We start from the raw sequence: 58,521 nt of genomic DNA, 5'->3' as shown, positions 1-58,521 counted from the left end.
AGATGATTGCCTATGTAGTATATTGCCAGAGGGTTCTGCACAGCCCACCGGTATGACAATCACTTCACGCATAGCTCTTAAAGGTTGATGGATTGGTAATGAAGCTAGCAGGAGTTTCAGCACTGTGGACAGGGACTGGCTCTTAGAGCTCATTTAGCTTTTGTGCTTTTCTCAAACCCAAAGTAACTCACAGATAGAGTGAGGGAGCTCTGTGCGGCTTTAGCGGTTCATGACTTGGGCTGAACACTAGATCATTTGGAGGCTACAGGAGTGAGTCATTTAAAGAAGTAGACTCTGGATGCTTACTGACCAGCCTTCAGCTTACTTTCCTAGTTAGAACTGAGAGAAAACTGCAGCTGGTTGTATTTTAGCAGTGTGTTTCTAATCGTGTTCACAAGAAACTTCCACAGATAAAGAGCGTATTGGCTGTTTAAGCAGGTGTGAAAATGTGTGGTTGATCAGGGTGGAATCAAATAAACAGTGATGTGTGCTGCTCCTCCCCCACACTGAGAGTTAGAGAGACGCACTAAAACAGGAAACCCACAATGAGACCCTGCAGCTCAGGCATATCAGAGGGTCTTTACTGCCTGATCTCATATCTGTCAATACAACTTTCAGGCCTGTTTAAAGTGGAGAAACCGACTTGGGATTTCATTTACAAGTTTACTCTAAAGTTAAAGTTCAGTTCAATTTATTTTGTCATCTACACACATACAGTGTGAAACAACATTTGAGAGAGAAAGAAAAACACTTACACTGGTGAAATCAATCATTTGGAGACCACACAGGTCTAGTGGTAGCTGGAAACTGATAAATCAATGGGCAGAGAAGCAAAAGCAACAACTTGGAGCTCCAAATCCCCTCAGGAGCCTCCACTGTGATAATAATCCATGAGCTGTATGAATGACAGGGAAAGCAAAAGGCTACGAACATGGAGGAACCTTGGCCTGTGCATGGGATATACACTCATTTTAACATGCAGCCACTGCTGCTCTCTGATACTTCCAGAAATACAAATCACAAACTTGTAGTAACTGGTAGGAAACCAAAAATACCATTTACACGTAAAAAGTCAGTATATATCTATTTTATATTATTAGCCATGGGGCAACTTTGAACATCTGAGAAGTCTCTAAAATACAGTAAAGTACACTTACACCCATGTGCAGATCACTTTATCTGATGAACAGTGCAGTTAACCCCCACCCAGACACCCCCCACCCCCAACCATGAGAGATCAAGAGCAGCAACAACAGCCACTCAAAAACAGGAAACCCACAATGAGGCCCTGCAGCTCAGAGCACATTAGACCACTGTTCACTGACTGTCTTTACTGACTGACCTCACATCTGCTCTGTGCTGCTCAGATACAACTTTCAGGCCTGCTTGAAGAGGAGGAACTGACCTGGGATCTGTTTAAACGTGTCTCATGTTCTTTTGATCTCCGTGTGAGTAAGCAGCATGTGAGTGATCATTCTGCTGCTATTAAACCTGAAGCAACATTTTTATTTTTAATAAAATCTCGGTGACAATAATGAGACTGCTGGGTTAATACCAAACCTCAGAAGGTAGTTTGTTTACTGCACCACAGACACACACATCATGGAGGCATCTGTGACTGGTGAACTCTACATACAGCTCAGGCACTGTGATGGCTTGTTTACCTTTTTCAGGCAGCTGTTTATGACGGCCTACCCCTGAATCTCAATTAGAACAGAATGAACTGGGAACAATAACCTCTATCATTATCCAGATTATTTATATATTATCCAACTCTAATAAATGTAACGATGGGCGCGTTGGGGTTTTGGCCAACGCCTCCTTACTACACTTACACTCACTCCAACACACACCTGCTCAGTTTAGACTGGAATGGAAACAGAGCTGTTGATGGCCAAATCAGATAAACTCATAAGCGTGAAGATTCACTTCCCTCCACCATATAAGCACGCTCAGATACTCAGAGCTCTGCAGCATCAAAGTTTATACATGCAGATACAGGAAACCCACAGAGAGACCCTGCAGATCAGGCCATTTCAGACCCCTCCACACTGATTACCTTAACTAACTGATCTCTGATCTGCTGACACTTCTCTGTTCTTAACATTGAGACTGACTTTTAACCAGTAACTCTCACACAGTCAGTCTAAAATGTTCAAGTGTTCAGTTTCACACCTTGAGAACAAGAGGTTGGAAATTACTGATGTCACTGATCTGCTAATTTGGATTATTTTACTACTACTAATAATAAAAAACACTTCCACAGAACCTCACACAGAAAACTCCAACCTAAATATATCAACGTTTTCAGTATCTATGGAGACTGTTATCTGCCTTTATTACAGCTTCTGTTCTTTTCAGGAGACTCACTTTCAGTTTCTCAAAGAAATCTGGAGGGATACATTTTCCCACCTCCAAGGCGTGGAAGTTGGTTGCAAGTAATCCTAAACCAGTCGCTCCAAATTTGACTGGAAATTCAGTAAACGGTGGTCTCTGAGTTCAGTGCTATATGTGCTATACTTCATTGGGTTTAGCTAGTTTGACAGTTAGCTCTTCCAGATGGACCAGATGTGTTAAAGTAAGGAAAACTCAAGCACTTCCAGGACTTCTGTTGTGCACTTAGAGGCCTAAACATGTGTAGTCTGACTGAAAGATGTGCTCATAATTTATTTAGTCTGGTTTCAATCTTCTTTACTTTATTGGTCATTGCTTGACTGTTAGCCTAAACCAACACGCCCAGTCAAAGAAATGAGAGAGTGGAAAAATGAGGTTGATCACACGTCTAAATCAAAGACCACTGTCTTAAGTAGTGACCAGTCAGGAAGCATGTGATCAGTTTGCACGTCTCTCATTGGTGGGCTGTCTGAACACGTCTAACCGCTATGCTGAGACGGAATCGACAACAGAAAGGTTCCATTGACGTGGACCAATCAGATCTCAGGCACAGACATCCGCTTCAAAGACTCTCACCATTGTCAGCCCCCAGCTTCAGTCTCTGAGATGGAGAGATCAAGAGCTGTGCTCCTCACTCTAATGTGTAAGTAAACTTTCTTCATCTCATCGTGGACTTTGTGATGCTCTAGTGCCATCAGAACTTATTAGTTACTGAGATATTTGTTTAATCTGGTGTTTGATTTTGTGTTCCAGGTGTTTTGATCTCCAGCATCTCTGGAATAGTTGTGGAGATGAGAGTCAAACCAGGAGATGATGTGACCGTCTACTGCGACTGCACCTGGAAGCATAGATTTAAAATAGTATGGGTGATAAAACCCTCAGACGAGCATCAACCTCCTCTCTTTCATTTAACTGAGGACTCGACACTTCCACATTACTCTCATGTTTGGAACAAGTCCAAGTTGACATACGATCTGCTGGTGAAGAACATCACTGGATCAGAACTTGGTTTGTACTACTGCGCTCTACATGAGACCAAGTTTTCTAGAAATAAGAATGGAGAAAGACTAAAAGAGGATATTTATCATGATGGGAACAGAACCACTTTCCTCTCTTTCCAGGGTGAGTTGAGTCATTCTGACCTTCTGATTCTTGTGACCTGGTCTTTGTGCAAAATTTAAAGCCATGAAACATCAAGAATGTTGTGTTCAGAGTAAAACTTCACCTAGGATGGCAAATAATGAAGGTGAAGTTCTGCTGACTCATTGAATCCAGTTCTATTTTCTTAATTATTTCAGACACAACGGTTCCTTGTGCCAATCTCTCCGAAACCCCCTCCACCCCTCCTGTATCAGACTGTAGTGTCTGCTGGAAGCTGCTGGTCAGTGTGTGTCCTGTGTGTGTTCTCCTCTCCTCAGTGGTCTCCTCCATCTGTGTGTACTGCATCTGCACCACCAGAACTAAAGGTACGTTGACTCTCTCTGACAGGGAGTAATATCTAATATCAAGAATGTTTGTTCATATTTGTAAGTGAATCAAAGTCAACTCAGCGAATGAACGAAGAACGGCAGAATGTTTCTAAATCACTGCACATCTTAATAAATAATGAGGATGATGTTGTGTCCCTCCCAACCATAACAGCTGATCATGACGCAGACCAGCAAAGGAATATCAGCATGAGAAAACATGATGAGGTATGACACGTAAACAAATTCTATATCATATATCAATTTAAATACAGTCGACTCAAAACAGTTCATTTATTTGATGGATGTACTTTATATATTAATTGTCTTAAGCAAAAATATCTTCAAAATAACTGCAGGTTGGAAATGATGTTTGCTATGCTTCATTGGACGTCCCGAGTGGTCATAAGAAACGGCCGAAGACGAGGACAGTTGAAAGCTCTGATTTCTGCACATATTCTCAGGTTAAAATTTGAGAAAATGTAGAACTTCTGAGGAGTACGCTGGGCGATCAGGAGGTCCAAGAATGAAGGTACCTCAGACATCAAGTTTGGAGCTGACTTAGTTTTAGTAGAGGGAGATCAGGGAGTTGATTGTTTTGAATTTGTCTAGATAAAGTCACTTCTTGATGTATCTACTTTACTGAATGTGATTGATTTGATTTGATTATTTCAAACAAAGACAAATTGCTTATTCTTGGACTTTTTGTCTTCACATGCTGACGAGGACTTTGAGAGCATGTTCTCATATTTCACTGAAGTTTAATAAAGTTGAATTGAATCCTAGTGATCAATGCTGAATTTAGTGTGAGATGATGTCACTTACACTGAACACTCACAGCATTTGGCTGACGCTCCTATCCAGAGTGACTTACAATTTGATTATTGTTACACAGGAAGGTGAAGTTAGGAGTCTTGCCCAAGGACTCTTATTGGTAGAGTGTAGGGTGGTTACCCAGGTGGGGGATTGAACCCTAGTCTACAGCGTAGAAGGCAGAGGCGTTACCCACTACACTAACCAACCACCAGACGTATGATCGATTTAGTGTACACTCCTTGGGGAAAGACGAGGGTAAACCATTAAGCTTTGAATGGTCTTAATAACAATCAGTTGTTGGTGTTGTTACAGCAACCAGAGTCAGTATTTCTCTACTCAGCACTGATGGCTTCAAACTGTTAAAACTATTGCTGGGCTAATTTGTGCTAAAGGTGAGAGCTTTAAAGGGTTTACACTCTGGACTCTGACAATGCCAGTACCTTCAGTAATAACCATTATATTTGCGCTTAGACCACAGACAATGTAGACACTGTACTTTGATGACCTTTTTCAACCTGCTGAACTTTAACCAAGGACCTTCTGGAGTTGAGTGTTTATTTTGTCACCATCACAATCATGTTCTTTGAAAGTTTCCAAGTAGTTAGTGAATAATTGAGGAACAATAAACCTTAGAATCAATATGACAATAACTTGCCTAGAGGATAAGGGGATAAACCATTAATGACAGAGTAGCTCCTCAAGCCAACCAACAGCTAGTGAGCAAGTCTGGCTCCTCTTGACCACACGAGAAACTCCTGACGTTCTGTCTGCAGTACTGACGTCTTCATATGACGTGTGTGATATCCCTTGGTTTCACCGTCAATGGACATCATCACAATGTGCACACATATATGGACACACATTCAAAAAGTGTGTAAACACTTTATCTGATGAGCAGTGCAGCTCCCCCTCCCCCATCTCCAACCCTAAGAGGAGCAAACATCAGCCGCTCTCAAACAGGAAACCCACAACGAGGCCCTGCAGCTCAGAGCACATCAGACCACTGTTCACTGACTGTCTTTACTGAATGACCTCACATCTGTTCTGCATCTGATGCAATTTACAGGCCTGGTCAAAGTGGAAAAACCGATCTAGCTTACGTGCAGTTAATGTGCAAAACAGCCTTTGACAAAATTGTATTTTTTTAAGTTTAGAGAAATAATAAAGGAAATAACTGTTGTTGACCAGTTTTTCTTCTGCACTGCACACAGACACACACACACAGAGTCATGGAAACACCTGTGGTTAGTGACACCCACCTCATAAATATGCGGAGATAAAAAGCAGCTCCTTTCAGTTTCTAACAAAGCCACAACAAACAGATACATAGACATGTGCAGAAGAAGCAATGACATGCACACAATAGCCCAACTAAGTTTACAAGCTAAGAAAGTGGACTGAACTAAGACGGTTACAGGGGCTGCATAATAGAAGAGTCCCAGCAGAGTCCGTGTCAATATAAATATCCAAACAGATCAATTTCTGATATTTTTTAACATGAGGAACGTCAGGCTAAGCTCGGGTTGACCCAATATTTACATTTGCAGCATTTGGCTGACACAGGTAAGTGAAGGCAGTGTTAGGAGTCTTGCCCAAGGACTCTAATTGGTGTAGTGCAGGGCGCTTGCCCCGGTGGGGGATTGAACCCATCTACAGCTTAGAAGGCAGAGGTGTTACCCACTACACTAACCGACCACTATACACTATACCAACCACTATATTTAACCTCTGATGTGCAGGTGGACATAGTTACTGACATCTTCCAGCTCCAATTCACCACCCACAGATCAGACCTAAGAAGACCTCTATTACCACTACAAACTCTGTTTATTAAACAGTCGTCCAACACTGGGGACTTCACTCCTGAAACAGTGGATTCTATCACTGGTAAACGGTGCCATCCCGAATACTTAATTAAACGGATAATGACAAGCAAGTTTGTGTTTGGGCCAGTGCTCCTTTTCACTTGCTCAACAGAGATAACAGACATACTCAACCTTGAGTCTGAGAGCTCACTAGGCACAAAGTTCAGACATGCCTACACAGGAAACCCACAGTGAGATGCTACAGCTCAGGCCATATTAGATGAAACCTCACTGACTAACTTTAATACCTGATCTCAGATCTGCAGGCAGTTGTCTAATCCTGACTTTGAGACTGATTTATAACCACCTGAACCATACAGTAAATTCTGTAAAGCTGGTTCACCTCATTTGATTTGACCATTGACTGATGAGCCAGATATGTTAGAGCAAACTCAAGCACTCCAGGACTGCTAAGCATCACTTAAGTCTGATTGAAACATGTGCTCAAAATATGTCCAGTGTCACTGTTTGTATATGAAATCTTGTTATACACACTGATGGTTTTCCAAGGTCAACAGTTAGTATGGAGAGTTGGGTTAATTATGCATCCAAGTCAAAACCATTGCTGTATGCAGTGACTGGTCAGGAAGCATGTGACCAGTGTGCATGTCTCTCATTGGTGAGCTTGTCTGAACAACAACATTAACCGCTATGCTGTGGGACGCAAGTGAAAAACAAAATGTTCCACTGACGTGGACCAATCAGACCTTGACACAGGCATCCGCCTCAAAGACCCTCACCATCGTCACCCACCCAGCACCAGTCTCTGAGATGGAGAGATCAAGAGTCGCCCTCATCACGCTCGTCTGTAAGTGAACTTCTACACCTCTTCAATTTCATCTCATGGGGTATTTCCTGACAACATACAATGGGAGTAAAAAGGTACATTTTTTGTTAATTGCGGTACAAAAATGTACTTTTAAAAGTACTACAGTGTTCCAACTGTCCCACCTTAATTAGGTTTTTCCTAGGGAAAAGGTCTTTTTTCATGAAGTAATGTTTTAAAATAGAACCATAAAGTAAAAGCTTGGAGACGAGGCCAAGGTATGTGGAGTCGAGGCCAAGGTGTGTGGAGACGAGGCCAAGGTGTGTGGATTCAAGGCCAAGGTGTGTGGAGACGAGGCCAAGGTGTGTGGAGACGAGGCCAAGGTGTGTGGATTCAAGGCCAAGGTGTGTGGAGACGAGGCCAAGGTGTGTGGAGTCGAGGCCAAGGTGTGTGGAGTCGAGGCCAAGGTGTGTGGAGTCGAGGCCAAGGTGTGTGGATTCAAGGCCAAGGTGTGTGGAGACGAGGCCAAGGTGTGTGGAGTCAAGGCCAAGGTGTGTGGAGACGAGGCCAAGGTGTGTGGAGTCGAGGCCAAGGTGTGTGGAGTCGAGGCCAGGGTGTGTGGATTCAAGGCCAAGGTGTGTGGAGTCAAGGCCAAGGTGTGTGGAGATGAGGCCAAGGTGTGTGGAGTCGAGGCCAAGGTGTGTGGAGACGAGGCCAAGGTGTGTGGAGTCAATCTCAATTATGTTCCTTACCTAAAAGTGCCGTGGCGATGGTTTAGTACCTTTTATTCTGAGAGTGAAGTGCCATCAGAACCTCTTGCTGTAATGTCGATGTAAATCGTTGTTTTTATTTATTTATTTAATTTTTTTTATTCAAGGTGTTTCGATCTCCGACATCTCTGGAACAGTCGTGGAGATGAGAGTCAAACCAGGAGACGACGTCACCGTCTACTGCGACCGTACCCAAGAGCATGGACTCAAAATAGCATGGCTGAGAAAATCCTCGCACAGGCATCAACCTCCTGTGGTTCACTTGACTGAACATTTTTCATGTCCACGCTACTCTCATGTTTGGAATGACTCCAATAGGACATACGATCTGCTGGAGAAGAACATCACTGAATCAGATCTGGGCCTCTACTACTGTACTACACATGAAAAATATGACCCTAAAAGAGGAACAATTTCACAGGATGTTTATGGTGAAGGAAACAGATTCACTTTTCTCAATTTCCTGGGTAAGATTAGTCATTCAACAGCAAGAACATTGTGAAGCTAGTAAAATCTTGCCTAGACTGGCAAACAGGGCTACTGTTTTCAAATGGTAAGTTCTGCTGACTTTAATCAAAGAAGCTCCACCGTCTCACTTTCTTCACCTTGCACTGATCTCCTCCAGACCCCCACCACCCCTCCTGTTTTAGACTGTAGCGTCTGCTGGAAGCTGCTGGTCAGTGTGTGTCCTGTGTGTGTTCTCCTCTCCTCCACCTGTGTGTACTGCATCTGTCGTAAAAGAACCAAAGGTATGTCTCATATTAAAAAGTCAATAAACTTTGCTTGCTCAGAAAATAAGATGAGGAATGGGATCTTTCTATTCTTATGAATTCTTGGGTCCTTCCCAACCATAAGATGAGCAGATGAGCAGATGATGATGTCTGCTATGCTTTGTTGGATATAACAGGCGGCAAAGAGAAGCGGCGGAAGAAGAGGACAGCTGGAGGTCCTGATTTGTGCACCTATTCTGAGGTTAAAGTGGAGAAAAATTAGGCCTGTTGAGAGTATGCTGAATGTTCAGGAGACTGAAGGAGTTAAGGTCCCTCCGTCAGCAATGCTATTTTGAAGTTGTTTCAAATCAGTTCACAGAGTCCGTTTTTTTTAGAACTATACAGAAATTCATAGAAATAATTTTACTTTTCAAATACCAAGTCTAATTAATTTGTTCTTTTTTTAAGTTTTTTATACACTGTTAGAAATGAAGGTTCTGTGCAGGTACCTTTTTCGTTCATCAAGGTACAAACCTGCAAATGTTTCCTCAAAGGTACAGCAGTGGTTTTAAGGTCCAATTGTGAACCTTGAATCGATTTCTCCAGGTGAAAAGTTTGCATTTGTACCTTTTCATAACCGAATATTTTAAAACAGAACAATAAAATAAAAAGAGACGAGGGCTGTGCAGTCGGTACAGCTTAGAAAATCTTATTTCAGTGGATTATGGTTCAGTTATGTTCCCTCACTAAAGGTACTGAGCGGGACCCTTGAGGCTCTCAGCCCAGTGACAAGAGGGGCGCTGCCCCAATGACAGTTTACTACCTTTATTTCTGAGAGTGTAATATTATTAGTAACAGTACTGTTTCAAAATGTTACTATCCCAGGTACCATAATGATGAGTCATGGACTTTCCTTAATTCCCCTCCTTCCTGTGTTGTGTTTGTTTGTTTCTTTGTCTGTTCTCTTAATCCTTAGCTGTTTAGATGCCTCTTCTGTCAAATTTCTGAACTTTTTAAGAAGTCAGTGTGACTATTAAGAGGGGGCCATTTTTACACAGTATTTCTAATGTACTTTTAGAGAAACATGCATTTTCTTTTTACTTTGAGAAATTACTGATTACATTAACTTCTAATAAAGTGGAGTTTAATCCTAGTCAATGGTGTATGAGATGATTTATACCAGCATTAGTAAAATGATACCTTCCATCTTTTACCCACTAAAACATAAGGACCATCACACTCATAATTGCAGAACTTGTTAGTTTCATCATAGTTAATTAACAATTCATAGTTATGGAATAATAAGGCTTAAAATGAATAACTGAACAATACAGCTACAGTTTATGGGGTAAAAGCATTTATGATGAGGGCAAAGAGTAAAAATGAACAACTACTTTTTCATCTATTTGTAAATGCGAGTGTGTAGTGATGTAGTGATGTAATGTATCTGGCTGCCTCCAACAACTACCTGTGCCTACATAGAAAAGAAGACTTACGTCTGCTCTGTTAGGACCTCTTATCTTTTACGAAGCTGATGTAGTGAGCTTCTCTGGATCTCTACAGTGGGGATTGGCATCAAAATCAAGATCACGTTCACGATTAACAGAGAATTCTAAGAGTGAAAGTTGATTCAGTCTGCTCTCAGAACCACCCTGCCTTCTGGAAAACACCTTCCATAGGTCTTTTCCGTGAAGCAAAGCAAGGGCTGGTGTGGACCAAACATGGACTAAGAGGCCGATGGACAGATGTAACAGAAGAACTCAATCTCCAAGTAGTGTAGATAAGCGTAAACACACATTTTATGTGTGAATGAGAAATACAACATACACTTATCTCCCTCACATACCTTGTCATACATGCATTTAAGAAAGGGCACAAGTGGGTGTAGATATAACACACACGGCTGATTTAAGGTGCTCAGTTTACTAAGGTTTGAGCAACTCTGAAAAGCAGATTTAAAATTGATGCTTTGACATTATTACAAGGAAAGATTTAAATCCACTTTTCAAAGACATCTTTACCTTCACAAAAGGCTACAGTCTAGAGGTGAGCATGGGAACGGGAACATGTCTATGGATGTGGCTAATAGTGACGGTGACAATAACAGAGCCAAGGCCAGAGCTATGAGAGCAAAAGAGCTAAAAGATGACAAATACAACCAACGGGCGTTTACTCAAACAGAGCAGCATTAATCCGTAGGTTTTGAACTCGAAGTCCTGCCTCCACTGATTGGTTAACAGGAGACAGTCAAGAGGGACCATCTGATCCACCTGTGAGTGATGTCAACAATACCTTTTGCACTGTGTACAGAGACTGAATCTCAGTGCTGATGTACTTTTTCATTTTAATAAATACCAACTAAAGTCCCTCACAGAAAAGGTTAAGGTAATTCTCTTTTTTTGTATTTTTCTGCAATTTATGACTTGAGTACTTGAGTGAAAATGGAGAAAATCATACACAAGCAGAGTTACTTATCTATCTTACAAGTATACAACTAGGTACACTGGAGAAAATTGATTATTGGCCTTCTTTAGTAATTGGCTTGCATAACAAGATGAATCTGGTCTTAATGATTGCTATGATACCTTAAACATACACAAACATTTGGAAATGGTATTGTATGACATGGTATTCACACAACGGGACACATCAAACAACTGTTAAGTGTCTTTATATAAACTGAGACAAGACTTTTTTTTTTCTTGTCCGTTTTAACTGTTTAAGATTAACAGCCATTGAAACAGTGAAAATAAATGAAACAGTGCTTCAAATGGCAATTTGCCTGCTGCACCACACTCCAACATCTGTGGTTAAAAATAATAGCCTCATAACAGACAAGCAGAGCCTCAAGGTGGAACAAAGACTGCATGGTTACTGAAACATGGGGCTGACAAAACTACAACAGCAGAATCATGTGGAGTTGGGTAGTTGTCAGAGAGCTGGACAGCAGGAAACAGTCTAAAGTTGAGAGAACAGGAGGGGAAGACTACTTGAGAAAAGACAGAGACTGCTGGAACTGAGGCAAAAATCAGAGCCAAAGCATATGAAGCTACCAAATTATAAACCGTCTACGCCACCATGGAACATGGTCGGATTTTGAATCAACCGATAGTTCTGGAGTTCAAACATCATTGCATCCATGGTTTGCAAGGTTCTCTTTAACTGAGGGCAGCCAGATGCTGCATGTGCCTGGTAGCTTTCATAGATAACTCAGAAGTTTATTGAGGTGAAACATGTCAGAAAATACCATTTGCCACCTGGCTACCTCTGCTTTCTGGGATGGGGAGAGTTGTTCACCATAAGGAACCAGGGTATGACTGAGTTTTGTGTGGACCTCTGGTCCTAGCTCAGCTCTCTCAGTAACTACTGTAGCCAGAGAAACAGGGACAGTTTCTGTTGGGCTGAATGTTTCAAAGAGTTACTGCCTCTGGATATTGCACTGCATAAACTACTATAAACAATACAAAGTGATACCCACGTGCACTTCTATCCAATGGTTTGACAAGGTCCATGTCAATTCTTTTGAAGCGGACCATTGTAAGCAGAAGTGGACACTTTTGGGATGGCCAGGGGGTTCACGAGCTGATATTTGTGGCATTGTGCGCAACACCTTCGTATGTACATGTGAATGTCCATTAGAGGACTGAGTGTTTTTCCTGCCCCAGGTGCCCCTCCATGGAATAACAATTTCCTGGGGCTTTTTCATACCAACTGCTGGGTTGGAACCTCTGATGTTTGAGTGTACTGCGTCATCTTTGATTATAGAAAGATGGGGATAAGTATTCCTAGCTCAAATATATTACCATCAGTGTTTTCATCTGGTCAAAGACATGCTTCAGTATCTCGTCACCTGACTGATCCAGAGGGAAGTCCCAGAGGGGACTTATAGACAAGCGGAACCATTGACGGTGTTGTTCAGGAGTCCAACCAGCTCTCTAAAGGACAGCGTTTTTTAGCCTGTCTTACTCCAGCTGTGAATAAGTGGGAAGCTGTGTGTGGCAAATTAGGCTTCAAGCATGAGTCGGGGGAACAGTCAGTTCACCCAGTCCTTCTTTAACCACCCCTAGTCTTCTGTCCACTCTCCCAAAGAGTTCCACAAACACTTCTGGCTTGTCCTTCATGAGGGAGATGGTGTCTTAGAGCATTGAAGTGGGCCTGATTTTCTCCCTGGAAATCCAGGACAGCCTGATGTTGATTCTGCTTCAGGAGGGAGAGCAGTGAGGACTCCATGGCAGCATTTGTCTGCACATCCCATGTTTCAGCACCACTATGATGACCTTTGGGATTCTGGGAGGAATGAGGACACTGGGAGCAGGGTGTGGAGACACAGTTTTCATTTTTATTCTGACAACCCAAATCACTCAGCGTCACAGCCAGCTTTCAAAATTAAAGAGCGCGTTCATGAGGATGCCCCAGTGTTGAGTCTTCCTTGCCACTGATCACCTTCTCTCCCTGGGCTCTGGCACCTACTGAGAAAAAACATGGCTTTTAGTAGGGTGGCACAAACAACGCACAGGTGAATCTTATCAACTACTTAGCCTGCTTGTTTGACATCACTGGCTCTCTATCTTGCATGTGATGTTCAACCATGTTCCCTCCTCCACAATATGCACAGGGTCTTGCGCCAAATGGCTGTGAATATCACACATGAAGCTAATAATGAATTATACTCACTTCACTGAAGTTTGAGCAACTTGCAGCAGCCAATTTAAAACCAAGCATACATTTGCTTCAGGGTCTCCAAAGACGTATCGTTGAGAACTTCCTTGAACAATGGCAGAATACACAGCAGTTAAACGGTGGCCCAAGCCTTGACCATGCGCTGAAAAATGTTTACCATATCAGAATAATGCTGTTTAAACTCTCATATGTGAGAAGACATGGTGAAAAACATGCATGCAGTGAAGCATGCGTGGGCTGGAGGTTAGGGAACTGGCCCTATAACCGGAAGGTTGCAGGTTCAGACCCCAGTGCCAACAGTCCATGACTGAAGTGTCCTTGAGCAAGATACCTAACCCCCCAATTGCTCCCTGGGTGCTGTGGATAGGGCTGCCCACCGCTCCGGGCAAGTGTGCTCACTGCCCCGTGTGTGTGTGTGTGTGTGTGTGTGTGTGTGTGTGTGTGTGTGTGTGTGTGTGGTGTTCCACTTCATGGATGGGTTAAATGCGGAGGTGAAATTTCCCCATTTGTGGGACTAAAAAAGTATCACTTAATTAATAAACAATACAAACAAGCATACAAAGCAAACAAAGACCAACAAACACAGGGCTTAAATATTAACAAGGATAACGAGGGACAGGTGGAAAACAGGTGGCAACAATCAGGGGCATAGTCACGAGGCAAGGGGATGGACTAAGAACCAAAACAAAGAAGCACGTAGATGAAAAAGTAAACAAAAAGCACATGGACAGGACTGGGAGGGGCCAATCATGACAGCCTGCATATATAGAAGTTTTTTGTTTGTTTGTTTGTTTTCCATTCAGACTCACCTAGTCAGCTTTAAGTAATTTACAGACGCCTGTAGTGCTGTATTTAAACAGATGGAAAACCATATTAAGGTAATCTGTTACTCTGCTATCAGTGTTGCAAAATGTAATACATCACCGAATTACTGGTTTTAAATGAAACTGAGTGTTTGACAGTTCTACTTTTTACAGTATTCACTCTTCTTAATACTGCAACACATGAGATATGAGATATGGACCAGTCATTCCTCAACAACGACATTGTTGAATTGCTTGCCCATCTCTCACTGGGGAGTTCTTTGATCATCAAGACTTACCACTCTGCTGTGGAATATAATCAAAAATAGAAATGTTCCACTGATGCAGACCAATCAGATCACAGCACAGACATCCGCTTCAAACACCCTCACCACCAGCTGCCACCCAGCGCCAGTCTCTGAGATGGAGAGATCAAGAGCTGTTCTCATCACTCTCGTCTGTAAGTAAACTTTCTCATCTTTTCATTTTCATGTTTATTGTGCATTCTAACTAATGTCATCTTTAGCACAAGTGGAATTTATTGATTTTACTGAGACATTGATGGAACTGACCTGGTATAGCTTTTGAAAAGTCCACTGTAAGTTCACCAGTGTCACTCCATCACTGCATACGCTTCAATGGCTCACTGTAGCAGCCTTCATCAGACTTGATGCCTAAAGCCAAAAAAGCCAAACGTTTCAGCTTCAAGTACAACTTGGCTTGACCCACCATCCCTCAAGGCAGACATTAAGATTGTTCTCTGTATTTGCACCAGGTGGTCGAGTAAACTTAACTGGGTGCATGAACAGCACTCAAGGGAAGTTCACTCGGCTATCTGCTGCAAGTTCTTTGAAAGATCAACTGAAGACCGATCTTCTTGTGCGACATTTCCAAGATTAGTCTTAAAAGTGCTGTTATTGCAGCAGTGTCTCATCTTTACATTGAGTATTGCTTGTATCTAAGCACTATCAGCACTGACTCCTGTTTCTGTCAAGATCTCAGTTGAAGGGTCTCTTTGGACTCTACCTTATTTACACTACCTAAGGATGTTTTCTCTGGGTGGACAACAAAGTATTTTGCTCTGAATAAAGGCAGCTTCCAAAACTTGTAAAATTAAACGTAGAAAGGTACCCAAGATTCATTTCATGGTATGTGAGGCTTTCTGATCCTTCCTTGTTCACTAAAAGGCATAATTGGTGTGCTGCAGGTGTTTTGTTCCCTAGGATCTCTGGAGCAGAAGTGGAGAGGGGAGTCAGACCAGGAGACAACGTCACTCTCTACTGTGACTGTGTTTTGGAGTCTGGATTTAGTATAGTCTGGTTTAGAAACTCTTCACATGAGCATCAACCTCATTTCATCATGTCAGATGTGAATTTGATGCTTGGTACTTTTCCACGTTACTCAAGTGTGTGGAATTTCTCCAACAAGACTTTTGATCTTCAGGTGAAGAACATCACTGAATCAGACCTCGGCCTGTATTACTGCGCTGTACATGAGAGAAAGGATTCCAAAGATAAAACTGGCATTCTAAAGGATATTTATCATTATGGAAAGACGACCACTCGACTTACTTTCCTTGGTAAGACTGACTATGACTTACTGCTTTTCTAATACCATAACGTCCACCTTTATGTTTTTTTTTTTTTGCATTTTTTTATTCTTTATATTTTGTGACCTATGAATAATTCATTTTTTATGTTTGAATTTCATCCTAAATCTGTCTTTTAGTGCTATTTTAAGCTGTATTGCTGTAAATGTAATAGTTATATTGCACATCCTAAGCCATTTTATGTAATTACAATGCAAGTACAATCTAAATTATTTTAGATTTGTAAAGTGTCACTTACAGAACATGTGATGAGGGTTTAGCACAAATTCCAAACTAGAAAAAAAAACATTCCATACATTTATTAATGAAACATGTAACCATAGAATCCAGGCCTCATCCATTTTACTCAGCTGGTACTCATTTGTTTTCCATTTCATGTCTTGTTTATATCCTGCTTTTTCCAAACAACCTTTACTTTGTGCTTTGCTTAGCCTTTGTCTGTCCTCTTAACCTGGTTTTCTTCCCTGATCGTCTCTTGTTATATCAGTCTTTGTGTTCCTTGTTGAATTTTTTTTACTGGTTTTTAACCAGTGTTTTGCCATTTTGCCTTATGTATTGGGTGTTTTTTTGCAATTAGTAAAAATTAAGCTTTATATTTACCTCCTGAGTGAGTCATTACAGATCTTTCCCTTTTCATAGATGTAACAGAGTCACCAGAGCCAGTTGTAAACTGCTTTACCTGATTAATAGCTCAACACTCACTTCAATTCCCATCAGAGGAGAACATGGTGATGTTTTTAGTTGGATAACTGTCTGGTCAAGCTCTTCACTGAGCTAGTGCTGTTAGGAATAGCAACCCTGCCATTTCACACAACTATGTGCATTTTCGAGTCATTTTTGTGCCGTTTTGGTCACTGAGCTGATGGACATGAATGGGGAGAAGCCATGCTTATAACTGCTTTTTTGAGATTACATTTAGAAATACAACTGAGCTCAAATGTTGGGATGAGCAATTGAATTTGGACTCCTTGATTAGCAAAGACTTTCACAAGTTGGTTTGTCTCTGAGTCTCGAGTCTTTGGTGTCCACGTCAAAGTCGACTGTTTGGTGCGACTGTCAAGTCTAAAGTCACTGGGGTGAGGCTGTAAAGCTTTTGAGTGAGTTTTAAAGGAATGTGATCTTTAACTTACTAAAAATTGAAGCTAGATTAGCTGACGTCTTCAGCTATAATAGCTAGTGTGCTAGACAGCATACCTGCTAGCCAAATTATGTCCTATGAATATGCAGTAATGACTGTCAGTGTTGCTACAGTCATGCGCAAAGTCAGACATGTGGAAACATGTTCATCTGTGAAATTAAAGGATTTATTCACTCACCACTTCAAGACTGCCAGTTGTATTTTCACCTCCGGCTCAAAGTCCACAAGGCATTTAAGAAATAGTCAGAGTGAAGTGGCGAGTCAGTTGACATGTGACTTGAGTGTGGCTTGGGCCCAAGTTGTCAACTAGAGTCACATTCTCGGTTAATTAATATGGTCATTTAATTTAAAAAATGTTAAAAAGAGGCTGGATGACACAAATAGCTCATCAGCCAATCACATGGCTGCAACTCGGTGCATTTAGGCATGTAGAGGTGGTCAAGACAACTTGCTGAAGTGCAGACCGAGCATCAGAACGGGGAAGAAAGGGGATTTAAGGGACTTTGAACGTGGCGTGGTTGTTGGTGCCAGACGGGCTGGTCTGAGTATTTCAGAAACTGCTGATCTACTGGGATTTTCACACACAACCATCTCTAGGGTTTACAGAGAACGGTCCGAAAAAGAGGAAATATCCAGTGAGCGGTCATTTGTGTGGACGAAAATGCCTTGTTGATGTGAGAGGTCAGAGGAGAATGGGCAGACTGGTTCCAGATGATAGAAAGACAGCAGAAACTCAAATAACCAACCAGAATCTCTGAGGAACGTTTCCAACACCTTGTTGAAAGTCTGCCACGAAGAATTAAGGCAGTTCTGAAGGAAAAAGGGGGTCCAACCTTTTACTAGCAATGGTTGAGAAAACCTTCACACTCTCCTTACATCCACTGAAGATACTTCATTGTGTATTGAAGAAATTTATGGTTGTATGTGCTGTATCTGTGCACATGTGCTGAAGTTGTACTTTAGGCTGCGCATTTTGTGTGTTTACCCCTATATGGTCATTTTTGTCACACCTGTAACTTGTCCTGTATGAGCTGGGTCTAATTTTGGCATCAGTCCAGCTGTATAACTGTTAGCCCAATGTCTTACGGGCTAGCTGGATGTCTGAGACCTGCACGCACAGCGAATAAACTTCACTTGTCCAGATAACAGACAGAGTCTCCTGGATCAAGAGGGCTTGAAGTTCTTCAATATCTTGTGGGGAATATCTTTAATAAAACATGATCTGCTGCTGAATCAGACCTCGGCCTGTATTGCCATGTTCGACATGAGAAGGTTTCCATATATAAAAATGGAGGTAGATTCATTGAGGACGTTTTATCTTTATGGAAACAGAATCACTTTTCTTTCTCTCCTGCCGAGAGAAAGCAGCAAGCAGCAAGAATATTGTGTTCCAAGTAAAATGTTGCATAGGGTGGCAAATAGGGCCACTACTACTGTCAATAAGTAGTAAATTCCTCTGCTTTATTTAATGCTACTCCACATTTTCATTTTATTTCAGACATGACTGATCCTTTTGTTGATCTCCCACAAACCACTCCCGCCCCTCCTGTATCAGACTGTAGCGTCTGCTGGAAGCTGCTGGTCAGTGTGTGTCCTGTGTGTGTTCTCCTCACCTCCACCTGTGTGTGCTGCATCTGCAGATACACAACTAAAGGTACTCTCTCTCACGGTCATTAAAAATATATATATATATCTCAATAAATGTTGGTTGCACAGGGAATGTAAATGTATCATAGCCAATTCTTCCAGGAAAATTTATAATAGCAGGTTCTTTCTAACAATAATGTGACCCTTATGAATATTATCATGTCCTTCCCAAACATAACAGCTGATTGTAATGCAGATCAACGAGGGAAAATGACACTGAGAAAAAGTAATGAGGTATTACAAACATATGTACACATACATTATATATATTATATAAACATATATATAGCAACTTAAATGACCAGTTACCTTCAACATCCAGTGAGCTTAGAGTAAGGTAGGTCATTTCTGTGTTGCTTTTTTTCATAAGTATTAGTTGACAAATGCCTTTCACATAACTGTAGATTGGAGACAATGATGTCTGCTATGCGTCACTGGACATCCCGGGTGGTGGAAAGAAAAGACTGAAAAAGAGGACTGCTGAAAGATCTGAGTTGTGCACATATTCTGAAGTGAAAGTTGAGAAAATGTAAAACTACTCATATCTATGCCGGATGTTCAAGGAGTTAAGGTAACTCAGCAAAGACATATTTTGATGTACAATTTTCAAAAAAAGTTGGGATGCTGTGCAAAATGTAAATTCACCACTCTATGAGAGACAATTCAAGAAAAACGTTCCTCAACATAAAATAGAAAATAACTTTTGCTTCTCATCATCTATTGTACATAATAACATTAAAGAATAAAATCTGAAGAAATCGCTGTATGCAAGGAACAAGGCCAAAAACCTGAATTTGCTGGCTGTGACCTTTGGGCCCTCAAGTGTCACTGCATTAAAAACAGATATGATTAAGTAGTGGAAATCACTACATGATCTCAGAAACACTGATCTCAGAAACACAGAAACCTGCATCCATAAATGCAAGTTAAAACTCTAAAACGCAGACAAGAAACCAAATATAAACAGGATCCAGAAATGCTGCCACCTTCTCTGGGCCCTAGCTCATTTAAAATGCACTCAGGGGAAGAGGAAAAGTGTCCTGTGGTCCGACGAATCAACATTTGAAATTCTTTTAGGAAATAATGGACACTGTCCTCCAGGCTAAAGACCACTCAGCTTGTTATCAGTGCACAGCTCAAAAGCCAATATTCATTATGTTATAGGGGTGCATTACTGCACATGGCATGGTGTGAAGGCACCATTAATGCTGAAGTATATATACATGATTTGGCAACATATGCTGCCATTCAGATGACATCTTTTTCAGGGAAGGCACATTTCATCAACGCAAAACCCCATTGAAAGGACCGGCCGTTTTTGGTCCGTTCATGAAGAGGAACCAGAGAGTGGATCACCTGTCCTGTGGAAAGTCTCAGTTGCAGCGGGAGCGCTCGGTGCAGGAAGACAGAACCACTCTCGTAATCAATCAAAGAGTTTATTAAGTCTTCTGCACAAAGAAAGAAGGGCACTCCTTCTTTTATACAAACACGTCCTGCCCTGTTGCGTACAAGCAAACAGGGTGGACCCAAATAAGTTGTCTAACAGTCATGAAATGCTAAGCTGACACTCACGGACCACCGGAACTGCCCAAAGGAGGGGGGCTTCTGCTCTGTGTACGATAATCTTACCTACGAAAGAGAACAAATGGTTCTGGACAGAATGTTGTCCCGATAAGAGGAGCAAGTTGTTTGTGCAAAACTGCCAAGGACAGTAGCTATGCTTGCTGCAAAGTCTGCTTAGAGCAGAGTTAGAGCAGAGTTAACCCTTTCATTCCCCTCTTTTATGCCTCACCAACTGGTGAGGCATAACAGGGCGAGTTACCGTGGTGCGTGAGAACACACATACATATGGTTGGTGCTGGAGATGAGAGGCTGGTATACGGGCCGCGGGGGTCGCATCGCAGAGGCCAGCGCGTAGACCCTTTCCATGAGGCATCTGAAAAAAACAAGGACCCAAACACAACAACAGCAAAACCATACAGATAATGGGGACAGCCATGGCAAAATAAGGAGTAAGTAGTTAATAAGGAGTTAGTAAGGAGTTAGTAAGGACATATTTAAGAATGTACTGCAAACATGTAGCAAGATCTGTAGTGTTGCGAGTTTTAGAACAAAAATCCTGTGATAGAAAAAGAGAATAATTAATGTGAGGGTAATCATAATGAGTAACATTCAAACAGTCAGGAGACAGACAGGTGTGTGCTACAGCCTGCAGAGTAGCAGAGAGATCCAGAGGGGCCGTGGTCATGGAGTGCTTGTTCACACTGGAAGGCATCAGGTGACACACGTAGCAGGAGTCATTGGTGTACTGCTTGGCAGTCCAGTTAGCATACTGCCAGAAAACGTTATCCATGGGGGATCCGCCAGCACGTTCCACCAGGCACAGGATTAATATTAGCTGCAACATACTTCTGTAACACAGGACAGGTTAGAGATAGGAAACAAAAATATTTAGACGTCTATCATGTATATACATCACTGCGGGGCTGACTGACATCTGGAGGCATGAATCCACGGTGGAAAAAGATCGGTTAATACCCCCGTGCGTGTGACAGCGAGTACAGTAGTGGGTTCAGAGAAAGGGGAGTCTGAAAAACCCTTTCTCTCAAATTTCTTGACCAATACCTGATCGCCCGGCTTAAAAGCATGGGTTGGGACCTTGGGAGGGTTTGTGATAGTTTGGTTGACCCTCTCCCAGTATTCATTCAGAACAGTTAACAACCCTGCGGTGTACTCGCTGCGACGCACATCCAAGTCCGAAGGACGTCCCATGACAATTTCATACGGCGACAGACCACCCAGAGTGTCTGTGCGCGCCATCCGCAGTTTGGCCAAAACTACAGGTAAAACCTTCACCCAATTAGTGATGTTCTGCGTCTGCATGGCCTTTCATAACCGCCCTTTTATAGTCCGATTAACCCTTTCGACCATACCCGAGGATTAAGGGTGATAGGGGATGTGGAAAGCCCAGTCTATGCTCAGGTGCTTCGCGAGCATCTGTGTGACTTTGGAGGTGAACGGTGTGCCTTTGTCGGAGTCTATTCCTAAGGGGACACCGTAACGCGGTATGATTTCTTGGCATAGTTTTGTCACAACTGTATTTGCATTTTCTTTATTGCATGGGAACGCCTCTGTCCAACGAGAAAATGTATCTATTAAGACCAATAAATATTTGTACGGCCCTACAGTCGTCATGTGTGTGAAATCGATTTGCCATTCTTGGAAAGGTGTTTCCGGTTTAGGAAGAACTTGGTGCGGTCCGGCCGGTTTTGGGTTATTCTGTGCACATGTAAGACAACGGTCTAATATGCGATCAACGGCAGAGTTCAAATTGTGAATGCAAAACTATTCGGACATGTCATGCTTTACCCCTCTTCGTTCCCGATGCGAAATACCATGAAAAACGTGAACGAGGAACGGAACACACGGAACACAATGTGCGGGCGTCGCGCAGCGGTTTGACGGCTGGATCGTAGCCCGATGACAGCCAATGCTTGATATCAGAATCCGAGACGGTGGCCTGAATACAGTCAAGATCAAGACCAGGAAGTAAGTCAACCGTGAGTGCAGCACAGGAGAAGGAAGCCGAATTCATAAAAGGGCAAGTGGGGCCATGAAGAGCTCCGCGTTTTGCGGCAGAGTCGGCGGTATTGTTACCAACAGAGTCAGGGTCACTACTACGCTGGTGAGCGCGAACTTTAACAACGGCGAGTCGGGAGGGCAGGAAGCTAGCCCTGATCAGGTCCTCGATAAGCGACGCATGGGAAATGGGTTTGTTATCAGTAGTAACGAAACCGCGTTGATGCCAGATTCCCCCAAAATCATGAACTACGGCGAAAGCGTAACGGCTGTCCGTGTATATAGTGACATCTTGGTCTTGAGCCATCCGATGATGGCTCGGAACATGATCCATCAACATAAAATGCTAGGCCAGAAGGCAACGGGGTGGAAGACACGTCAGGGCGAATAGAAGTTTCACCGGCCAGACGGGTCTCGCAGTCATGCACGTCTAGAGTGGGACTGGAGGCGTCGTGTGGTAACAGATGTAAACGCATTAAAGCGGAAGAGACAGTATCTAGTGAGGAGTGCGGACGCACAGTGAGGTTTTCGGTGTTCAACAAAATGTTCTCATAGCCTGCACGCCGCTGAGCAGACAAGTGCTGTGTAGTTATTTAGGAGCTGACAGACCTGATGAGAGGTGTGTAAGGTCAAGTCATGACCTAAAACGATTTTTTTAGCATCCTGTACCATTAGTGCGCACGCCGCGACCGCTCGGAGACAGGACGGAAGGCCTCGGGCCGTAACCTCCAATGTTTTAGAATAATATGCGCAAGGGCGCAAACCTCCCCCGTGGGGCTGAGCCAGAACCGCAGCAGCAGTGCCCCCCGACTCCAACACCCACAGGTGAAATGGCAGAGCGTAGTTGGGCAGGCCCAAGGCTGGTGCAGACTGCAGTGAGGACAGTAGAGCAGAATATGCACAGTTCATGGCTGTAGTCCATGTGAGGCGATGAGTCATGGCCTGTTCATGAGTGAAGGAGGCACGCAGTGTTTTGTCATGCGCGGAGCAGTCAGGAATCCACTGTCTGCAGTAATTGATGAGGCCGAGGAAAGACATCATAGCTTGCTTGGTGGCGGGCTTGGGAAGCTGCGTGATGCATGACACTCGGTCAGCGGAGAGGAGGCGTTGACCTTGAGATAGTTCATGACCCAGATATTGGACCTGGGGTAGGCAGAACTGCAGTTTCTTTAGTGAAACCTTGAAGCCCAGGGTAGCCAAGCGCATGAGGACCAGTTTAGATACCTCAGTGCACGTGGAGCTGTCAGAGGCCGAGATCAGAAGGTCATCTGCATACTGCAGGAGCACAGCACCCCCGGGGAGGGAAAGGTCAGAAATGAGGTCTCGGAGCGACTCGGAGCGACGCGGCGAACGCCGCAATCGAGTCGCAGAAACCTTGCGGCAAACCTTGCGGCCGTTTTTGGTCCGTTCATGAAGAGGAACCAGAGAGTGGATCACCTGTCCTGTGGAAAGTCTCAGTTGCAGCGGGAGCGCTCGGTGCAGGAAGACAGAACGACTCTCTTAATCAATCAAAGAGTTTATTAAGTCTTCTGCACAAAGAAAGAAGGGCACTCCTTCTTTTATACAAACACGTCCTGCCCTGTTGCGTACAAGCAAACAGGGTGGACCCAAATAAGTTGTCTAACAGTCATGAAATGCTAAGCTGACACTCACGGACCACCGGAACTGCCCAAAGGAGGGGGGCTTCTGCTCTGTGTACGATAATCTTACCTACGAAAGAGAACAAATGGTTCTGGACAGAATGTTGTCCCGATAAGAGGAGCAAGTTGTTTGTGCAAAACTGCCAAGGACAGTAGCTATGCTTGCTGCAAAGTCTGCTTAGAGCAGAGTTAGAGCAGAGTTAACCCTTTCACCCATTCTGCATGTATTACAACATTGCTCTGCCTGCAGTCCAGACCCGTCACCACTGAACATTGTCTGTATTATGAAGTGAAAAATACGACAAAGGAGACCCTGAGTTGTTGAGCAGCTTAAGTCCTTTTCACACAGTCGTAGGCAGTCGTGAGCTGGAGGTTAGGGAACCAGTACTGTCACTCAAAGTTTGCCGGTTCAATCCCCTTGGCTGACAGTCCATGACTGAAGTACCTTTGAGCAAGGCACTTAACCCCCAACTGCTCCGGGCAAGCGTGCTCACTGCCCCCTAGTGTGTGTGTTCACTAGTGTGCATGTATGTGGGTGTTTCACTACACGGATGGGTTAAATGCAGAGGTCTTTCACAGTGACAAATGGTTCTTAGTACTATACTAAACAATTACAAGAAAGCATTTCACCCTCAGAACTACAGCAGTGCCTCCTCAGTTCCCAAATGAGTGCTGTTAAATGAAGAGTACATGGAACACAATGGTAAACATGGCCTCTGTTCCAACATTTTTGGAATGTGTTGTCATCAAATTCAATGTAGTATTTTCCTTAAAAATTATTTGCACATCATATTTCTGTTTACATTCTACACAGTGTCCCAACTATTTTGCAAATGGGGTTGTCGTTTTAGATCATGGAGTTTTCTTTACTGAATGTAGTTCATATACAGAATGTATTGATTTTAGTAAGACTAAACTCTTCAAATATTTTTGTTATAGGTACCATAATGAGGTCACAGACTTTTCTTCTTGGCTTCTCCCTGACCTTTCCCTGTGTTGTGTTTTTAATTATGTCCTTGTCTGTTATATAATCGTCACTTTTTTGAATATGTTTATTGAGATATGGCCATGTCTTTCCACAATATTACGAATGTATTTCTAGACAAACAAAAATAATTTCTTTTTCTGCTTCTTTGATTGATTTTATCATATTTCATTGAAATCTAATAAAATGTTTTTTGTTTTTTTTGGTGTTTTTTATTCTAGTGAACTGTGTGTGATTTATACTAATATTAGCATAGTAAGTGTAAGAATGGCTGCTAAACTCCGAGGACATGTATTTTCAGACTATATGCTTTACCAGTGTTATTATTGTTACTAAATGATTTATTGTGGTATAATAATCCTTAAAATGCATAAACTTATAAAATGCCTAGAGTTTAGGTCAAGGTATCTACTGCATGTCTGCCCTGCAATGGACTAGCAACCTGTCTAGGGTGTTTCCCGCCTTCTGCCCAATGACCGGTGGGATAGGCTCCAGCTTCCCCTGTGACCCAGAAGGATAAGCAGCTTAGAAAATATGTGTGTGTGTATATCTAGTGCAAACAGGTGGAGGGCAAAAATAAGCAACTAATTTTTAAAGTACTTGTATATAGATGAAATCAATGATGAGAAAAGAATAAAGACTGGGACAAATCTTCTTCACATAAGGAAGCATGAGTTCTGTCTGACCAATTTTGAGGAGCCAAGCATAGTGAGGACAGGCATGCAGAATTGCTGTGGATCATGGTTTACCATATCTAGGATCATCATTTATGTTGAAACGGAGGCAGTTGCTGCTTCCAAGTGTTGGAAAGGAGCAATGCTCCCATCATCAAGAGAAGACCAACACGAGGCAATGGTTGCCAAAGATCACAGTCACGATTGAAAGAGGATTCTAGGAGGTAAAGGTGATGCATCTTGGACTCAGAAGTGGTAAAAGCACTACCTTATAGAGAAGTTCTTTGAGATTCTTCTGATCTGCTGTTGGTGTACCCAGATGATCATCCATGCAGTGTTCTTCAGGGGGGTTCTGCATGGTCTACTACTATGATAAAGAAACTGTTGGATCAAGCTGCACTTCAGTCAGTTGGCTGAACTCCAATTCCCAGAATTGGATTAGGGCCCACTCTGCCACACCTGTGGGGTTCTCTACTTAAGACCGTGACAAAGAGCAGCTGTTTGTCACACCTTTGGACAGGGTTGACCGGTATGGTACTCAGTGTCATTCAATTCAATGTAAGAAAAAACAGAGAAATTGCCCCAAAACTACAGAATAAAGAAAAATAGGCCTAAAAAGAATAAACTGCTCCAAAACTACTGAAAAGACAAAAAGAAGGCTTAAACAAGAAACGGCTTCAAGCTAATCAAAAAGTGTTTGTTCTACAAAGAACAATCAGATGAAACATGAAGCTAACCTCATAATAACAGGAAGTGTCTTTTGTTTTCTGGTTCTCTTTTATTTCACTTTTCTATCTCAGCCTTTGATTGAACATATTGTTTCCAATGTTCCCTTTGTCTGCCCTTTCCCAGCATTTTTTCATTCCCATTCATTGAGCTGTTTTTCCTATTTTCGCTGGTTGCACAGCGGTGACTCCTCAGACTACCATTCAGAACATTCTTTAGCCCATTGTGCAGTATCACTCCTTTCGCACGCCATCACTTCATTTAAGAGCCTTTCTCATGTTTTTTCCCGTCTGCACTTGGGTCGGCCTCCCTGTCGTCCTGTAACAGATTCCCAGTTGAAAATATGAAACTCTGAGTTGTAAAAGAGTCTGACCTGTGCTAGCTCCAGACCTTCTGCCCCTGAAGTCCTGCAAATCATGTCTATCTTAGTGTGAAGGGCCCCTTGTAGTTGCTTAATCTCATCATCACTGGGTTTTATTCTACTAAGCCATTGTTGACAGGATGTTATCCTCCTTTGATCTCTGCATTACTCAGAATTGTTCACACACACCAGTGCAGTAGTACCCAGTGAATGTGATCTTGGAGCATACAGATGTTTGTATTTATGGTCCTACTTCCCCCACATTTGCTGGTAACCACAAAAGGGCCAAGGATGAAATTCTGAGGTTGCAGTGTGACTTTGACTTTGTTGGATACTTTAGATGAACCTTCTCCTAGCTGGTAGCTGGTAGGGAAGGTCTGCCTTGGAATTTAGTTTGACACTGAAGTTGTGGAGAATGGCTGACACTTTGGGTGTTACACCACAACACGTTGTAATGTAGAACATAACAGAACGGCAGAAATTTCCATATGAATAGATGTGAAAATAAAGAATGGACTCTGTTCTTAATTTTTGGTAACGGGTTCCATCATTTTAATTATAAGGTAAACTTAATAATGACAATGACATCAGTACACATGCTCAGTTTAGACTGTAAAGAGAAAGTGGTTGTTTATTAACATCAGATACACACAACCTCAAGCTTGATGGCATCAAAGTTCATACATACAAAAACAGGAAAACCACAGTGAGACCCTGAGCTCAGGCCACATCAGGCCACTGTTCACTGACTGTCTTTACTGACTGATCTCAGATCTGCTTACAGCTGAGTGTCTTTAACATGGAGACTGACTTATAAGTGACACCTGGTCTAGAATCTGGTCTAGTGTATAGTCTCAAATGGCCAAATGTGTAATTTAACTCACTTTGAGCTCAAAGGGTTACAAATGTTGTTCATGACAGTGACCTGCTAAGGTACCTGATTTAGCTAATCATGGGGGAAAAAATAAAAAATCACTTCGGCAGTTTTATTTTGTATAAATTGCTGCAGACTTGAAAGCGTGAGCCATGTAATGAATTCTGGGCTTTAATATACAGTACTGTGCAAAAGTAAAAGACCATTATTAATTGATTTAATTTCCAGTGAAACAGTCATTACACTATGTGGGCTGGAGGTTAGGGAACCAGCTTCATGACCGGAAGGTCGCCAGTTTGATCCCACAGAACCGACAGCACATGACTGAGGTGTAGTGGGTGCAGTGGATTGGACTGCCCACCACTCCGGGCAAGTGTCCTCCGTGTGTGTGTGCTCACTAGTGTATATGTGGTGTTTCACTTCACGGATGGGTTAAATGCAGAGGTGGAAGTTCTCCATTGTGGGACTAATAAGGGTCACTTAATCAATAATCCATTATTAGGAAAAAAGGGTGAAGTTGCAGAATTAAATATGTAATAACAATCCAAATTTTCAGTATTTCTCAATTTTTTTTGCCTTTCATTACAGCTTCCATTTTTTTCAGAAGAGATCTGCAGATGTTTTTTTTGATGTTTTTTTAATGTGTAAGTAAACTTTCTTCATCTCATCGTGGACTTTGTGACGCTCTAGTGCCATCAGAACAAGTCCAAGTTGACATACGATCTGCTGGTGAAGAACATCACTGGATCAGAACTTGGCTTGTACTACTGCGCTCTACATGAGACCATGTTTTCTAGAAATAAGAATGGAGATGGATTAATAGAGGATCTTTATCTTGATGGGAACAGAACCACTTTCCTCTCTTTCCAGGGTGAGTTTAGTCATTCTGACCTTCTGATTCTTGTGATCTGGGCTTCTTGCAAAATTTAAAGCCATGAAACATCAAGAACGTTGTGTTCAGAGTAAAACTTCACCTAGGACAGCAAATAATGAAGGTGAAGTTCTGCTGACTCATTGAATCCAGTTCTATTTTCTTAATTATTTCAGACACAACGGTTCCTTGTGCCAATCTCTCCGAAACCCCCTCCACCCCTCCTGTATCAGACTGTAGTGTCTGCTGGAAGCTGCTGGTCAGTGTGTGTCCTGTGTGTGTTCTCATCTCCTCAGTGTTCTCCTCCATCTGTGTGTACTGCATCTGCACCACCAGAACTAAAGGTACGATGACTCTCTCTGACAGGGAGTAATATCTAATATCAAGAATGTTTGTTCATATTTGTAAGTGAATCAAAGTCAACTCTGCGAATGAACGAAGAACGGCAGAATGTTTCTAAATCACTGCACATCTTAATAAATAATGAGGATGATGTCGTGTCCCTCCCAACCATAACAGCTGATCATGAAGCAGACCAGCAAAGGAATATCAGCATGAGAAAACATGATGAGGTATGAGATGTAAACAAATTCTATATCATATAGCAATTTAAATACAGTCGACTCAAAACAGTTCATTTATTTGATGGATGTACTTTATATATTAATTGTCTTAAGCAAAAATATCTTCAAAATAACTGCAGGTTGGAAATGATGTTTGCTATGCTTCATTGGACGTCCCGAGTGGTCATAAGAAACGACTGAAGACGAGGACAGTTGAAAGCTCTGATTTCAGCACATATTCTCAGGTTAAAATTTGAGAAAATGTAGAACTTCTGAGGAGTACGCTGGACGATCAGGAGGTCCAAGAATGAAGGTACCTCAGACATCAAGTTTGGAGCTGACTTAGTTTTAGTAGAGGGAGATCAGGGAGTTGATTGTTTTGAATTTGTCTAGATAAAGTCACTTCTTGATGATCTATCTACTTTACTGAATGTGATTGATTTGATTACATCCCAAGTTTGTTGGCTTATTGGCTTCCTCAGGGATTTCATCCTTTGTTGTGTTCCTCTGTCTTTTCATTCAGTTAGTAGCCTTTTAACGATTTAATGTTCTTGATTTTTCAAAAAACTAACCATCGTAACTGTTGAGCGATAGCCATGTCTTTCCAGGGTATTACAAATGTATTTCAAACAAAGACAAATTGTTTATTTTTGGACTTTTTGTCTTCACATGCTGACGATGACTTTGAGAGGATGTTCTCATATTTCACTGAAGTTTAATAAAGTTGAATTGAATCCTAGTGATCAATGCTGAATGAAGTGTGAGTCACTTACACTGAACACTTACGGCATTTGGCTGACGCTCCTATCCAGAGCGACTTACAACTTGATTATTGTTACACAGGAAGGTGAAGGTGGTGTTAGGAGTCTTGCCCAAGGACTCTTATTGGTATAGTGTAGGGTGGTTACCCAGGTGGGGGATTGAACCCCAGCCTACAGCGTAGAAGGCAGAGGTGTTACCCACTACACTAACCAACCACCAGACGTATGCTAGCTTTAGTGTACACTCCTTGGGGAAAAACGAGGGTAAACCAAGCTTTTAATGGTCTTAATAACAATCAGTTGTTGGTATTGTTACAGCAACCAGAGTCAGTATTTCTCTACTCAGCACTGATGGCTTCAAACTGTTAAAACTATTGCTGGGCTTGTTTGTGCTAAAGGTGAGAGCTTTAAAGGGTTTACACATGGACTCTGACAATGCCAGTACCTTCAGTAATAACCATTATATTTGGGCTTAGACCACAGACTATGTAGACACTGTACTTTGATGACCTTTTTCAACCTCCTGAACTTTAACTTTAGTTGAATGTTTATTTTCTCACCATCACAATCATGTTCTTTGAAAGTTTCCAAGTAGATAGTGAATAATTGATAGCAGTTGAGGAACAATAAACCTTAGAATCAATATGACAATAACTTCCCTAGAGGATAAGGGGATAAACCATTAATGACAGAGCAGCTCCTCAAGCCAACAAACAGCTAGTGAGCAAGTCAGCCTCCTCTTGACCACACGAGAAACTCCTGAAGTTCTGTGTGCAATACTGACGTCTTCATATCACCATCAGGAACGACTTCTACCTGCTGCACTGATAACATTTTAACATCCATCACCTAGCAAACTCACAGTGGTTCATCTCCCCTTGATCTTTACAGTGGGTGCTGGAAGGCAACACTTGACCAACATCTTATTCACCAGTGGGTACATCATGAGTATGATGTTCTCTGGGATTCCTCAGACATGCTAGATGATTGCCTATGTAATAGATTGCCAGAGGTTTCTGCTCAGCCCACCGGTATGACAATCACTTCACGCATAGCTCTTAAAGGTTGATGGATTGGTAATGAAGCTAGCAGGAGTTTCAGCACTGTGGACAGGGACTGGCTCTTAGAGCTGATTTAGCTTTTGTGCTTTTCCCAAACCCAAAGTAACTCACAGAAAGAGTGAGGGAGCTCTGTGCGGCTTTAGCTGTTCATGACTTGGGCTGAATACTAGATCATTTGGAGGCTACAGGAGTGAATCATTTAAAGAAGTAGACTCTGGATGCTTACTGACCAGCCTTCAGCTTACTTTGCTAGTTAGAACTGAGAGAAAACTGCAGCTGGCTGTATTTTAGCAGTGTGTTTCTAATCGTGTTCACAAGAAACTTCCACAGATAAAGAGCGTATTGGCTGTTTAAGCAGGTGTGAAAATGTGTGGTTGATCAGGGTGGAATCAAATAAACAGTGATGTGTGCTGCTCCTCCCCCACACTGAGAGTTAGAGAGACGCACTAAAACAGGAAACCCACAATGAGACCCTGCAGCTCAGGCATATCAGAGGGTCTTTACTGCCTGATCTCATATCTGTCAATACAACTTTCAGGCCTGTTTAAAGTGGAGAAACCGACTTGGGATTTGATTTACAAGTTTACTCTAAAGTTAAAGTTCAGTTCAATTTATTTTGTCATCTACACACATACAGTGTGAAATAACATTAGAGAGAGAAAGAAAAACACTTACACTGGTGAAATCAATCATTTGGAGACCACACAGGTCTAGGGGTAGCTGGAAACTGATAAATCAATGAGCAGAGAAGCAAAAGGAACAACTTGGAGCTCCAAATCCCCTCAGGAGCCTCCACTGTGATAATAATCCATGAGCTGTATGAATGACAGGGAAAGCAAAAGGCTACGAACATGGAGGAACCTTGGCCTGTGCATGGGATATACACTCATTTTAACATGCAGCCACTGCTGCTCTCTTATACTTCCAGAAATACAAATCACAAACTTGTAGTAACTGGTAGGAAACCAAAAATACCATTTACACGTAAAAAGTCAGTATATTTCTATTTTATATTATTAGCCATGGGGCAACTTTGACCATCTGAGAAGTCTCTAAAATACAGTACAGTACACATACACCCATGTGCAGATCACTTTATCTGATGAACAGTGCAGTTAACCCCCACCAAGACACCCCCCCACCCCCAACCATGAGAGATCAAGAGCAGCAACATCAGCCACTCTAAAACAGGAAACCCACAATGAGGCCCTGCAGCTCAGAGCACATCAGACCACTGTTCACTGACTGTCTTTACTGACTGACCTCACATCTGCTCTGTGCTGCTCAGATACAACTTTCAGGCCTGCTTGAAGAGGAGAAACTGACCTGGGATCTGTTTAAACGTGTCTCATGTTCTTTTGATCTCCGTGTGAGTAAGCAGCATGTGAGTGATCATTCTGCTGCTATTACCTTAACTAACTGATCTCTGATCTGCTGACACTTCTCTGTTCTTAACATTGAGACTGACTTTTAACCAGTAACTCTCACACAGTCAGTCTAAAATGTTCAAGTGTTCAGTTTCACACCTTGACAACAAGAGGTTGGAAATTACTGATGTCACTGATCTGCTAATTTGGATTATTTTACTACTACTAATAATAAAAAACACTTCCACAGAACCTCACAGAGAAAACTCCAACCTAAATATATCAACGTTTTCAGTATCTATGGAGACTGTTATCTGCCTTTATTACAGCTTCTGTTCTTTTGAGGAGACTCACTTTCAGTTTCTCCAAGAAATCTGGAGGGATACCTTTTCCCATCTCCAAGGCGTGGAAGTTGGTTGCAAGTAATCCTAAACCAGTCGCTCCAAATTTGACTGGAAATTCAATAAACGGTGGTCTCTGAGTTCAGTGCTATATGTGCTATACTTCATTGGGTTTAGCTAGTTTGACAGTTAGCTCTTCCAGCCAGATGATGGACCAGATGTGTTAAAGTAAGGAAAACTCAAGCACTTCCAGGACTTCTGTTGTGCACTTAGAGGCCTAAACATGTGTAGTCTGACTGAAAGATGTGCTCATAATTTATTTAGTCTGGTTTCAATCTTCTTTACTTTATTGGACATTGCTTGACTGTTAGCCTAAACCAACACGCCCAGTCAAAGAAATGAGAGAGTGGAAAAATGAGGTTGATCACACGTCTAAATCAAAGACCACTGTCTTAAGAAGTGACCAGTCAGGAAGCATGTGATCAGTTTGCACGTCTCTCATTGGTGGGCTGTCTGAACACGTCTAACCGCTAAGCTGAGATGGAATCGACAACAGAAAGGTTCCATTGACGTGGACCAATCAGATCTCAGGCACAGACATCCGCTTCAAAGACTTTCACCATTGTCAGCCCCCAGCTTCAGTCTTTGAGATGGAGAGATCAAGAGCTGTGCTCCTCACTCTAATGTGTAAGTAAACTTTGTTCATCTCATCGTGGACTTTGTGATGCTGTAGTGCCATCAGAACTCATTAGTTACTGAGATATTTGTTTAATCTGGTGTTTGATTTTGTACTGCAGGTGTTTTGATCTCCAGCATCTCTGGAATAGTTGTGGAGATGAGAGTCAAACCAGGAGACGATGTGACCGTCTACTGTGACTGTGCTCGGCAAAGTGGATTTAAAATAGTATGGGTGATAAAACCCTTACATGAGCATCAACCTCCTCTCCCCTTTCATTTAACTGAAGACTCGACACTTCCACATTACTCTCATGTTTGGAACAAGTCCAAGTTGACATACGATCTGCTGGTGAAGAACATCACTGGATCAGAACTTGGCTTGTACTACTGCGCTCTACATGAGACCAAGTTTTCTAGAAATAAGAATGGAGATGGATTAATAGAAGATCTTTATCATGATTGCAACAGAACCACTTTCCTCTCTTTCCAGGGTGAGTTTAGTCATTCTGACCTTCTGATTCTTGTGACCTGGTCTTTGTGCAAAATTTAAAGCCATGAAACATCAAGAACGTTGTGTTCAGAGTAAAACTTCACCTAGGATGGTAAATAATAAAGGTTAAGTTCTGCTGACTCATTGAATCCAGTTCTATTTTCTTATTTATTTCAGACACAACGGTTCCTTGTGCCAATCTCTCCGAAACCCCCTCCACCCCTCCTGTATCAGACTGTAGTGTCTGCTGGAAGCTGCTGGTCAGTGTGTGTCCTGTGTGTGTTCTCCTCTCCTCAGTGGTCTCCTCCATCTGTGTGTACTGCATGTGCACCACCAGAGCTAAAGGTACGTTGACTCTCTCTGACAGGGAGTAATATCTAATATCAAGTTCATATTTGTAAGTGAATCAAAGTCAAGTCTGCGAATGAACGAAGAACGGCAGAATGTTTCTAAATCACTGCACATCTTAATAAATAAAGATGATGTCGTGTCCCTCCCAACCATAACAGCTGATCATGAAGCAGACCAGCAAAGGAATATCAGCATGAGAAAACATGATGAGGTATGAGACGTAAACAAATTCTATATCATATAGCAATTTAAATACAGTCGACTCAAAACAGTTCATTTATTTGATGGATGTACTGTATATATTAATTGTCTTAAGCAAAAATATCTTCAAAATAACTGCAGGTTGGAAATGATGTTTGCTATGCTTCATTGGACGTCCCGAGTGGTCATAAGAAACGGCTGAAGACGAGGACAGTTGAAAGCTCTGATTTCAGCACATATTCTCAGGTTAAAATTTGAGAAAATGTAGAACTTCTGAGGCGTACGCTGGACGATCAGGAGGTCCAAGAATGAAGGTACCTCAGTCATGAAGTTTGGAGCTGACTTAGTTTGAATAGAGTGAGATGAGCGAGTTGATTGTTTTGAATTTGTCTAGATAAAGTCAGTTCTTGATGATCTATCTACTTTACTGAATGTGATTGATTTGATTACATCCCAAGTTTGATGGCTTATTGGCTTCCTCAGTGATTTCTTTCTTTGTTGTGTTCCTCTGTCTTTTCGTTCAGTTAGTAGCTTTTTAACGATTTAATGTTCTTGATTTTTATAAAACTAACCATCGTAACTGTTGAGCGATAGCCATGTCTTTCCAGAGTATTACAAATGTATTTCAAACAAAGACAAATTGCTTTATTTTTGGACTTTTTGTCTTCACATGCTGACTATGTCTTTGAGAGGATGTTCTCATATTTCACTGAAGTTTAATAAAGTTGAATTGAATCCTAGTGATCAATGCTGAATGAAGTGTGAGTCACTTACACTGAACACTCACGGCATTTGGCTGATGCTCCTATCCAGAGCGACTTACAATGTGATTATTGTTACACAGGAAGGTGAAGTTAGGAGTCTTGCCCAAGGACTCTTATTGGTATAGTGTAGGGTGGTTAGCCAGGTGGGGGATTGAACCCCAGTCTACAGCGTAGAAGGCAGAGGTGTTACCCACTACACTAACCAACCACCAGATGTATGCTAGCTTTAGTGTACACTCCTTGGGGAAAAACGAGGGTAAACCATTAAGCTTTTAATGGTCTTAATAAAAATCATGTGTTGGTGTTGTTACAGCAACCAGAGTCAGTATTTCTGTACTGAGCACTGATGGCTTCAAACTGTTAAAACTATTGCTGGGCTAGTTTGTGCTAAAGGTGAGAGCTTTAAAGGGTTTACACATGGACTCTGACAATGCCAGTACCTTCAGTAATAACCATTATATTTGGGCTTAGACCACAGACTATGTGGACACTGTACTTTGATGACCTTTTTCAACCTCCTGATCTTTAACTTTAGTTGAATGTTTATTTTGTCACCATCACAATCATGTTCTTTGAAAGTTTCCAAGTAGTTAGTGAATAATTGATAGTAGTTGAGGAACAATAAACCTTAGAATCAATATGACAATAACTTGCCTAGAGGATAAGGGGATAAACCACTAATGACAGAGCCGCTCCTCAAGCCAACCAACAGCTAGTGAGCAAGTCAGCCTCCTCTTGACCACACGAGAAACTCCTGAAGTTCTGTGTGCAGTACTGACGTCTTCATATCACCATCAGGAATGACTTCTACCTGCTGCACTGATAACATTTTAACATCCATCACCTAGCAAACTCACAGTGGTTCATCTCCCCTTGATCTTTACAGTGGGTGCTGGAAGGCAACACTTGACCAACATCTTTTTCACCAATGGGTACATCATGGGTATGATGTTCTCTGGGATTCCTCAGACATGCTAGATGATTGCCTATGTAGTAGATTGCCAGAGGGTTCTGCACAGTGACAATCACTTCACGCATAGCTCTTAAAGGTTGATGGATTGGTAATGAAGCTAGCAGGAGTTTCAGCACTGTGGACAGGGACTGGCTCTTAGAGCTCATTTAGCTTTTGTGCTTTTCCCAAACCCAAAGTAACTCACAGAAAGAGTGAGGGAGCTCTGTGCGGCTATAGCTCTTCATGACTTGGGCTGAACACTAGATCATTTGGAGGCTACAGGAGTGAGTCATTTAAAGAAGTAGACTCTGGATGCTTACTGACCAGCCTTCAGCTTACTTTCCTAGTTAGAACTGAGAGAAAACTGCAGCTGGTTGTATTTTAGCAGTGTGTTTCTAATCGTGTTCACAAGAAACTTCCACAGATAAAGAGCGTATTGGCTGTTTAAGCAGGTGTGAAAATGTGTGGTTGATCAGGGTGGAATCAAATAAACAGTGATGTGTGCTGCTCCTCCCCCACACTGAGAGTTAGAGAGACGCACTAAAACAGGAAACCCACAATGAGACCCTGCAGCTCAGGCAGATCAGAGGGTCTTTACTGACTGATCTCATATCTGTCAATACAACTTTCAGGCCTGTTTAAAGTGGAGAAACCGACTTGGGATTTCATTTACAAGTTTACTCTAAAGTTAAAGTTCAGTTCAATTTATTTTGTCATCTACACACATACAGTGTGAAATAACATTAGAGAGAGAAAGAAAAACACTTACACTGGTGAAATCAATCATTTGGAGACCACACAGGTCTAGTGGTAGCTGGAAACTGATAAATCAATGGGCAGAGAAGCAAAAGGAACAACTTGGAGCTCCAAATCCCCTCAGGAGCCTCCACTGTGATAATAATCCATGAGCTGTATGAATGACAGGGAAAGCAAAAGGCTACGAACATGGAGGAACCTTGGCCTGTGCATGGGATATACACTCATTTTAACATGCAGCCACTGCTGCTCTCTGATACTTCCAGAAATACAAATCACAAACCTGTAGTAACTGGTAGGAAACCAAAAATACCATTTACACGTAAAAAGTCAGTATATTTCTATTTTATATTATTAGCCATGGGGCAACTTTGACCATCTGAGAAGTCTCTAAAATACAGTAAAGTACACTTACACCCATGTGCAGATCACTTTATCTGATGAACAGTGCAGTTAACCCCCACCCAGACACCCCCCCACCCCCAACCATGAGAGATCAAGAGCAGCAACAACAGCCACTCAAAAACAGGAAACCCACAATGAGGCCCTGCAGCTCAGAGCACATCAGACCACTGTTCACTGACTGTCTTTACTGACTGACCTCACATCTGCTCTGTGCTGCTCAGATACAACTTTCAGGCCTGCTTGAAGAGGAGGAACTGACCTGGGATCTGTTTAAACGTGTCTCATGTTCTTTTGATCTCCGTGTGAGTAAGCAGCATGTGAGTGATCATTCTGCTGCTATTAAACCTGAAGCAACATTTTTATTTTTAATAAAATCTCGGTGACAATAATGAAACTGCTGGGTTAATACCGAACCTCAGAAGGTAGTTTGTTTACTGCACCACAGACACACACATCATGGAGGCATCAGTGACTGGTGAACTCTACATACAGCTCAGGCACTGCGATGGCTTGTTTACCTTTTTCAGGCAGCTGTTTATGACGGCCTACCCCTGAATCTCTATTAGAACAGAATGAACTGTGAACAATAACCCCTTCATTATCCAGACTATTTATATATTATCCAACTCTAATAAATGTAACGATGGGCGCGTTGGGGTTTTGGCCAACGCCTCCTTACTACACTTACACTCACTCCAACACACACCTGCTCAGTTTAGACTGGAATGGAAACAGAGCTGTTGATGGCAACATCAGATAAACACATAAGGGTGAAGATTCACTTCCCTCCACCATATAAGCTCGCTCAGATACTCAGAGCTCTGCAGCATCAAAGTTTATACATGCAGATACAGGAAACCCACAGAGAGACCCTGCAGATCAGGCCATTTCAGACCCCTCCACACTGATTACCTTAACTAACTGATCTCTGATCTGCTGACACTTCTCTGTTCTTAACATTGAGACTGACTTTTAACCAGTAACTCTCACACAGTCAGTCTAAATGTTCAAGTGTTCAGTTTCACACCTTGAGAACAAGAGGTTGGAAATTACTGATATCACTGATCTGCTAATTTGGATTATTTTACTACTAATAATAAAAAACACTTCCACAGAACCTCACATAGAAAATTCCAACCTAAATATATCAACGTTTTCAGTATCTATGGAGACTGTTATCTGCCTTTATTACAGCTTCTGTTCTTTTCAGGAGACTCACTTTCAGTTTCTCCAAGAAATCTGGAGGGATACATTTTCCCACCTCCAAGGCGTGGAAGTTGGTTGCAAGTAATCCTAAACCAGTCGCTCCAAATTTGACTGGAAATTCAATAAACGGTGGTCTCTGAGTTCAGTGCTATATGTGCTATACTTCATTGGGTTTAGCTAGTTTGACAGTTAGCTCTTCCAGCCAGATGATGGACCAGATGTGTTAAAGTAAGGAAAACTCAAGCACTTCCAGGACTTCTGTTGTGCACTTAGAGGCCTAAACATGTGTAGTCTGACTGAAAGATGTGCTCATCATTTATTTAGTCTGGTTTCAATCTTCTTTACTTTATTGGACATTGCTTGACTGTTAGCCTAAACCAACACGCCCAGTCAAAGAAATGAGAGAGTGGAAAAATGAGGTTGATCACACGTCTAAATCAAAGACCACTGTCTTAAGAAGTGACCAGTCAGGAAGCATGTGATCAGTTTGCACGTCTCTCATTGGTGGGCTGTCTGAACACGTCTAACCGCTATGCTGAGACGGAATCGACAACAGAAAGGTTCCATTGACGTGGACCAATCAGATCTCAGGCACAGACATCCGCTTCAAAGACTCTCACCATTGTCAGCCCCCAGCTTCAGTCTCTGAGATGGAGAGATCAAGTGCTGTGCTCATCACTCTAATGTGTAAGTAAACTTTGTTCATCTCATCGTGGACTTGTGACGCTCTAGTGCCATCAGAACTTATTAGTTACTGAGATATTTGTTTAATCTGGTGTTTGATTTTGTGTTCCAGGTGTTTTGATCTCCAGCATCTCTGGAATAGTTGTGGAGATGAGAGTCAAACCAGGAGACGATGTCACCATCTACTGTGACTTCACCTGGAAGAGTGGATTTAAAATAGTATGGGTGATAAAACCCTCACACGAGCATCAACCTCCTCTCTTTCATTTAACCGAGGACTCGACACTTCCACATTACTCTCGTGTTTGGAACAACTCCAAGGCGACATACGATCTACTGGTGAAGAACATCACTGGATCAGAACTTGGCTTGTACTACTGCGCTCTACATGAGACCAAGTTTTTTAGAAATGAGAATGGAGATGGATTAATAGAGGATTTTCATCATGATGGCAACAGAACGACTTTCGTCTCTTTCCTGGGTGAGTTTAGTCATTCTGCCCTTCTGATTCTTGTGATCTGGTCTTTGTGCAAAATTTAAAGCCATGAAACATCAAGAACGTTGTGTTCAGAGTAAAACTTCACCTAGGATGGCAAATAATGAAGGTTAAGTTCTGCTGACTCATTGAATCCAGTTCTATTTTCCTAATTATTTCAGACACAACGGTTCCTTCTGCCAATCTCTCCGAAACCCCCTCCACCCCTCCTGTATCAGACTGTAGTGTCTGCTGGAAGCTGCTGGTCAGTGTGTGTCCTGTGTGTGTTCTCCTCTCCTCAGTGGTCTCCTCCATCGGTGTGTACTGCATCTGCACCACCAGAACTAAAGGTACGTTGACACTCTCTGACAGGGAGTAATATCTAATATCAAGAATGTTTGTTCATATTTGTAAGTGAATCAAAGTCAACTCAGCGAATGAACGAAGAACGGCAGAATGTTTCTAAATCACTGCACATCTTAATAAATAATGAGGATGATGTCGTGTCCCTCCCAACCATAACAGCTGATCATGAAGCAGACCAGCAAAGGAATATCAGCATGAGAAAACATGATGAGGTATGAGACGTAAACAAAGCACCTTTCATATTAAACTGCTATCTAAGTTCAGTCGACTCAAAACAGTTCATTTACTTCATGGATCTAGTCTGAAGCACAGATATCTTTAAAATAACTGCAGGTTGGAGACGATGTTTGCTCTGCTTTATTGGACGTCCCGAGTGGTGATGGAAAACGCCTGAAGAAGAGGACAGCCGAAAGATTTGATTTCTGCACTTATTCTCAGGTTCAATTTGAGAAAATGTAGAACTTCTGAGGAGTACGCTGGACGATCAGGAGGTCCAAGAATGAAGGTACCTCAGTCAGAAGTGTTGGAGTTGATTTAGATTCAGTTCATTCTTGAAGATCTGGCCTAAACTGAATGGCTTGTTTCCTGACATCTCAGGTTATAATAGCTGCAGTGCATTTATTAAGGGCAATGTTTCAAAATACCATCATTATATGTACCTTAATGATTGTAGACATTCCAGGTTGGCTCCTCCAATGATCTCATCCTCTGTTGTGTTTTCCTTGTGTTCCTTTCTCTTTTCTTTTAGTTACTAGCTTTTATAATGTTTATTGTTCTAGAATTAAAGAAAAAAAGACAGTTCTAACTATTGAGCGATGGCCATGTCTTTCCAGGGTATTACAAAATGTATTTTACAAGAAGACAAACTGCTTATTTTTCACTGTTTTGACTTAACCTGCTTTAAGAGAGAATGTTCTTGCGTTTCACTGAAATTGAATAAAGTTTATTGGAATCCTGGTCATGAATGCTCAACAGCTGCTGAACAAGTCTGGCTCTTCTTGACCACATGAGAGACTCCTGGTTGTCTGTATGTCTTCTTCCTTCTTTACTGATGACATTTTACATTCATCACCCAGCAAACTGACACTGGTTAAGCTCCCCTTGATCTCTACAGGGGATTCTATCAGTTAAAGGTGATGCACTTTGGGCGTCACCTTGGGCATTGGTGTACCTTGATAATTGTGTTTGACCCTCTTTTGCTGCAGAGGGGGTGGATAATTACTTACCACGAGTTCGTGGGTATGGTTCTCACCTGTTAAGTTCACTGTATGGCCAAGGAAACTTAACCACCCAACTCTAACTTGGTGTAATAAGCAGCAACAATATACCCAGTGAATGGAGCCAGACAAGGAGTATGAAAAAGGTAGAAAATGAAATATAAAAATAAATGGGTTTTTAACTTGTACAACAGCTCTTTTAACCGAGGAGAATAGCAAAACAGAAATCAACTTGTATTTTAACGTGTAGTTTTAAAGTATTGACAATTACAGTTGGGACCACCTTTTTATATGCACAGATCAATTACTTTCCTTTTAAACCACTTAACATAATTTCTGAGATGACGCATCACTCATTATAATAAAAATACCCCTACACAAGCCGGCAAACTCAAAAGAACAAAATAATAAAAGTTGCAGGCCTGTTCAAACTTGTTGCAGCATAAAGTGGATCCGTATTTTTAAGGGAAAAGTCGGTTTGTGACTTAACATGCTGCTGCAGCCTTGGTGGGTTACAGTTCACTGTCGCTAAATGAGGATAAAACAAAGTTTTAAACATAAACGTTACTGAGCAGTGGTTCATCTCCCCTTGATCTTTACAGTGGGTGCTGGAAGGCAACACTTGCCCAAGATCTTATTCACCAATGGGTACATCATGGGTATGATGTTCTTTGGGATTCCTCAGACATGCTAGATGATTGCCTATGTAGTAGATTGCCAGAGGGCTCTGCACAGCCCACCGGTATGACAATCACTTCACGCATAGCTCTTAAAGGTTGATGGATTGGTAATGAAGCTAGCAGGAGTTTCAGCACTGCGGCTTTAGCTGTTCATGACTTGGGCTGAATACTAGATCATTTGGAGGCTACAGGAGTGAGTCATTTAAAGAAGTAGACTCTGGATGCTTACTGACCAGCCTTCAGCTTACTTTCCTAGTTAGAATTGAGAGAAAACTGCAGCTGGTTGTATTTTAGCAGTGTGTTTCTAATCATGTTCACAAGAAACTTCCACAGATAAAGAGCGTATTGGCTGTTTAAGCAGGTGTGAAAATGTGTGGTTGACCAAACTGGGGGCAGGACTAAAACCAAAACAAACGCACATGGAAGACCAAAACAAAGGAGCACATGGAGTAGTGGGAGGAGCCAACCGTGACAACCACTATCCAAACGTATTCTATGGTGTGCTCTTGGTTTCCAAACCATGTATTGAGTCTGCTTGACTCACACATAATTATAGATTTAAAAAATAATAATCGTTTATTTTTGGTCTGTAACTTGCTCTGCAAACAGGCAAGCTCTTGCCTCTCTACCCAAGAGAGCAAGGAGAGTGTGTCCCTGTCAGCAACCCTGCCTGCTCTCTTAAAGGAACTGTGTAAAACAGCACCATGTCTCAGGCCTCACCACTTCCGTTTGGGCCAAGTCATCGGACCAATCAGACTAGGGGGAAAGCGTGGACTTTAAAAGAGAGAGAAGACTTTGGTTGGCAGACTATTTAGGGTTTGCATGAATCGAACCTGATTATAGGACATATTTCAGTTGTTGTGTTGTTTATATTAAAAGAAAGCCTTTTGTTTTTAATCTGCACTGATATCTGTGTGGGATGTCCCTTGGTTTCACCGTCAGTGGACATCATCACAATGTGTACACATATATGGACACACATTCAAAAAGTGTGTAAGCACTTTATCTGATGAGCAGTGCAGCTCCCCCTCCCCCATCTCCAACCCTAAGAGGAGCAAACATCAGCCGCTCTCAAACAGGAAACCCACAACGAGGCCCTGCAGCTCAGAGCACATCAGACCACTGTTCACTGACTGTCTTTACTGACTGACCTCACATCTGTTCTGCATCTGATAGATACAATTTAGAGGCCTGGTCAAAGTGGAAAACCCGATCTAGCTTACGTGCAGTTAATGTGCAAAACAGCCTTTGACAAAATTGTATTTTTTTAAGTTTAGAGAAATAATAAAGAAATAACTGTTGTTGACCAGTTTTTCTTCTGCACTGCACACAAACACACACACACAGAGTCATGGAAACACCTGTGGTTAGTGACACCCACCTCATAAATATGCGGAGATAAAAAGCAGCTCCTTTCAGTTTCTAACAAAGCCACAACAAACAGATACATAGACATGTGCAGAAGAAGCAATGACATGCACACAATAGCCCAACTAAGTTTACAAGCTAAGAAAGTGGACTGAACTAAGACGGTTACAGGGGCTGCATAATAGAAGAGTCCCAGCAGAGTCCGTGTCAATATAAATATCCAAACAGATCAATTTCTGATATTTTTTAACATGAGGAACGTCAGGCTAAGCTCGGGTCGACCCAATATTTACATTTGCAGCATTTGGCTGACGCAGGTAAGTGAAGGCAGTGTTAGGAGTCTTGCCCAAGGACTCTAATTGGTGTAGTGCAGGGCGCTTGCCCCGGTGGGGGATTGAACCCATCTACAGCTTAGAAGGCAGAGGTGTTACCCACTACACTAACCGACCACTATACACTATACCAACCTCTATATTTAACCTCTGATGTGCAGGTGACATCTTCCAGCTCCAATTCACCACCCACAGATCAGACCTTAGAAGACCTCTATTACCACTACAAACTCTGTTTATTAAACAGTCGTCCATCACTGGGGACTTCACTCCTGAATGGATCTGAATATAAACAGTGGATTCTATCAATGGTAAATGGTGCCATCCTGAATACTTAATTAAACGGATAATGACAAGCAAGTTTGTGTTTGGGCCAGTGCTCCTTTTCACTTGCTCAACAGAGATAACAGACATACTCAACCTTGAGTCTGAGAGCTCACTAGGCACAAAGTTCAGACATGCCTACACAGGAAACCCACAGTGAGATGCTACAGCTCAGGCCATATTAAATCAAAGCTCACTGACTAACTTTAATACCTGATCTCAGTGTGGAGTCGAGGCCAAGGTGTGTGGAGACGAGGCCAAGGTGTGTGCAGATGAGGCCAAGGTGTGTGGAGACGAGGCCAAGGTGTGTGGAGTCGAGGCCAAGGTGTGTGGAGTCGAGGCCAAGGTGTGTGGAGTCGAGGCCAAGGTGTGTGGAGACGAGGCCAAGGTGTGTGCAGATGAGGCCAAGGTGTGTGGAGTCGAGGCCAAGGTGTGTGGAGTCGAGGCCAAGGTGTGTGGGGTCGAGGCCAAGGTGTGTGCAGTCGAGGCCAAGGTGTGTGGGGTCGAGGCCAAGGTGTGTGGGGTCGAGGCCAAGGTGTGTGCAGACGAGGCCAAGGTGTGTGGAGTCGAGGCCAAGGTGTGTGGAGTCGAGGCCAAGGTGTGTGGAGTCGAGGCCAAGGTGTGTGGGGTCGAGGCCAAGGTGTGTGGAGACGAGGCCAAGGTGTGTGGAGTCGAGGCCAAGGTGTGTGGAGTCGAGGCCAAGGTGTGTGGGGTCGAGGCCAAGGTGTGTGCAGACGAGGCCAAGGTGTGTGCGGTCGAGGCCAAGGTGTGTGGGGTCGAGGCCAAGGTGTGTGGAGTCGAGGCCAAGGTGTGTGGGGTCGAGGCCAAGGTGTGTGGAGACGAGGCCAAGGTGTGTGGGGTCGAGGCCAAGGTGTGTGGAGACGAGGCCAAGGTGTGTGGAGTCGAGGCCAAGGTGTGTGGAGTCAATCTCAATTATGTTCCTTACCTAAAAGTGCCGTGGCGATGGTTTAGTACCTTTTATTCTGAGAGTGAAGTGCCATCAGAACCTCTTGCTGTAATGTCGATGTAAATCGTTGTTTTTATTTATTTATTTAATTTTTTTTATTCAAGGTGTTTCGATCTCCAACATCTCTGGAACAGTCGTGGAGATGAGAGTCAAACCAGGAGACGACGTTACCGTCTACTGCGACTGTACCCAAGAGCATGGACTCAAAATAGCATGGCTGAGAAAATCCTCGCACAGGCATCAACCTCCTGTGGTTCACTTGACTGAACATTTTTCATGTCCACGCTACTCTCATGTTTGGAATGACTCCAATAGGACATACGATCTGCTGGAGAAGAACATCACTGAATCAGATCTGGGCCTGTACTACTGTACTACACATGAAAAGTAGGACCCTAAAAGAGGAACAATTTCACAGGATGTTTATGGTGAAGGAAACAGATTCACTTTTCTCACTTTCCTGGGTAAGATTAGTCATTCAACAGCAAGAACATTGTGAAGGCAGTAAAATCTTGCCTAGACTGGCAAACAGGGCTACTGTTTTCAAATGGTAAGTTCTGCTGACTAGAGTGTTTGTGGTGTTTCACTTCATGGATGGGTTAAATGCGGAGGTGAAATTTCTCCATTGTGGGATTAATAAGGGTCACTTAATCAATAATCCATTATTAGGGAAAAAGGGTGAAGTTGCAGAATTATATATATAATAACAATCCAAATTTTCAGTATTTCTCAAAATTTTATTGCCTTTCATTACAGCTTCCATTTTTTTCAGAACAGATCTGCATATATGTTTTTTTTTCTTTCCCCCACTCCTCCGATGTTCAGCTTCAGATGTCCTAAATTGACTGTATATAAAAGGAGGTCCCTGTTCACAGCACTGTGTATAACTTTGCTCATCTGATTTAGCCAGTTTGGCAATTAGTTCATTCAACTCAATGAGTGATGAGCCAGATGTGTTACAGTAGGGAGAACTCAAGCACTCCAGGACTGCCAATGTGCGCTCCGAGGCCTGATCTGAGAGAAAGATCAGGTAAGAGACAGCGTGTCTGTTTTCAATCTTGTTCTTAAACCTACAACCCACAGTCAAAGAAATGAGAGTGGAAAAATGAGGTTGATCACACGTCTAAATCAAAGACCACTGTCTTAAGTAGTGACCAGTCAGGAAGCATGTGACCAGTTTGCACGTCTCTCATTGGTGGGCTGTCTGAACACGTCTAACCGCTATGCTGAGACGGAATCGACAACAGAAAGGTTCCATTGACGTGGACCAATCAGATCTCAGGCACAGACATCCGCTTCAAAGACTCTCACCATTGTCAGCCCCCAGCTTCAGTCTCTGAGATGGAGAGATCAAGAGCTGTGCTCCTCACTCTAATGGGTAAGTAAACTTTGTTCATCTCATCGTGGACTTTGTGACGCTCTAGTGCAGTCAGAACTTATTAGTTACTGAGATATTTGTTTAATCTGGTGATTGATTTTGTGTTCCAGGTGCTTTGATCTCCAGTATCTCTGGAATAGTTGTGGAGATGAGAGTTAAACCAGGAGACGATGTGACCGTCTACTGTGACTGTGCTTGGCAGAGTGGAATTAAAATAGTATGGGTGATAAAACCCTCAGACGAGCATCAACCTCCTCTCTTTCATTTAACCGAGGACTCGACACTTCCACAATACTCTCGTGTTTGGAACAAATCCAAGGCGACATACGATCTGCTGGTGAAGAACATCACTGGATCAGAACTTGGCTTGTACTACTGCGCTCTACATGAGATCAAGATTTTTAGAAATGAGATGGGAGAAAGAGTAAAAGAGGATATTTATCTTGATGGGAACAGAACCACTTTCCTCTCTTTCCAGGGTGAGTTTAGTCATTCTGAGCTTCTGATTCTTCTGACCTGGTCTTTGTGCAAAATTTAAAGCCATGAAACATCAAGAACGTTGTGTTCAGAGTAAAACTTCACCTAGGATGGCAAATAATGAAGGTGAAGTTCTGCTGACTCATTGAATCCAGTTCTATTTTCTTATTTATTTCAGACACAACGGTTCCTTGTGCCAATCTCTCCGAAACCCCCTCCACCCCTCCTGTATCAGACTGTAGTGTCTGCTGGAAGCTGCTGGTCAGTGTGTGTCCTGTGTGTGTTCTCCTCTCCTCAGTGGTCTCCTCCATCTGTGTGTACTGCATCTGCACCACCAGAACTAAAGGTACGTTGACTCTCTCTGACAGGGAGTAATATCTAATTTCAAGAATGTTTGTTCATATTTGTAAGTGAATCAAAGTCAACTCTGCGAATGAACGAAGAACGGCAGAATGTTTCTAAACCACTGCACATCTTAATAAATAATGAGGATGATGTCGTGTCCCTCCCAACCATAACAGCTGATCATGAAGCAGACCAGCAAAGGAATATCAGCATGAGAAAACATGATGAGGTATGAGACGTAAACAAATTCTATATCAAATTTAAATCAATTTAAATACAGTCGACTCAAAACAGTTCATATATTTGATGGATGTACTTTATATATTAATTGTCTTAAGCAAAAATATCTTCAAAATAACTGCAGGTTGGAAATGATGTTTGCTATGCTTCATTGGACGTCCCGAGTGGTCATAAGAAACGACTGAAGACGAGGACAGTTGAAAGCTCTGATTTCTGCACATATTCTCAGGTTAAAATTTGAGAAAATGTAATACTTCTGAGGAGTACGCTGGACGATCAGGAGGTCCAAGAATGAAGGTACCTCAGACATCAAGTTTGGAGCTGACTTAGTTTTAATAGAGTGAGATGAGCGAGTTGATTGTTTTGAATTTGTCTAGATAAAGTCAGTTCTTGATGATCTATCTACTTTACTGAATGTGATTGATTTGATTACATCCCAAGTTTGTTGGCTTATTGGCTTCCTCAGTGATTTCATCCTTTGTTGTGTTCCTCTGTCTTTTCGGTCAGTTAGTAGCTTTTTAACGATTTAATGTTCTTGATTTTTAAAAAACTAACCATCGTAACTGTTGAGCGATAGCCATGTCTTTCCAGAGTATTACAAATGTATTTCAAACAAAGACAAATTGCTTATTTTTGGACTTTTTGTCTTCACATACCAATGATGACTTTGAGAGGATGTTCTCATATTTCACTGAAGTTTAATAAAATTAAATTGAATCCTAGTGATCAATGCTGAATGAAGTGTGAGTCACTTACACTGAACACTCGCGGCATTTGGCTGATGCTCCTATCCAGAGCAACTTACAACTTGATTATTGTTACACAGGAAGGTGAAGGTGGTGTTAGGAGTCTTGCCCAAGAAGTCTTATTGGTATAGTGTAGGGTGGTTACCCAGGTGGGGGATTGAACCCCAGTCTACAGCGTAGAAGGCAGAGGTGTTACCCACTACACTAACCAACCACCAGACGTATGCTAGCTTTAGTGTACACTTCTTGGGTAAAAACGAGGGTAAACCATTAAGCTTTGAATGGTCTTAATAACAATCAGTTGTTGGTGTTGTTACAGCAACCAGAGTCGGTATTTCTCTACTGAGCACTGATGGCTTCAAACTGTTAAAACTATTGCTGGGCTAGTTTGTGCTAAAGGTGAGAGCTTTAAAGGGTTTACATATGGACTCTGACAATGCCAGTAACTTCAGTAATAACCATTATATTTGGGCTTAGACCACAGACTATGTAGACACTGTACTTTAATGGCCTTTGTCAACCTGCTGAACTTTAACCAAGGACCTTCTGGAGTTGATTGTTTATTTTTTCACCATCACAATCATGTTCTTTGAACGTTTCCAAGTAGATAGTGAATAATTGATAGCAGTTGAGGAACAATAAACCTTAGAATCAATATGACAATAACTTGCCTAGAGGATAAGGGGATAAACCATCAATGACAGAGCAGCTCCTCAAGCCATCCAACAGCTAGTGAGCAAGTCAGGCTCCTCTTGACCACACGAGAAACTCCTGAAGTTCTGTGTGCAGTACTGACGTCTTCATATCACCATCAGGAATGACTTCTACCTGCTGCACTGATAACATTTTAACATCCATCACCTGGCAAACTCACAGTGGTTCATCTCCCCTTGATCTTTACAGTGGGTGCTGGAAGGCAACACTTGCCCAACATCTTATTCACCGATGGGTACATCATGGGTATGATGTTCTTTGGGATTCCTCAGACATGCTAGATGATTGCCTATGTAGTAGATTGCCAGAGGGCTCTGCACAGCCCACCGGTATGACAATCACTTCACGCATAGCTCTTAAAGGTTGATGGATTGGTAATGAAGCTAGCAGGAGTTTCAGCACTGTGGACAGGGACTGGCTCTTAGAGCTGATTTAGCTTTTGTGCTTTTCCCAAACCCAAAGTAACTCACAGAAAGAGTGAGGGAGCTCTGTGCGGCTTTAGCTGTTCATGACTTGGGCTGAATACTAGATCATTTGGAGGCTACAGGAGTGAGTCATTTAAAGAAGTAGACTCTGGATGCTTACTGACCAGCCTTCAGCTTACTTTACCAGTTAGAATTGAGAGAAAAATGCAGCTGGTTGTATTTTAGCAGTGTATTTCTAATCGTGTTCACAAGAAACTTCCACAGATAAAGAGCGTATTGGCTGTTTAAGCAGGTGTGAAAATGTGTGGTTGATCAGGGTGGAATCAAATAAACAGTGATGTGTGCTGCTCCTCCCCCACACTGAGCGTTAGAGAGACGCACTAAAACAGGAAACCCACAATGAGACCCTGCAGCTCAGGCAGATCAGAGGGTCTTTACTGACTGATCTCATATCTGTCAATACAACTTTCAGGCCTGTTTAAAGTGGAGGAACCGACTTGGGATTTGAATTACAAGTTTACTCTAAAGTTAAAGTTCAGTTCAATTTATTTTGTCATCTACACACATACAGTGTGAAATAACATTAGAGAGAGAAAGAAAAACACTTACACTGGTGAAATCAATCATTTGGAGACCACACAGGTCTAGTGGTAGCTGGAAACTGATAAATCAATGAGCAGAAAAGCAAAAGCAACAACTTGGAGCTCCAAATCCCCTCAGGAGCCTCCACTGTGATAATAATCCATGAGCTGTATGAATGACAGGGAAAGCAAAAGGCTACGAACATGGAGGAACCTTGGCCTGTGCATGGGATATACACTCATTTTAACATGCAGCCACTGCTGCTCTCTTATACTTCCAGAAATACAAATCACAAACTTGCAGTAACTGGTAGGAAACCAAAAATACCATTTACACGTAAAAAGTCAGTATATATCTATTTTATATTATTAGCCATGGGGCAACTTTGACCATCTGAGAAGTCTCTAAAATACAGTAAAGTACACTTACACACATGTGCAGATCACTTTATCTGATGAAGAGTGCAGTTAACCCCCACCCAGACACCCCCCCACCCCAACCATGAGAGATCAAGTGCAGCAACATCAGCCACTCTAAAACAGGAAACCCACAATGAGGCCCTGCAGCTCAGAGCACATCAGACCCCTGTTCACTGACTGTCTTTACTGACTGACCTCACATCTGCTCTGTGCTGCTCAGATACAACTTTCAGGCCTGCTTGAAGAGGAGAAACTGACCTGGGATCTGTTTAAACGTGTCTCATGTTCTTTTGATCTCCGTGTGAGTAAGCAGCATGTGAGTGATCATTCTGCTGCTATTAAACCTGAAGCAACATTGTTATTTTTAATAAAATCTCAGTGACAATAATGAGACTGCTGGGTTAATACCGAACCTCAGAAGGTAGTTTGTTTACTGCACCACAGACACACACATCATGGAGGCATCTGTGACTGGTGAACTCTACATACAGCTCAGGCACTGTGATGGCTTGTTTACCTTTTTCAGGCAGCTGTTTGTGACGGCCTACCCCTGAATCTCTATTAGGACAGAATGAACTGTGAACAATAACCCCTTCATTATCCAGACTATTTATATATTATCCAACTCTAATAAATGTAACGATGGGCGCGTTGGAGTTTTGGCCAACGCCTCCTTACTACACTTACACTCACTCCAACACACACCTGCTCAGTTTAGACTGGAATGGAAACAGAGCTGTTGATGGAAACATCAGATAAACACATAAGGGTGAAGATTCACTTCCCTCCACCATATGAGCACGCTCAGATACTCAGAGCTCTGCAGCATCAAAGTTTATACATGCAGATACAGGAAAACCACAGAGAGACCCTGTAGATCAGGCCATTTCATTCTGACCTTCTGATTCTTGTGACCTGGTCTTTGTGCAAAATTTAAAGCCATGAAACATCAAGAATGTTGTGTTCAGAGTAAAACTTCACCTAGGATGGCAAATAATGAAGGTTAAGTTCTGCTGACTCATTGAATCCAGTTCTATTTTCTTAATTATTTCAGACACAACGGTTCCTTGTGCCAATCTCTCCGAAACCCCCTCGACCCCTCCTGTATCAGACTGTAGTGTCTGCTGGAAGCTGCTGGTCAGTGTGTGTCCTGTGTGTGTTCTTCTCTTATCAGTGGTCTCCTCCATCTGTGTGTACTGCATCTGCACCACCAGAACTAAAGGTACGTTGACTCTCTCTGACAGGGAGTAATATCTAATATCAAGAATGTTTGTTCATATTTGTAAGTGAATCAAAGTCAACTCAGCGAATGAACGAAGAACGGCAGAATGTTTCTAAATCACTGCACATCTTAATAAATAATGAGGATGATGTCGTGTCCCTCCCAACCATAACAGCTGATCATGAAGCAGACCAGCAAAGGAATATCAGCATGAGAAAACATGATGAGGTATGAGACGTAAACAAAGCACCTTTTATATTAAACTGCTATCTAAGTTCAGTCGACTCAAAACAGTTCATTTACTTCATGGATCTAGTCTGAAGCACAGATATCTTTAAAATAACTGCAGGTTGGAGACGATGTTTTCTGTGCTTTATTGGACGTCCCGAGTGGTGATGGAAAACGCCTGAAGACGAGGACAGTCGAAAGATTTGATTCGTGCACATATTCTCAGGTTCAATTTGAGAAAATGTAGAACTTCTGAGGAGTACGCTGGACGATCAGGTGGTCCAAGAATGAAGGTACCTCAGTCAGCAGTGTTGGAGTTGATTTAGATTCTGTAAGACCAGGGAGTCAGATTGTTTTAAATTTCTCTAGATAAAGCTCATTCTTGAAGATCTGGCCTAAACTGAATGACTTATTTGCTGACATCTCAGGTTATAATAGCTGCAGTGCATTTATTAAGGGCTCTGTTTCAAAATACCATCATTATATGTACCATAATGATTGTAGAGACATCCTCTGTTGTGTTTTACTTGTGTTCCTTTCTCTTTTCTTTTAGTTACTAGCTTTTATAATGTTTATTGTTCTTGATTTAAAGAAAAAAAAGACAGTTCTAACTATTGAGCGATGGCCATGTCTTTCCAGAGTATTACAAAATGTATTTTAGACGAAGACAAACTGCTTATTTTTCACTGTTTTGACTTAACCTGCTTTAAGAGAGAATGTTCTTGCCTTTCACTGAAATTGAATAAAGTTTATTGGAATCCTGGTCATGAATGCTCAACAGCTACTAACCAAGTCTGGCTCTTCTTGACCACATGAGAGACTCCTGGTTGTCTGTATGTCTTCTTCCTGCTGTACTGATGACATTTTACATTCATCACCTAGCAAACTGACACTGGTTCAGCTCCCCTTGATCTCTACAGAGGATTCTATCAGGTAAAGGTGATGCACTTTGGGTGTCACCTTGGGCATTGGTGTACCTTGATAATTTCATATGTAGTAGATTGCAAGAGGGTTCTGCACAGCCTTGGTGGGTGTGATGAGAATCCCTTCACTCCCAGCTTTGCTAAGAGCATGTATGTGTAGTGAAGCTAGCAGGAGTTTCAGCACTGTGGACAGGGACCGACTCTTAGAGCTGGTTTTCCTTTTGTGTTTTTAATGAACACAATCATAAAGACAGCTCACAGAAAGGGTGAGGGAGCTCTGCAAACCTTTGGGTGTCCATGACGAGTTAAATCCTAGATTGTTTAGGGGACTAGAAGTAAGAAGCATGCAAAGAATCAGACGCTGAATGCTTACTGGTCTATCTTCAGGTTACTTGGTCACAATTGATAGCAAACTGCAGCTGGTTGTCTTTCAGCAGTGTGTTCACAAGAAACGCCCACACATAAAAGGAACGCATTGGCTGCTTGAGCAGGTAGAAGAATGTGTTGTTGGTCTGAAACCAGATAAGCGTTGATGTGTGCTGCTCCTCCCCCACACCGAGAGTTAGAGAGACGTGCTCAAACAGGAAACCCACAATGAGACCCTGCAGCTCAGGACACATCAGAGTGTCTTTACTGACTGATCTCACGTCTGATCTGCTTAGTGTAGACAACTTTCAGGCCTGGTTCAAGTGGAGAAACTGCCTGACAAGTTTAACACAAGCTTCCAGGTTCAGTCTAAAGTTAAAGTTCAGGTTCATGAAGAAACTGAAAAAGGCTAAAAGAGTTTAATTGCCACTTTCACTGCACCACAAACAGACTCACAGTCATGGAACCATCTGTGGTTAACGACGGCCACAAGCAGAGGCTCCTTTCAGTGCAGGCGCAAGCTACAGCACATCGAGACACATACATACTCACACGTGACAGATACACACTGACATTCCCCTGCCCCTTTCCACCACACAAATCAGGCAAATGAAGGCTTTTTTACTATTGGCAAGTCTTTGTCAGGCAGGTTTCTTGGACCAAGTCTAAACATATTTAAATATATAGACTGAACTCTGTCATTTGGGATCGTATCTTTATACGTCGTCATATAAAGATGAGTCTAATAGTGATAAACAGGTCTGATTTCTGGCTCATGCATCCAGTCACAATCTCAAACCCAGATGCTCAGTTTAGACGGTGACAGTTGCTGAGTGTAAGATCTGATGAAGACGTGTCTGAGAGCTCAACAGCAACAGTTCAAACACTCAGAAACAGGAAACCCACAACGAGGCCCTGCAGCTCAGACCACATCAGGTCACAGCACACTGACGGACTGATCTCACTGACCGGATTATACTTAGTTCATGGCCTGTTTTAAGAGATCAAACATTCAATCACACTCAGCCTGAGCAAAACATTTCACTGATGGCATTGACTTTCTAGGCAGTATCATTAGGTGGTCACAGAATCCTTTCAAGCACCGTTTATTTGTACAATGTAAAGCACTGGTGTATAACTGTAGACCTGGAAGGCTGGATTCCTGAATAGTGTATCAGTTTACCTGCTTTGAAACATCATCATCTCATTTGATGGGCTGGGCATTGATCATCTTCTGCGCTCTTGTTTGCTTTATTGGATATGCTACACTCAAAAGCAAAGGGCTCAAATATTGTTGAACGCATGATGCCGTAATATAACCGCCATGCCTGCATGAAACCTTTTTGGTGCCCTGAAGTACCTTTAAATTTACATAATGTAAAGTTTCTAAGAAGAACTTTTCAACTGGCATATGACATTTTTGCAACGTGTGAAGGCTCCTTAAACCCTTAAACGGTTCTTCACGCTTCTCTTAGGGAACCAAAGGTGGTGGCGGTGCTCAAACTCCGCTTTGTGGCTGCTTATTTTTTGAGCGTGTTAGTCACAGGAAATTGATAAAAAATGAATATAGAGAAAAATCACATCCTCTAAAGGGGCCAGTCAGGAAGCATGTGTCTCGCACTGGTGGGTGGTCTTAAAGCAAGGCAAACCACTACGCTGTACACAAAGCTAGAACTGCTCCACTGATCAGACTTCAGCACAGACATCTGCTTCACCTCATTACCAGTGACCCAGTATGAGTCTCTGAAGTGGAGATCAAGACTCCTTCTTACATGTAGGTACATTTTCACATCTGCTCATTTTCATCTTACAGCCAGCTTTCCTTTCATCTTGCCGCATGCCTTTATTCAGGTATACAGAGAAATAGCATTACTAGCAGGGCTTTCTGTATAAGACCACACACGAGACTGTTTTGGAACAGTGCGTCAGATCTGCTTGTCCTTCTGGCGTAAAGTGTGACTGATGTGTTTTGTTATCCAGGATCTCCAGAACAGAAGTGAAGACAGGAGTCCGATACAGAGGCAGTGCCACTGTTTGGATGATTGGTTTAAAACCAGTATGGTCATCCTTGTCCTGCTGAGTACCAACCTTCGTCTTAGTTCTTCACTGCTGGATCCTATGTTGGTAGTAACTGATCCAAGTGGACAGAAGCTGTTCAGCACTTCTACATTTTCACCACCACTGCTGTTAGTGATCTTTTCTGTTGGTATAACCTTTTCTGTCTTCATTATGAGCTGACGTCATTATGGTCTTGGCTCTTTGAACTGTCTGTGCCATTACTGTGGCTTGTTGATCAGCGTAGAAGGTTCTTATTAGAACAATGAGATTGTATGCATGGGGCTCTCCTGGACTTCCTCATTCCACCACCAACTTTCCTTGTCTTCTTTCCTCTGACCAGACGAAACACCCAACACATTCTTGCCAGTTTCTCTCACCACCTTAGCTGTAGTTTCCCAGTCCTCAGGTAGCTCCTCACTGCCCCCAAGGGCCTGTTGCAATTTTTCCCTGAACTGCTTGCAACCATCCTCCTCCTTCACCTTCCAACATCTAATCTTTGGTTCTGTCTTCACTCTCTTCCTCTTCTTTGTTTCTAATCTCATTCTACAGACAACCACCCTATGCTGCCTTGCTACACTTTCCCCTGGCACCACTTTACAATCTCCAATCTCCTTTAGGTGGCATCTCCTGCTAAGGATATAATCCACCTGTGTGCACCTCCCTCTACTCTTGTATGTCACCCTGTGTTCTTCCCTCTTCTGAAAATACGTGTTCACCACAGCCATTTCCATTCTCGTTGCAAAATCTACAACCATCTGACCTTCCGCATTTCTGTCTTTCACACCATACATACCCAGCACCTCTTCATCCCCTCTGTTCCCTTCACAAACATGTCCATTGAAGTCTGCACCAATCACTAACCTCTCCTCTCTAGGGACACCATCTACCACTTCATCCATCTTACTCCAAAATTCCTCTTTCTCCTCTAACTGACAACCAACCCATGGTGCATATGAACTGACCACATTCAAAATCACACCACCAACCTCCAACTTCAGGCTCATGATCCTGTCTGACACTCTCTTTACATCCAGAACACTTTTCACAAGCTGTTCCTTTAGGATTATCCCTACTCCATTTCTCTTCCTCTCTACACCATGATAGAACAGTTTGAATCCACCTCCAATGTTCCTGGCCTTGCTTCCTTTCTATCTGGTCTCCTGAACACACAGAATATCTACCTTCCTTCTCTCCATCATGTCTGCAAGCTCTCTGTCTTTACCAGTCATTGTCCCTATGTTCAGAGTCCCCACTCTAACCTCCACACTCCTGCCTTTCGTTCTGTCTCGCTGCCTTCTAACCCGCCTTCCTCCTCAACTCTTTGATGGTCTTCGACCTACAATAGTCCAATTTCCACCGGCACCCTGCTGGTCAACAGCACCGGAGGCGGTCGTTGTTAACCCGGGCCTCGACCGATCCGGTATGGCAATCATATTTGTGATCCGCATGATAGTCTTGGCACAAGTTTTACGCCGGATGCCCTTCCTGACGCAACCCTCACCATTTATCCAGGCTTGGGGCCGGAGCCAGAAGTACACAAAGTTCACCCCTAATGGCTGGTTTGTTTACTAGTAACTAGTAGTAGCCCAAAAAACACCATTTACACATTTACATTCACTGTCTTTACTTTTTTTCTCTAATGTACAGTAAAGTACACTTACACCCACGTCTATAAACATACAGTGTGGTATTGATTTATCTGAAGAAAAATGCAGCCCCAACACCCCCCCCACCCCCCACTGGGAGTTTACGACCAGCAAGCATTCTAAAACCACTCAACAGGAAACCACAATGAGGCCCTGCAGCTCAGAGCACATCAGACCACTGTTCACTGACTGACCTCACATCTGCTCTGTGCTGCTCAGATACAACTTTCAGACCTGATTCAAGAAGAGAAACTGACCTGGGATCTGTTTAAAAATTTCTCATGTTATTTTATCTACATGTAGACAACAGGCCATTTCAGACCCCTCCACACTGATTACCTTAACTAACTGATCTCTGATCTGCTGACACTTCTCTGTTCTTAACATTGAGACTGACTTTTAACCAGTAACTCTCACACAGTCAGTCTAAATGTTCAAGTGTTCAGTTTCACACCTTGAGAACAAGAGGTTGGAAATTACTGATGTCACTGATCTGCTAATTTGGATTATTTGACTAATAATAATAATAAAAAACACTTCCACAGAACCTCACACAGGAAACTCCAACCTTAATATGTCAACGTTTTCAGTATCTATGGAGACTGTTATCTGCCTTTATTACAGCTTCTGTTCTTTTCAGGAGACTCACTTTCAGTTTCTCCAAGAAATCTGTAGGGATACATTTTCCCACCTCCAAGGCGTGGAAGTTGGTTGCAAGTAATCCTAAACCAGTCGCTCCAAATTTGACTGGAAATTAAATAAACGGTGATCTCTGAGTTCAGTGCTATATGTGCTATACTTCATTGGGTTTAGCTAGTTTGACAGTTAGCTCTTCCAGCCAGATGATGGACCAGATGTGTTAAAGTAAGGAAAACTCAAGCACTTCCAGGACTTCTGTTGTGCACTTAGAGGCCTAAACATGTGTAGTCTGACTGAAAGATGTGCTCATCATTTATTTAGTCTGGTTTCAATCTTCTTTACTTTATTGGACATTGCTTGACTGTTAGCCTAAACCAAAACGCCCAGTCAAAGAAATGAGAGAGTGGAAAAATGAGGTTGATCACACGTCTAAATCAAAGACCACTGTCTTAAGAAGTGACCAGTCAGGAAGCATGTGATCAGTTTGCACGTCTCTCATTGGTGGGCTGTCTGAACACGTCTAACCGCTATGCTGAGACGGAATCGACAACAGAAAGGTTCCATTGACGTGGACCAATCAGATCTCAGGCACAGACATCCGCTTCAAAGACTCTCACCATTGTCAGCCCCCAGCTTCAGTCTCTGAGATGGAGAGATCAAGAGCTGTGCTCCTCACTCTAATGTGTAAGTAAACTTTGTTCATCTCATCGTGGACTTTGTGACATTCTAGTGCCATCAGAACTTATTAGTTACTGAGATATTTGTTTAATCTGGTGTTTGATTTTGTGTTCCAGGTGTTTTGATCTCCAGCATCTCTGGAATAGTTGTGGAGATGAGAGTCAAACCAGGAGACGATGTCACCATCTACTGTGACTGTGCTCGACAGAGTGGATTTAAAATAGTATGGGTGATAAAACCCTCACACGAGCATCAACCTCCTCTCTTTCATTTAACTGAGCACTCGACACTTCCACATTACTCTCATGTTTGGAACAAGTCCAAGTTGACATACGATCTGTTGGTGAAGAACATCACTGGATCAGAACTTGGCTTGTACTACTGCGCTCTACATGAGACCATGTTTTCTAGAAATAAGAATGGAGATGGATTAATAGAGGATCTTTATCCTGATGGGAACAGAACCACTTTCCTCTCTTTCCAGGGTAAGTTTAGTCATTCTGACCTTCTGATTCTTGTGATCTGGTCTTTGTGCAAAATTTAAAGCCATGAAACATCAAGAACGTTGTGTTCAGAGTAAAACTTCACCTAGGATGGCAAATAATAAAGGTTAAGTTCTGCTGACTCATTGAATCCAGTTCCATTTTCTTAATTGTTTCAGACACAACGGTTCCTTGTGCCAATCTCTCCGAAACCCCCTCCACCCCTCCTGTATCAGACTGTAGTGTCTGCTGGAAGCTGCTGGTCAGTGT

At 42.4% G+C, this 58,521-nt stretch overlaps 4 protein-coding genes and 2 long non-coding RNA genes across 8 annotated transcripts in view; all 6 read left to right on the top strand.

Moving 5' to 3' along the window:
• Positions 1 to 2,834: 2,834 nt before the first annotated feature.
• On the top strand, positions 2,835 to 29,251 carry LOC108415917. The gene is made up of 6 exons (XM_037533013.1): positions 2,835 to 3,037; positions 3,148 to 3,374; positions 28,233 to 28,374; positions 28,551 to 28,718; positions 28,894 to 28,946; positions 29,078 to 29,251. The coding sequence occupies exons 1-6, from the start codon at positions 3,001 to 3,003 to the stop codon at positions 29,192 to 29,194; spliced, it is 744 nt and encodes a 247-aa protein (XP_037388910.1). The 5' UTR covers positions 2,835 to 3,000; the 3' UTR covers positions 29,195 to 29,251.
• On the top strand, positions 3,386 to 4,414 carry LOC108416802. The gene is made up of 4 exons (XR_005129387.1): positions 3,386 to 3,516; positions 3,693 to 3,860; positions 4,036 to 4,088; positions 4,220 to 4,414. It is a non-coding gene; the product is annotated as an uncharacterized LOC108416802 (long non-coding RNA).
• LOC108415918 lies at positions 15,706 to 19,229 on the top strand. Its single transcript, XR_001857097.1, has 4 exons — positions 15,706 to 15,849; positions 18,516 to 18,671; positions 18,846 to 18,898; positions 19,069 to 19,229. It is a non-coding gene; the product is annotated as an uncharacterized LOC108415918 (long non-coding RNA).
• Positions 29,252 to 33,117: 3,866 nt separating the features above from the next.
• On the top strand, positions 33,118 to 34,854 carry LOC108416645. Its single transcript, XM_037533112.1, has 5 exons — positions 33,118 to 33,154; positions 33,265 to 33,636; positions 33,813 to 33,980; positions 34,145 to 34,197; positions 34,329 to 34,854. Exons 1-5 carry the CDS (start codon positions 33,118 to 33,120, stop codon positions 34,443 to 34,445), a joined length of 747 nt encoding a protein of 248 aa, XP_037389009.1. The 3' UTR covers positions 34,446 to 34,854.
• Positions 34,855 to 38,407: 3,553 nt separating this feature from the next.
• LOC108417209 lies at positions 38,408 to 51,572 on the top strand. Of its 3 annotated transcripts, XR_005129386.1 has the most exons (7): positions 38,408 to 38,957; positions 46,172 to 46,540; positions 46,717 to 46,884; positions 47,060 to 47,112; positions 47,248 to 47,420; positions 51,064 to 51,231; positions 51,407 to 51,572. XR_005129386.1 is itself a non-coding variant. In XM_037533012.1 (5 exons), the coding sequence occupies exons 1-5, from the start codon at positions 38,921 to 38,923 to the stop codon at positions 47,362 to 47,364; spliced, it is 744 nt and encodes a 247-aa protein (XP_037388909.1). In that variant the 5' UTR covers positions 38,408 to 38,920; the 3' UTR covers positions 47,365 to 47,782. The 3 variants fall into 3 exon arrangements, 2 of the variants coding, with proteins under 2 accessions (XP_037388909.1, XP_037388908.1); XM_037533012.1 differs by lacking the exons at positions 51,064 to 51,231; positions 51,407 to 51,572 and having other exon boundaries at positions 47,248 to 47,782; XM_037533011.1 differs by lacking the exons at positions 46,172 to 46,540; positions 46,717 to 46,884; positions 47,060 to 47,112; ... (1 more) ...; positions 51,064 to 51,231; positions 51,407 to 51,572 and adding exons at positions 39,067 to 39,435; positions 39,612 to 39,779; positions 39,955 to 40,007; positions 40,129 to 40,767.
• Positions 51,573 to 57,093: 5,521 nt separating this feature from the next.
• The window catches only part of LOC119262066, a 2,319-nt gene continuing 891 nt past the window's right edge, over positions 57,094 to 58,521 (top strand). Inside the window, exons 1-3 of the mRNA XM_037533015.1 lie at positions 57,094 to 57,775; positions 57,886 to 58,254; positions 58,431 to 58,521. The exon at positions 58,431 to 58,521 is cut by the window's right edge and continues 77 nt beyond it. Coding sequence (XP_037388912.1) covers positions 57,739 to 57,775; positions 57,886 to 58,254; positions 58,431 to 58,521 — 497 coding nt within the window. The 5' untranslated portion in view covers positions 57,094 to 57,738. The remainder of the gene's footprint in view (positions 57,776 to 57,885; positions 58,255 to 58,430) is intronic.

This window comes from Pygocentrus nattereri, chromosome 22 (genome assembly GCF_015220715.1).
Source record: "Pygocentrus nattereri isolate fPygNat1 chromosome 22, fPygNat1.pri, whole genome shotgun sequence".
Lineage (NCBI taxonomy): Eukaryota > Metazoa > Chordata > Actinopteri > Characiformes > Serrasalmidae > Pygocentrus > Pygocentrus nattereri.
Note: the sequence above shows the minus strand (reverse complement) of the source record. Positions and strands in the feature narration are given on the sequence as shown.

What these genes read in the sequence shown, in the direction of transcription:
- LOC108417209 (XM_037533011.1), top strand. Translation starts at nt 38,921, where the DNA reads ATGGAGAGATCAAGTGCTGTGCTCATCACTCTAATGT. An exon ending in TGTGCTCATCACTCTAATGT is followed by an intron (nt 38,958 to 39,066) that starts GTAAGTAAACTT and finishes TTTGTGTTCCAG; the next exon opens with GTGTTTTGATCTCCAGCATC. An exon ending in GACTTTCGTCTCTTTCCTGG is followed by an intron (nt 39,436 to 39,611) that starts GTGAGTTTAGTC and finishes TAATTATTTCAG; the next exon opens with ACACAACGGTTCCTTCTGCC.
- LOC108415917 (XM_037533013.1), top strand. Translation starts at nt 3,001, where the DNA reads ATGGAGAGATCAAGAGCTGTGCTCCTCACTCTAATGT. An exon ending in TGTGCTCCTCACTCTAATGT is followed by an intron (nt 3,038 to 3,147) that starts GTAAGTAAACTT and finishes TTTGTGTTCCAG; the next exon opens with GTGTTTTGATCTCCAGCATC. An exon ending in CACTTTCCTCTCTTTCCAGG is followed by an intron (nt 28,375 to 28,550) that starts GTGAGTTTAGTC and finishes TAATTATTTCAG; the next exon opens with ACACAACGGTTCCTTGTGCC.
- LOC108416645 (XM_037533112.1), top strand. Translation starts at nt 33,118, where the DNA reads ATGGAGAGATCAAGAGCTGTGCTCCTCACTCTAATGT. An exon ending in TGTGCTCCTCACTCTAATGT is followed by an intron (nt 33,155 to 33,264) that starts GTAAGTAAACTT and finishes TTTGTACTGCAG; the next exon opens with GTGTTTTGATCTCCAGCATC. An exon ending in GTGCACCACCAGAGCTAAAG is followed by an intron (nt 33,981 to 34,144) that starts GTACGTTGACTC and finishes CAACCATAACAG; the next exon opens with CTGATCATGAAGCAGACCAG.